The sequence below is a fragment of the Agelaius phoeniceus genome, chromosome 4 (assembly GCF_051311805.1).
Source record: "Agelaius phoeniceus isolate bAgePho1 chromosome 4, bAgePho1.hap1, whole genome shotgun sequence".
Classification (NCBI taxonomy): domain Eukaryota; kingdom Metazoa; phylum Chordata; class Aves; order Passeriformes; family Icteridae; genus Agelaius; species Agelaius phoeniceus.
The window spans coordinates 31,639,621-31,710,545 of NC_135268.1; the positions used below are offsets into that span (position 1 = coordinate 31,639,621).

The 70,925-nt window shown below is 43.2% G+C and overlaps 3 protein-coding genes across 5 annotated transcripts; 2 read left to right on the forward strand and 1 right to left on the reverse strand.

Annotated features, from left to right (window-relative positions):
* The first annotated feature begins 4,803 nt into the window (after positions 1-4,803).
* LOC129120505 (toll-like receptor 2 type-1) lies at positions 4,804-20,610 on the forward strand. 3 transcript variants are annotated; one of them, XM_077177228.1, is made up of 4 exons: positions 4,804-4,906; positions 12,977-13,095; positions 15,963-16,032; positions 17,843-20,610. In XM_077177228.1, exons 3-4 carry the CDS (start codon positions 16,019-16,021, stop codon positions 20,226-20,228), a joined length of 2,400 nt encoding a protein of 799 aa, XP_077033343.1. In that variant the 5' UTR covers positions 4,804-4,906; positions 12,977-13,095; positions 15,963-16,018; the 3' UTR covers positions 20,229-20,610. The 3 variants fall into 3 exon arrangements, with proteins under 3 accessions (XP_077033343.1, XP_054489119.2, XP_077033344.1); XM_054633144.2 differs by lacking the exons at positions 4,804-4,906; positions 12,977-13,095 and adding an exon at positions 13,103-13,260; XM_077177229.1 differs by lacking the exons at positions 4,804-4,906; positions 12,977-13,095 and adding an exon at positions 13,312-14,340.
* LOC129120506 (toll-like receptor 2 type-2) lies at positions 15,064-27,878 on the forward strand. The gene is made up of 3 exons (XM_054633145.2): positions 15,064-16,032; positions 21,814-21,964; positions 25,483-27,878. The coding sequence occupies exon 3, from the start codon at positions 25,491-25,493 to the stop codon at positions 27,840-27,842; it is 2,352 nt and encodes a 783-aa protein (XP_054489120.2). The 5' UTR covers positions 15,064-16,032; positions 21,814-21,964; positions 25,483-25,490; the 3' UTR covers positions 27,843-27,878.
* A 31,767-nt stretch (positions 27,879-59,645) lies between these two features.
* On the reverse strand, positions 59,646-63,998 carry SFRP2 (secreted frizzled related protein 2). Its single transcript, XM_054633471.2, has 3 exons — positions 63,316-63,998; positions 62,601-62,681; positions 59,646-61,203 (listed from the first exon to the last, which is right to left on the reverse strand). Exons 1-3 carry the CDS (start codon positions 63,806-63,808, stop codon positions 60,899-60,901), a joined length of 879 nt encoding a protein of 292 aa, XP_054489446.1. The 5' UTR covers positions 63,809-63,998; the 3' UTR covers positions 59,646-60,898.
* Positions 63,999-70,925: the final 6,927 nt, after the last annotated feature.

Genomic DNA, 70,925 nt, shown 5'->3' on the forward strand with positions numbered 1-70,925 from the left:
GGAGGCTTTTCCTCAAGTTCCAGCGTAAGGACATGGATTTCTTGTATCTGCAACAAACTAACAACAACCTCAAACCCTGTGGAGTCCTGATAGGCACTGAGTCCCTGTTGTAAGTAAAGTGTATGTTCTAAACAGAGTCAATCACTGGAAAAGAGAGGAAAAATTATGCAATAAACCAAGCAGAGGCACTGGAGAATTCAGGGAGAGCAAAACTGGATAGAAATGTTTGGAAAAGAAGACCTGTGTGAAAAATTCGATCAGACTTGTTAAAAGTGCCAACAAAAGACAAGGGGAATGAGCCACAAAGAGCTTGAGAAATATTGCTAAGAAAGGAAAGAATCATTCCCTCTAATCAAACCAGAACAGATCAAGAAGTTATTCCCCCAGGAGCTGTGTAGTATTAGGCATAGTTTTTTCATATAACTTTTCATAACAATAACTAAGGAATGTAACAATCTCATTAAGGTTACTAGAAATAATTGCTGCCATCAGGAGACATCTGTAGCTTAATTAGCAATCCACTTGAATGCAAGTGGGATTGGGCTCAGTTAAAAATCTTTCCTCCTACAGTACAGGGAAAGATGAAATAAAATAACTGCTTGGTACCAAAGTGATTATAGTTCTGCTGGAGTGAACTGGAGAGGCTGCACTAAGGACATCTCATTGTCGTGAGCAAAGTAATTTCTAACTTCTTGCCTTGTGCCTATAACGGCACTGGGAACCTCATTGATCTCTCTGAAACTGTTTTAAGAGACTTCAGCAAAAGTTGTTCTTAGTTAACCAAAGAAATGCTTAAAATTGGAACGGGAATACCAAAAATACCAGTAAAAAAGAGCAGTAGCTCACACAGTTCACTACTAGGGCTGATGATGGAGTGGGGGGAAATACCTATGGGTGCAGTTCCAGGCATTCAGTATTGACTTCTGTCACCATGTAAGCACTACATGGTCTCGGGGCATTCACTGGTTTCCCAAAAAACTGAGAAGAAGTGACAGCCACCCCTGCTTTCTGCCCCCAGCAGGTTTGTGCTTTCTTATATGTATATTGAGAAGGAGGGATACCACATTACCACTGTCCTTGATTTTCACAGGCCATATTGGCCAAGCCTGCCTGGTTGGGCCAGTATTTCCATTATGGCACCAGAGAATATTTCTGACACGTTTCCTGGGGTCTGTTGGTACTGAGAGGCAGCACCTGGACAAAGCCAGAATCTGTGGCAGGGTGTTTTCCTGGCCCAGCCTTGCTGGGCTGCAGCAGGCCCCTCACAGCGTTGCGCTGTAGAACTGAGGGAAGGGGAGCATCCAGTGTAGCTTCCCTGCAGGAGAGGGGAGTGCTCTGCTGGGACCCTGCCAGGTGGGGCTGGTACAGGGCTGAGCTTGCTCCTGCAGGGAGGCATTTGGAGAGCCCAGCAGCACAGCTGCCAGCACTCTAGCATGGGAGCCTGCTTTGAGCTCCATGGGAGCAGCAGATGGGCAAAGCCGAGCTGCAAGTGCTGCCTGCGGGGCTCTGAGCTGCAGGGACAGGGCTGTCCCCAAGGCAGGCCAACCTGGGGAGCACTGTCGTTGTTTGCTCATCTGAGTTTGTCACAGGTACAGTGGTGATTGGCAGACCTGTCCTACAGCTCCTGCAGCTGGGCCTGGGCATGCAGGACTGTTCCAGCTGCTTGGAGGAGCCGTGACCAGCGCTGGCAGAATGAGCCTGAGGGCTCTGAGGGCAGGTGAGAGATCTGACTGCTGGGAGGCAGATGAGCTCATTGGAGAGCTGTTAACTTAATCTTCTGGAAGGGGTGGAAGCAAGGGAGGTTTCCACCACCTACACTAGAGCTGGCTGTGCCTGCAGCTCCACCACCCAACTTTCTGCCTCTGGAGAAGCCTTTGTGACTCCTGGGAAGTCATGGCCTTCACAGCACCACAGGTTCCTGCAGAGCCGTCTTACCAGGTGAGCTCCTGGCTGCTATTTATAGTGGTAGGTTGGGTGTTGCTTTATGGCATTTGTTTTCTTCCCTTTCATTCTTGTGAAACACCCATTGTTTATTTTTCTTAGTCACTGAGTCACCTCCTTCTGTTTTTGCCCTTTTCACATACTTGCTTTGCTTTCAGCAGTTACTGGAAAATGTGCACAGTGGCACTTCCCTGTCACCATGGGTGTGTTTAGCTTCTGCCTTTGATTGCCCCGTCCTGTTGTTCAGTCTCTCTGACCGCTTCTATGGAGAAAAAGGCTCAGGGCAGAGTTTATCACATCCTCTTCTGCAACACACTTGAGTGGAGTGAAGGCTCACTGTCTCCCCAAGACTGCTGTGCTGCCTGGCCCTACTCTGTCCCTATGCAATGCAACACTCACCCTGCCTTTCTGGCAGAGGTTGGTGTCCCAGCAGGAGAAGGAGGTCCCTGGTACTGCTTGGGGCAGTTGCCCAGTCCTGCACGGGAAGAGGCTTTGCTGGGCAAGTCCCATCAGTGCTTCCTTTGCAAGCTGAGGGTGTGGAGGAGTGGAAGACAGTGGGTGAACACTGTGGAAGAACAGAGCATGGGAGAGGATTTGTTGTCCCAGCCCTACAAGGTGGTCTTGCAACTGAGGTCCTGAGGGCTTGCACGTACCTCTGCAGCTCATTACTAATGTGTGGACACAGGCACTCCTGGCCTGCTGCTAACTGAATCTTGCTGTTCCTCCCTTCATCTCCCGAGTGGGTTTCTCTGCAAAATCTGTCTGCGCCAGCTTGACTAAAACACCTCCTTTGGAACTGTGGGCCACACACTGTACAGCTCACTTTTTCTGCTCTGCTTCATTTCCTACTGAGTTCTTCAGCAACAACAGCAGCACAATCCCTCAGACCTCTTCTACCCCTGGGGTTGCTCTGAAGGTTTTTTCCCCTGGTTGTATGTGGACGTTACTCCCTGGGCTATTGGAGTTTTTAGCAGCCTTGTTTCGAGGTGGTGGAGGTCTGGGTGATTCCACATGGGCCCCTGCACCTCTCTGCAGATTTTATTGCTTGGAGGCTGCCATGCACACACAGGGACCATGCTGGCTTGGAATGCAGGACCTGCCCAGTGTACAAACTAGTGCCAAATGAGTTGTGGATTAGCTTCTCATCTAGCATGATTAGTCACTGTCAGCTAAATTGCCAGCAGCCAGGCTTGGCTTGCAACAGAGTGCAAGTGTTCGTGTCTCTTGGAAGGACAACGTCACCCTCATGAGTGACCAAAAGGCCCCATCTTCTTCAGTAAATTCAGCTCTTGTGCAGGGATTTTGAGAAGGCAACAGATTTTACACATGACTGTCCCTGCCATGCTCTGGGTTATGACTGCTGTACCCATGGGCTGACAGGCTGTGCTAGACCTCCTCTCCAACCACTCTGGAAAAATGCTCCGTTTGCTAGGAGCCATTTGGTTTTGATTTTGACTGCATGTACAGTTTGTGAAGGAAGCTAATGCTTTCACATGTCTTTGTTAGCACAGATGTGTAGGGAGCCTATGCCTGGACCCTGCTCCAGCTCTCAGAGACAACAACATGGAGGGTGTGCTGCCCTCCCTGAGCTGGGCATCAGCAGGTGCTATTTCAGTATTAGAAATAATATTCAGTAACAGTGCAGGGCTATTTCAAATTTGGAAATAACCTCCTTCTCATGCAATGCTGGGGTGCTGCAGCAGTGCACAGTGCCTTACTAGAACCTGCTACCCTGGCTGGTTCTGATTTAGTGAGAAAAATATTTCACTCCATTCACTGAACACAGCCTTGTTAGATGAAAGGTGATTTGCAGTGTGGTATAGGAAATGCTGAACAGTGCAATGCAGATGTTGAAGATGATAAGGAAAGCTTGCAGAAATGTCAGGAAATGCTGTACCATTCCCACCACTCTCCTCAGATCTGTGAGACAGTGGAGCTTATTGCTCTCTTATCAGCTGCATTCATATGAGAAAGGGATATGAAAGGCATCCAGCAGTGTTCCTCCAGCTGCTTGCAGGCAGGCTGGCTCATTCTGCCTCCAGCCCCTCTCACGATGGCACAGGTACGTCCTGGACGGAGCGCTTGGCACTTGTGAGGGAACGGAAAATGACTTCATTGCTGCCCTGTTTCCAAAGCAGAGTGGGAAGCCCTTGCTCCTCCTCAACTTCCCCCACACTTCTCAGCCACACAAGCCACAGTCTGTGGTGTGAATGGTTTCTGGAGCTCAGTGGCAGTTTCGTATTGAACAGCTCTTTCCAGAGCTGCCTGCAGGTCGATCAGTCCCTCTGCAGACAAGCAAGAAGCTGTTAACCAGAGGAGATGCCAGCACTACTTCTGTTGGTAAAAGCCTCTGCTTAATCCCAGATTATCTTCCTCCTTTAGTTATTAGCCTTCAGTTAGGCACCTTCCACTTCCTCCTGTTGGCTAAGGACATGGGGCATTCACTGTGTTTGATTTCAGGCTCTCCCTTGTCGCACTGTGTACAGTTCATGCATTTGCCAAATGACTTAGCATACCAAGTTTCAGTTTTTCCCATCTGTATGTCCTTGGCATGCACTGCACTCTCCAGGGCTGCTAGAAATCAGACCATAGGTGTCTTTTGCTTAATCAAAGTTCAGTTATCTAATTTTTGCTAATCAAGGTTCAGCTGTCTAATTTTCCCACACCAGCCCTCTGGTGAGCACAGATGTTGCTGAGCAATTTTCTCCTGACACTTTGCTATCACTTTCACCTCTCACACATCACACCAAGTGCAGCTGGTCCCCCTCTCCCAGCTTGCAGAGTTTACTTTTGCTTTTGATTGCAGTCTGGAACATCACAGCTTGGCTTGGCCTGGCCTGAGACATCTGTGGCTTGCAGGGTGGGATACTCCTGATGGTAAGCAGAAACCTGGGACACAAAGACCTGATGGAAATGCCCAGGGGTGGACAGCCTGCTAAGCTCACAGTGACACACCTTCCTGTCTGTAAGTACTTCTGCCTTCTGAGTGAAGTTTGCAGGCAAGATTATGAGTTTCTCTTGTAGTAGCTGAACTTCATGACCCAGTTTGATATCCTACAGCAATGTGCAACTGGTGATTGCCCTCAATTCAAAATAGCATTAAGGAGAGATAGCTTTGTGCCTTTTATAGATGAACTGCATATGTGTGGTGGAGGGTTTATTTGGATTTGTTTTAAGAAAGTAATCTTTCTATTTACTTGAAAGGTTTTTAATAACAATTCTGTTTAAGTACTGATAAATTACAGTTAGTTGAGGACCAAGTAATGACTTATACAAATGCTTCACGATCCTTAAGTGAGTATGAATTTTTTTTTTAATTCGTTTCCTTAGTAAAATGTAAGCCTGGATGCATCTTCCAGAATGGCTGACATGACTGATGCTCAGTAAGCTGCAGGTTTGATTTTGGTTGCAAGAACTTCATGGGCCATTTCATATAATAGAGAAACCTGAAATCTAACCAAGTGTTTTTCTTTCTGATGATCTGATCTGAGGGATGAGTGAAAAGACATGGCCTTTGTTCTGTCCTTCTCCTTGCTTCCTCTTGTCTGAATAGTCATATATCAATTGAACAGCCCCATCAGTGAACCTGTCAAGCAGAATTTCAGCTGTCTTGGGCAGGCCATCACTCATATTTGATATAGAGAGTTTGTAAGAGAAGTCCTCAAAAAACTAAGTATTGATTTCTATGAATAAAAATAGGAAACAGATGGCATCAATTCCAAGTGGTAAAGTGGTTTTTAACTAGTTCAATAACTAACGTTCTCAAATGCCTACAAAATATTACAGTTTTATCTTAGCAAAGATCAAAACAACAACTTTAAAGCACTTGCCAGGCATACACACCCATGTGTTCCAATGGATGACAGACTGAATGTATCCTTACAGTAATGGGACTGAACTTGCCAATTTCAAATTCCCCCCTGTACTCCTGCAGTGAAAAATGCCTAATGACTGCTCTGGTTGGGGGTTTTTTATTATTATTTTTATTACTATTACTGTGGATCCAGTGTTGCCTCAAACATGCTGCAGGTATTAAGAGAAGTCTGCAAGTCTGGGATCTGAGAGAGAGCCTGGTAAGGAAGCATTTCCTGAGAGGAAGGAGTAGGAAGTTTCTGGAGCCTCCCAGGTCTCCTTAAGTGTCTGAGTATGTCAGCATCTACTGCTGTTTATATCAGTCTGCTTATTCACGAGTATCTGTATTAATTCCTAGAAAAATACAGGCAGAAGACAGACATGGCATGCCCAACACAGATTTGCACAAGCAGGCACAGTCTCTCAGACAGGTTGTGTGTATGATGAGTAAGATGACTGAACCCATGGGAACTGCAGCACTGCCTAGCAGCAGGTGGAAATGCTGTGTGCCAGCTGCTGCAAGCTCCAAAAACTAGCCTCAGCTGTACAGTTTATTCTGCAAACTGTTTTCCAGTTGTACAATTTATTCTGATGGCAGAGGAGGCCATTTGTCACAAGCTGGAATAAACCTTTTGGACTCCACCCTGTGTGGAGTTACAGTTGAGCTAATGCCTGCCCTTGTGCAAGATGCTGCCTTTGATTAGTTGGTCTGCACAACAGCTGCTTCTGCTTTCTACAAACACTGCACACTGCTTTACAGTCTGTCTCTCTCTGGTGCCTTGCTGCTCTGCTCTGAGAGCCAAACCCTGTGCCAGAGAAGGAGAATGTTGCTGTGTGTGCCAGGACTCTTGGCCCCTTTTACCTTACTGAAACTTGCCTTCCCAGGACATAGGCTTCTCTTTTGTTTCCCTGGTTTGTGTGTTACATGAATGGTTGTTTTTAAAAAGTCTAACCTTTTACTTAGCTTGATTGAAAAGTGTAATTTTGGCAGTGGGGATGGAAATATAAGCACACTAGAGAAATCTCTGGATCTGGTAATGGTACCCTTCCCCTGCATTCCCCATCAAAACAGCCTGGAGTTGAGTTTCTAGAAGCTCTATATATGAAGCTGAATGTCAATGTCACCTCAAAAAATTATGCAAAAACCCTGTAGCAGGGATTTTTTTCCTTGATTTTCATCTTTCCCATTAGACTTTATGTATCTCCTGAAACAAAAAGAGAAGGAAAGAATGTCAGCTCTCTTTTGGTGGGCAGGCTTAGGTTGTAGAAGAATCAGCAAGTCACAGTTAGTGACATTTGTGTAGAGCTTTAAGAATTAGAAAACAGTCCTACCACAAGCAAGAGAGAGACTTGGTGAAAATTTGAGATCCTGCTGCCTCTTTAGACACAAAAGCATTTAGCATTTAGTTCTTGGATGTCCCATATTCAGCTGACAGTGCTACCTGGACACCCTGGAGTTTGGATACGATAATTCCTATGGATTTCTGTGTCTGCTTCTGAGTATGCTCAGGATGTCTCAGCACAGCTGGTGCTCTGACAATGTCATCCATCTCTGAAAGTATCCTGTGGTTAAGTGCTCACTCATATCTTCTTTGCCCACATTTTTTGCAAGGCTTAATCCAGTTCCTAATCAGTTGGCTCCTTCACAAAGTTTGTCCAGAAGAAGCACCTCCTTTTGTTCTGTGTCCCAGCTCTAGTAGCATTTACAGAGGTTTACGAAGCACATTAAAAAAATTCTCTCTCTCTGCTATGGAACTGGAGCAGTCATGGTTTATCTTCCCTGAGTTTTCTTATTGTCCTGCTTTTTTTTTGCAGGAAAAGGAGCAGTGGTGACAACTTGTCTTGGTGATTTCCTCCTGCCATAGGCCTCTTGAACAGAAGGTTACAGCTTCCCAGAGTCAGGCAAAGCCAGTCCTTCTGTTGCAGGAGCAGTCTTGTCCTGCTACCTGCAAATGTATAGGGTAGATTGGATGTATGCTGTTGTTGGGACCCAACTCTCAGCTGCTTCTCCACTGGTGGGGACAGGGAAGTAGAGGATCTTGTTGCCCTTTTGACTTTCCACCCTGGAAGAGAGGGAACAAGCATGCCCTGCTCCCGGACAGGCAGCACTGCAGTGCCTCAGTACATTCAGTCTGATTTCCCTTTAAAATGCATTAAGAGTTCATCTGATTGCAGAGTACCTGCACTGCTAAAGGTGTGGCTTTATCTACAAAGTTGTTTTCTTGCACACCAGAAGTCATAGGAAAAGCAAAGGTTGGAGGGGAAGGAAAACCCCTGGCTGAACTGTGGAATGGGAAGTGCAAGCTTTTTAGGACAAACCAGTTCTGAGGCACCACGGTGAGCTTCCCACTGCCCCATGCCTCCAAGGCAACTGGGTGAGGCTCTTGTTCTGCATGTGATTTCCAAGGCTTGCTGAGCCAGCCCTAGTGTGGCTGCACAAGAGCAGCAACTTCCCCATCCCTTCCTTCCCTGCTAGAGGTGTCCTTCACTCCTTATAGGCTCCCAGGGCAGTTTTACTCCTCTTTGGATGGCAAGAATTTGGCCTGAGCAAGGCAGATCCTTGGAAAGACAAAGCAAGGTCTATTAATCATCGTCCATTTCTTTATTTATTTTGGGTATTTCCTGGTTTCAGTGTTGTACAATGTTTACCAAAGACGAGCAGCCAAAGTAAACCACACAAATGAAAAATTGCAAATGAAAGAGCCAGCCACACGGCACAGCTGGTCCCATGCCTCCAAGGGCTTCAGTCGTTTCAGATTAGGTGCACACTTGGCATTCTCCTGCAAATATGCCTGCAAGGAATCATCCTGGAACAAACCTGCCTCCGTGCACAGCAACTGACAGAAAGCTGAGGCAGGTCTGGAAAGACTCTCTAGCAAGAGGGGGGATTAATGTGCCTGCTTGTTAACTCTGGCAGAGTGTGCAGTCGTCATTGTGCCAGCAGAGCTAGGGAGAGCAATTGGAGAGGGATTATTTTATGATTGGTGGCATTCCTGGGGGATGGGGCATTTATTTGGGGCCTTCCTGCAAGGAGTAAAAAGCAGAGGGGAGCACAAAGCAGCTCCTTTCACAGATGGCAGACTGTTTCGACATTAGGAGCCAAAACGGATGGAAACGTTCCCTTCTCCCTTAATCCAGTTGCAGACCTGACTCACCCTGACTGAGTTTCTGGTATCAATGTTGTCCTGTTACTCTGTGAGAAGTTATGAGCTCACAGATTTCTTGTCCAGCAAACCAGCTTGCCAGCTCCTTGCTGAGTTCCCCCTGAAAAGGAAAGGCTGCCCAGCCAGGAGGCAGGATTTTTCCACCTGCAGAAACAGGGAACAAGCCAAACTCATTCACAGGCTGTGCTTCATCATGAGAAGTATGAGAAATACTTTTTTTACAGAAAAATTTAGACCACTGAACAGCAGGGGAGAAGAGTCCAGCCAACCTTTACTTTATCCATCCCTTTTCCCATTACTTATTGCATTTTTGTTAGTGACTCTTGAAAAATTCTGTTCAGCTGGAAGGCCTTGCAAATATCAGGGAGGACACTGTCAGAGGCAAACATGGAGGCACCAGAGAGATCACCAAGAAAGATGCCTCTCAACAGAGGGTTGTACATCTCAGTTATATTCTGCCTGGCCTTTCAGTCCCAGATGTGAGCTGGGAACAAAGAGTTCAAGGAATGAACCCCAGAAAAATAAAGTACTCCAAAGAACAGAATTTAGAGAAATTTGTTGACACTATTAATCATGGAACATTCAGGAAATTAATTTTAAATGATGTCATAAAAATAGCACATGAAAGAAGTGTAAATGTAACATAATTTCTATAAATAGAAAAGAATATTTATGCTGACACTAGTGTAAGTTGCAAGCTGAAAACAAACCAGGTGGCCAGTCTGTTGGGCAGACATGGGATAATAGGACCTAAAGAAACAAAGATCTTCTTGTGCCCACAGGTGCAAACTTCATGGTGAGTTAAGTGTTGAAGGACTGTAATCAGAATTGATACAAGGTAGGAGAGTGCATCTAATTTGATGTTCTTTCCTATGGTAAAGCAGATGTAAGGTAGAAAAATTCTATTACCTTATGGCTATCTCTCAACCAGCTTATTCTGGTCCTGCAGTTCAGAGCTATGGAGATGTAGCTGTGGAGCTATGTAGTTTCAGCTATGGAGATGGAATTTGGTTGTTACTTGCTGATTTTTTACCTATATTTTCTCTGATTCTTCTTCCTTTGACAACCCTTCTGTCCAAAAGCTGTGAAATGCAGAGAAATTTACTTGAAAGCATGAGTTACCATGCTTTCCATACTTACTGAGAAATACACAAGTCTTTTTGGCATTGCTACAGCCCTCATTTTCATTGCTACAGCACTGCCATGCTCCTCCTGGCACATCCATGTAACTTACTCGGGATGTTAGAGAGACATTCAGCTCAAAGTTTGTAAATATAGGTATTTCAGAGCAGTAGAAAGCGCCTTGGTTTTGAGGTTGATAATCTGGTATGGCGTGTGTTTCTTTCTATAGATACTGTAATAGAGACAAAAAGGCATCTGGCAGCACAGGCACAAGTTACATGGTTTTTTCTGAATCTGTCATTACTAAGCTGGTACTGTTACAGTCAAGAAAACTTACAGAAGAGCAAGAAAAGCAATCTGAGGATAATTTAGAAGGAATGATTAAAATAGCTAAGTGTGTGCTTGAAAATCAGCTTGGACAGTCTGTTTTCAATCATGTTCAAATTCAGAAAGTCAGAGAATGGTCCAATATTGGAGCTAGCTTATTATTTGAAGATGGTCTGGTGGCCCTATCAGAAACCACACACACATTTAAAATACTTACTGACATCTTTTTATGATCATGCCTTTCATTTTCAGTAAAAATTATGTTTTCATGCATGTTTACAACTCGGTTGAAGTCAAGCTTCTAAAAAGTTTGTTTAAAAATTATACAATTGCAAAAGAAGGCAATAGAAACAATCCCTGCAAGAGACTCACAAAACATGTTTTTCCAGTGAGTGAAAAAAACCCTAGGAAGTAGTACCTGAGATATTTTTGTATTTTTAAGAAATGTGGCATACTGATAGGCTATAAATCCAGAAAAGTAGATGCACTGAAGAAAGAACTTCTGAAGTCTTGAATAGCTGAGAAAAAAAGATTTGGAGTTGCCTAGTTTTCTCTCTCTGAAACCCACTGTCATGTCTAAAATATTTCATGGCATCAGATACAGGGGGAGTCAGAAGCTGAATGCAAAGCCTGAACTACCTGTGCAAAATACATCCTGGCATTATCTTTTTTGGAACAAATACAAAAATCTTGATATTTTTATAGTACATGATAATGATCTGCTTCATTTCCTGCTCAGATTCTTGCCCAACTGTTAAACACATTTTTTTTTCTATTGTATAACAAGCAGTTAAATATGTATCTCTGCATCCCAGCAAAGTGCTTTCCACCTCCATACAGGAAACAAACTCTAACTGGTTCTGCAATGACTTGGTCCCATTCCCAGGAATGTTTCCTTTCCATTAAAAAAAAACACGAAAGAAACAAAATCCCCAAAACAAAACAGGAAAAAGAAAACACTTTTTTCAGCCCATTAGCACTAGTTAGGCATAAGCACAAAATATGCCCATGCATTCCTCTGAATGAGGCAAGACTAGGTTTGCTGGACCTTCCCACACTGGAATGCACCAACGTGCATGTCCCTTTGCCCAGCCTCTCTTGAAGGAGCTTTGCTTGGAGCTGAGCAAAGCTTTTTTCCTCCTTATGGGAAATTCCGGTGCCAGGATGTTAAACCCCAACTTCCTCACAACAGCCTGCCAGTGATGACTTGCACCTGCTGGGCTGTGACAGGGTATTTTCTCTCCTGGTGAGATGAAATGAAGCAGAAGCTGTCCAAACAGTGAGCATAAGAGATCCCATTCCTCTCTGGTCCCAACCCTGCCCCCCTGGTATTGCAGCTTGTGCTAGGAGCCCATAGCCATAAATGGCTCTGTCCAAAATCCTGCAAAATCTTTGTTTGGAAACAGGAATGGCGCCTCTTCTTTTAAAAACTGGAAATATGGCTTAGGTGTCCAAACATCATTCTGGACAGCCCATATTAGATGACCTCTAGGTCAAACAGCCTAGGATACAGCAAAGCAAACTGAACAACACAAAACAGTGAGATAGATGTAGAGCAAAGAAAAAAGTTAGTTCAAAACACTGTGTGAGTGGTACTTGAGAAAGCTACACAGAAGTATTTCCTGAAGACCTCTAAAAAAATTTAAGAACCAGCTTTGTACGTTGATAATGTTGTACCAATCAACATTATGAAAATTGCAGAAAATATGATTTCCAGATTATGTCTGTTTTTAGGGGATGGATCCCCAGCAGCAGCAAGCTGGGAGCCTACCTGCCCAAGCACATTTGGGTTGAACTCTGAGCTCCCAGTACCATGTGAGTTGTCTCAGAGTTCTCATCTCGGAGTAACAAATCTGTGTGCTGATAACAGGATTTTGTGTGTTTGTCACAGTGGTCTTCAGAATAGGGTGTCAAAACTTGCATTTTTTCCCACTGTATTACTGGAAAAGATACATTTACTGTATATCCTAATATTCCTGTAAGAAACAAGTTTTTTCACTGTACCTAAAGGGCAAGGTAAGAAAGGAACTGTGTTGTCCAGCTTTGCCTTGCATGTGGGCTGTTTCCTCTTGAAGCAGTTTCCTTGGGAGTCAAGAACTCACCAGAAATATATTGGCAGAGATTACATGTTTTCTCTTGTCGAGTCACGCTGTTACAACTACTCTAGAAAAATGAAACTTTCCATATCATTAAGATAAGTTTTAAGTGTCTTAGCATGCAAACTTCCCTGCAAGATGCTCCTCAGTTAAGGTAGAAAATCAATGTTGTGTTTTTCTGACTGAAAGCTTTCAGGAAGGATATGACAAAAATAAATCCACAACTCTGCTTCCTTGGCAGAGGCAGTGCTGTAGGCTGGCTGCTGAATGACAAACCAGTTATATCATTAACATGCTCTGCTACAACTGCAGGATTGCCCAGAAGAAAAACAAAAGTAATTGGGTCCCTTGCATTTAAACTTCCGGTCCGAAGATCTAACCAGAGGATTGAGCAGCTGGCAGGGTGGGCCTGATACAGAACACAGCAAAATTAAAATGGTTTACTTTTTGTTATCGTGGACCTTTTTGTTGTAGTTTGAAGATGAATATCTGAAGTTCTGCAAGACAGATTAAAGCACAGGCACCAGCAGTGCACGCAAAGAATCTATTCCCAGGACCATGAAAGGATGCCAAGCCATTCTGCTTTCAATTACGTGAGTATTATGCCTCCTGCTCCAAAGACTGCAAGGACAGATTTGACTTTTGGCTTTTCCTTGCCATCGTTTTCTGGGGACACTTAGGGTAAGAGCATCCCAGGTTCAGCCTGCCTGACACTGCTGCAGCCAAGCTGACATCCTGACACATCCTGGTTTCCAGTGGTAAGTATGAGGAAACAGTTCTGTGCTGTTTACAAAGATTTGGAAAGTGTGCTTTCATCTTGCATCACAGGCTGGTCAATAGTTTCATTCCTCCCTCCCTTTTCTACTGCTTCTGCTTTTTCTTTGAGGCAGGGATCTGGGACCTGGGTTATGTCCCTTCTGCACTGCTCACTTGTCCTTTCTCAGCAGAAAAGCAACGGGCAGCTCTCAGAGCAGACACTGACATAGAGGAGGAAAGAGAGGAAGAGGGCGGGGCGGGAGAATGCAGGATCCTTCCGTGTGAGACTGGGAACGGGAAGTGCTTAAAGAGTGCATCATGCCCAGTTTGGGAACTGCTTGTGCTGCTGTTGGGTAAATGGGAATATTTAAAGCAAGAAAGCTTCAAACATAATTACCACTTCTCTATCTTATCCCCATCTACTGCTGGTAGAGGCTCATGCAGTGTCTCTGCTTGGAACATCTGCAGTTACAAAGGCACAGCTTTGTTGCAGAACCATGTGCTTCTCTTAGGAAAACGTAGCGTAGATGGAGGCATGTGACTTGTTTTAAACAGTATTAAAGAGGAAGGTTAATTATAGCTTAAACTTGGAAGGGGAGAGAAAGCACCTAAAAGGTGCATCTTTGTTCAATGCTAAACATGCAGTTACTCTGGAGGAAAAGCAGTTGAAGAGTATTCTCATCTTAAAAGACAGCAGCTTTCTCCTTCTTTAGAGTCTTTGATTTCAAAAGAAGTTTTGAGCCATGCTGCACCTCAATTTGAAAGCTAATGATCTGGGAGGCAGGTGGCTGGTACCTTGTCTGTGTGTGTGGAGCAGCTTGTGGAGAGCATTTTTGCACATCCTCAAACCTTCCTGAGTCTGGATAATGTGATAAATCGCCTGACAATAGCCCTGATGTTTCTTGGCATTTTAAGCAGCTTGCTGAAATGGACTGCTTGGTTTGTGACCTGTGGCATAGTCACACCAGTGACTTCTTTTTCTGAGAGAAACCAGAAGCCTGGCCCAGTGTAGATCCATCTGTGATGAGAGGTGGCTGAGCCTGGATGTTAGGAAAAAGTGGCTTCTTCTGAAAAAACAGCTGGTATGTACCTCAATTCTCCACAAATGCGTGGTGATGAAGCTGTAACAGGTAGAAGAGAGTGCCCATTTCACACTGAATCATGTACATGCTCTTCTTCTCCAAAACTCTTCTCAAATTAACTAATTTTTTTTACTGTATAAGAGAGATGCAGTTTTGAAGACAAAAATATACACTAACATGTCTCATTGAACCCAGAGTTAATATTTTGAAAACTGAAGTCTTCTCTATTGAAGAGCAAGAACCATTTCAGCTGCTAAAGGGAAGAGGTGGCTTTGGGGAAGTTGATGACATCCTTTCACTAAAAGACTATTTCCCTTCTCCTCTCTGCCCCACAGCTTTGCCTCTATTTTACAATGTTATGCTTATCGGCTATCCTCTGTAGTAGTCAGAAAATACAAGGGTATCTCAATCTTCCAATTTCTTTTTCTCTTAACCTAATGTGCAATGCTTATGTCAGTGCAGTGGGACTGAAGGTTGCTATGAGGTGCATTTGGGCTCTCTGTGGGCTTTGCCACCCTTGATCACACAGACGCTGCTGTGGGCCCTCTGACAAGTGGCAGGAATCAGTCCATCTGTCTGCTCCCAGGCAGGTACTTCTGGTATTTCTTGGTGCAAGAGGGCAGCAAAAGGTGACAATTTCTGAACACAGAAAAGAAATGGTAACTGCAATAGGAATGTTAGTGTTTGAATTTAAAGGACTTGCCTTTCAGAGCTGGTAGGACGACTCCCTGCCCCTTTATGCAAACAGCATGCTTGTCTATTTGACCAACCATGTATTACTTCAGTCAGGTTAAAATGAATGCCATCAAACCTCCTCTCTCAAAATTGCCTTTGATGTTTACAGAGAGATACTTTGCTTCAGACTGTGTGTTGTGCTTCAGAGAGAATATCATTCCTGTTATTCATTTTCTGTTGACAACATATGACTGTAGTGTCCTAGGAAATTAAAGGATGCTGAGTGTTTCTACAGTACTGTCCTTAACTAAACAATTTGACTCCAACACTTAATATAATACATGCATCACTCTATATATTGATAATATTTTACAGACTTCCATAAGTTGGTTGAGCTGAGATGTTCTGTTTCTCAGCACAGTGAACAACCCCCAGTGCCTACCAGACAAAAAGTATCGAAAGTAGAGATACAGGGAGATGAATGCAGTCTGCCTGGGAAACTACTTCTGCACTTAATAGTGGAGGAAGTGATTGTGAAAGAGTGACTTGCGCAAAATGGTTGCATCAGCCTTTCCAGCAATGGGAGTTGACTGACAAAAAGAAGAGACTGACACTAAATTTTATCTTTCCAATCTCTTCTCATTTTTTGTGTCCCCAATCAGCAGCAATGGTAGAATTGGTTGAAAGTGAGTTTGAAGGGTGAGCCATACGTGCTGGACAATCCTGGACTCTTCAGAAGCCATGGTTTCCTCAGGGGAGCCACCACTAGAGAGAAGAGACGCAAACTGTTATGATTCACTGGCTGCCTAGTTAAAGGACACTGGGAAACTGGGAACATGAAGTTTTGTTTGAAGAGAACAATATTTTGAGGCTGAAATATTTTCTCACTTCGGGACTATCACCTCATCAGACCTGCCAAAAATTTCCAGCTTTTGTTGTGCTTGCAGGTATGAAGTGACCATTCAGATGCCTTGACCAGCACACAAGGAGACTGAAACACAGCATGCAGTACACAAGGTAAGTACTTAACTTATTCAGTGTTTATGACTAGTGTTCATCTGCAGTACTGGAACTGTTTGCGGTTCAAACTTGGTGTTCTTTGGCACCTGTGGCAGGAAACACAGCCCTTCTTTACATTAAAATCAGTATTGTTCTAATTACATCCACTGTTTATAGGGTGACAGTAACATCTATATCACATCTATTACGGGTGTTGTTTTACAGAAAAGTCTGATAGCCTTCATTTCATATCAGGTTGTTCTGCCTTTCCAGTAAAGAATGTGAATTGCTTACACAGTGTGCAAAAGGGTGTGGCAAGAGCTCTGCTTTTAGAAGCCCTGAGGCTGGTGAGACTCCATGCAGGGGACCCCCAGATCCCTTCCGGGAAAGTTTGTGCTGTTGGAAACCTCAGCCCACTGGAAGGGCTGAGAGGGAGAGCAGGCTCTGTTTGGGCTTCTGCCTGCCATGTAACCATACAGAATGGGCAGGCTGATGCTGCACAGGCTGTGAGCATTTGTAATCATGGAATCACAGAATCATTTTGGTTTAAAAAGGCCCTTAAGACCATTGAGTCAAACCATTAACCAAATACTGCCAAGCCTACCACTAAACTATGTCCCTAAGCACCATGTCTTCATGTCTTTTAATTACCTCCAGGGATGGTGACTCCACCACTTCCCTGGGCAGTCTGCACTAGTCCTTGACTGGCCTTTTTGTGATTTTTTTTTCCCTAATATGCAGTCTAAACTTCCCGTGGTGCAACTTGAAGCTGTTTCCTCTTTTCCTATTGCTTGTTACCTGGGAGGAGAGACTGACCCCACTCACTACACTGACTCCCACTGACTACAGACTCATTTCAGGCAGTTGTAGAGAATGATAAAGTCCCCTCTGAGCCTCCATTTTCTCCAGGCTAAACAACTATAGCTCCCACAGCTGGTTCTCTTAAGACTTACAGTCTAGACTCTTCCCCAGCTCCATTGCTCTGCTCTGCACAGGCTCCAGTACCTCAATGTCCTTCTTGAAGTGAGAGGACCAGAACTGAACACAGGATTTGAGGTGTTACTTCACCAGTGCCGAGTACATGGAGGCAATCACTGCCCTGGTCCAGTTAGTCACACTATTTCTGATTCAGGCCAGGATGCCATTGGCCTTCTTGGCCACCTGGACATATACTGGATATTCAGCTGCCTGTTGACCAGTGCCTCCAGATCCTTGTCTGCTGGGCAGCTTTCTAGCCACTCTGACCACAGCAGTTAGTGCTGCTGGAGTTGTTGTGACCTAAGTGCAGCACATGGTACTTCATTCTGTTGAGTCTCATCCAACTGGCCTCAGGCCATGGATCCATCCAATCCAGATCCCTCTGTAGAGCCTCCTTACCCTACAGCAGATCAACACTCCCACCCAACTTGGTGTTGTCTGCAAACTGACTGTGCACTTGATCCCCTCATTCAGATCATTGATGATCTAACCATCTTCCCCTATTTGGAACTGAAACATCCAGCTGTAGCTTCTTTGCTGAGAGGAAGCATAATGTGAGAGATGAAAGAGGTGAGAGCCATAGCCAATGTGCCTATAGAAAAGCAGGATACTAAGAATGGTCCTTTATAGCTCTTGACAGGTGATATGGCTGTACTCCAGGGATAAGAAACACACCGTGGTTGCAGGGCTGAGAAGGTCAAGTAGGAGAGGAAGATTCACATCACAGGATAACATTTAAAAAAAAATTAATCTGAGATTGCTAAAAAAGTGGTGCAGGATTTCAAGAGTTTTCAGCTGCTGTTTGAAATTAAAATTTGACCCTACCATCTATTTTTTCTGTTTCCTAAAGCAAAATGTCCATCCAAGCAAAACACAAATCAAGAACTACAAACACCTGGCAAGTGTTGGCCATGTACATGGTCCTGGCTGCAAGCATCTCCGAGCAACAAGCACTGAAGCAGGCCTGTCCTTCATGCGATGCCAGTCAGCTTTGCAATTGCTCCTCCATGGGCTTGGAATTCATTCCCCCTGGGGTCACGGCCAAAATCACGGGGTTAAACCTGGCTCACAACAGGATAAAGCACATCCAATCCCAGGACCTGCAGCAGGCTGTGAACCTGAAAACCCTGCTGCTGCAGTCCAATGAAATCAGCTCCATAGATGAGGACTCCTTTCAGTCCCTGGAAAAACTGGAGCTCTTGGACTTATCAAATAACAGCTTGGCTCACTTGTCCCCTGTGTGGTTTGGGCACCTTTTTTCACTCCAGCGCCTCTATCTTCAAGGCAATTCCTACAGAGACCTGGGGCAGAGCTCCCCCTTTTCCAGGCTGAGGAACCTGAGCTCTCTCCACCTGGGCAACCCACAGTTCAGCGTGATAAGGCAAGGGAACTTTGAGGGCATTGAGTTTCTGCACAAGCTGTGGATTGATGGTAGCAATCTCAGTCAGTATGAGCAGGGAAGTTTGAAATCAATTAAGGAGATAAATCACATGATCATAAACCTAAGAAATAGTAATATATTCTCAGAAATTGTTAGGGACCTTGTGCACTCTGTCGCTTGGCTGGAAGTGGCAGAAATCAAATTACCGGTTGATAGAAAAAGCTTGGTGCAGAATTCTACACGTCCTTTTAGGATACAAAAACTTACATTCAAAGAAGCTTTATTCACAGATCGAAGTATCAGCCCAAAAATAGTGTCACTGAAGGAAATCACCTCTTTAAAAGAGTTTCAGGCAATCAATTGCGTGCTTGAGGGGACGGGAATATGGAACACTAAAGAAATTGAAAAGAGTGGGCAAAGTTTTATTGAAACCATAACGATAACAAAGTTAGTAATTCAGAAATTTCATTTGTTTATTGACCTGGGAGGCATGGAGTCACAAATAAACAAACTAAAAAGACTCACCATCACAAGCTCTAATGTTTTCATGGTACCATGCAACCTTGCAAGAAATTTTTCATCACTTCTGTATCTGGACTTTCATGATAATTTGCTGGTAAATAAGCGTTTAGAGGAGACAATCTGTGAACGTTCTTGGCCTTCATTGCAAACTTTAAATTTAAGTCAGAACTCTCTAAAATCTCTGGAACTGACTGTAAAGTCTATATCTCATCTACCCAAATTGAATAATCTTGACATTAGCCTAAACAATTTTGGTGAGATTCCAGATGAGTGTAAATGGCCAGAACACCTGAAATATTTAAACTTGTCCAGCACTCAGATTCCTGAAGTAACAAGCTGCATTCCTCGAACGCTAGAAGTGTTGGATGTCAGTGGAAACAACCTGAAGGAGTTTGGACTGCAGCTCCCATTGCTGAAGGAGCTGTACCTCACAAGAAACCAGCTGAAGACGCTGCCAGGTGCCGCACCCATTCCAAACTTAGTGTCCTTGTCCGTCAGAAGAAACAAGCTGAACAGTTTCTCCAAGGAGGAGTTTGAGTCCTTCAGGAGAATGGAGCTGCTGGATGCCAGTGACAACAACTTCATCTGCTCCTGTGAGTTCCTCTCCTTTGTCCACCACGAGGCCAGGCTAGCCCAGGTGCTGGTGGGGTGGCCGGACAGGTACGTGTGTGACTCTCCGCTGGCGGTGAGAGGGGCTCAGGTTGGCGCTGTGCACCTCTCCCTGATGGAGTGCCACAGGTCCCTGGTGGTGTCGTTGATCTGCGTCCTGGTGTTCCTGGTCATCCTGTTGCTGGTGGCCGTTGGCTACAAGTACCACGTGGTGTGGTACCTGCGGATGACGTGGGCGTGGCTGCAAGCCAAGCGGAAGCCCAAGCGCGCCCCGCCAAAGGACGTCTGCTACGACGCTTTTGTCTCCTACAGCGAGAACGACTCCGAGTGGGTGGAGAACACCATGGTGCAGGAGCTGGAGCAGGCCTGCCCTCCCTTCCGGCTCTGCCTGCACAAGAGGGACTTTGTGCCGGGCAAGTGGATCGTGGACAACATCATCGACTCCATTGAGAAGAGTCGCAAAACGCTCTTTGTGCTGTCCGAGCACTTTGTGCAGAGCGAGTGGTGCAAGTACGAGCTGGACTTCTCGCATTTCCGCCTCTTTGATGAGAACAACGACGCGGCGATTCTCATCCTCCTGGAGCCCATTCAGAGCAAAGCCATTCCCAAGAGGTTCTGCAAGCTGCGGAAGATCATGAACACAAAGACGTACCTTGAGTGGCCTGCCGGTGAACAGCAGCAGCAGGTGTTTTGGGAAAACTTGAAAGGAGCCTTGAAGTCATAAAAGTCAGCAATGCCCATTTCAACATATTTCCACAAAAGGCAGTATATTGCTATTTCTTGCTGCTAAAATTCCTTTCTTTCTTATTTTTCTTTCTAACTGCAATTGGCTTTGTTTTATATAGAGATAATTGTCATTTTACCAACTGGCAAAGGCCCTTTTCAGGCTTTCCAGTGATGTGATGCTCTGGTCTTTAAAAGTCCCGGCCAATATTCCAAAAGTCCATGATATTTGGAAACCATGTTGGACTCCATATACTTTTCTAAGTCCATTTTGCAGAGTGCAGGGTATTTCTGTATGTTTTACTCCTGTTACCACTCTCCCCATCTGGTTTCTATCAATGCCATTGTAATTTTCAAATGAAATTAAACACCATGGGCTTCAATCAATAATTCCCTGTGTCCATTTCTTCCTGGGAATGCTTGTTTTTCTCTTCATGATCATCACCACTTTCCTTTCTACCTACTCGCGGAAATAGCCGAAGCCTTCTATTTTTGGATGTCAGACTGTGTTTCTAATGTGTGGGCTAGATGGTGTTGCAGACTGGCTCAGTTTTAAATTTTGCTCTTCTACTTTGCAGAGCATATTTATGTAATCACTGGGCCATGCAAGTCTGACAGTTGTACTTAGCTTTCTTTGTAGTCAGTGAAGAAAATCACAGGGATAAGAGGCAGTTCACCTCTCTACTTCAGTGTGAGGTATCTCCTAGAATTACCATATTGCTCTCCACTGATTACAAAGGGAGTCTAGACAAGCAGGTGGATACAGATGTTTACATTAAGGTAGTCAGTCCCACACTGAGTGCTTGGATTTCCTGTGTTTTAGAATTTCTTATGGGAACATGAAATTGTCTCTGAGGGGATTAAGTTAGGTGTGGTTTCTCTAACTCAATTCATTTTCATGTTCCCCATTGCTTGTTTTGCTGGAGTTTAAGTACAGGAAATCTAGATATTGATTAAATTTTAGACATGCAATTGTTTTGTGGTGAAATACTAAAGCCTTGGTGTATGGGCTGACTAAGTATTAAAAAAAATAGCAAAATTTGTGTATATTTTCTGTTGCTATATTTATACATCTTCACGTATATATGTGTGTGTATGTGCTTTTATAAATGTGTATCTATTCACACTCCTGTGTGTACGTGTGCCTACACGAGATAATTTCTGTAGGTGCAGCCTGCAAACACCACTTTCAGTTCTGTTTTCCTGTTCAATGTTATCTCCAGGGCTACCAAGTCTGCTAGGAAGCAATCTTTCTGTTAACTCTCTTGGAGAAATATAGCTCATGGCTTAATCAAGGCTGAACTCCAGGTAGTTGATGAGTGAATCATCCAAGAGCAAATACTGAGCCCTGATAATATAAATTAGGAGAAATGTGTGCCTAGAGGTAAGAAGGGAAATAAATCTTGCCAGTCATTACAAAGAGAGGGTCAAAGAGAGATGTGGAAGAAGCCTTAGTTTTCATACAGTGCACTCTTACCATAGACCCAGACTTTTGTGTGTTGGCACATTTAAAAGGACTGATAATGTAACTGCTGTTATGCCAATCAGATCACCCAGGTGGGAATTCCCCTGCTTATATTGTCAAGGTTGAGAGGTGAAGTGGAAACGGAACAGCAGCGTGAGAGGAAGCTGGGCAAAGAATGATCAGCAAGAGAGAGACAAAACACAACACAGGTTAACTGGCTTGCAGGCACTGGAGCTGCAGGTGGCATCTCTGGGAATCTTTTCAGCACACAGGTGAGTTTTCAGGTAGGTGAAGGCTGGACATGCAGGGAAAGACGGTAGAGCTGCAATGCCAGAGCAAGAAGCAAACAGCAAGAAGCAAACAGGGAGCCCTGGAAGAGGCAACCTAATCTCTGCCACCAATCCTCCTCTGCAAGGGGGATGCAGGGTGCTCAGGGCTGCTGAGCAGAAGTGTGGGGTGGGAAGGGATTTCTGGCTGCCAGCAAAAGTAGAGCAGGAAGGTGCAATCCCAGGCATCTGGCAGGGATGGTTCTCCTGAGAGGTGTGACATGCTGATGAGACCAGTGTCCTCTGGGAAATGGGAGAGAGGAAAGCAGCAAATGAGGAAGAGACAAATTGGGTCAGACTGTGCCATTTCTGCACAGTTTCCTCGTGGGAGGTTGCCTTGTCCTATTTGTCCTATTTGTGTGCTGTCTCCCCTGGGTGTGGATACCAACTGCCCAGGGAAGGCTGGGAGTGTAGGTGGGGTGCCTTGGTTTCAGGAATTTGACCAGGAAAGAGCTCACTGAACAATGACCTCGGGACATCAGGTGCCTCCTCACCTAACTGTGACCTGCTGCACACCTTCTGTGTTGGAAGCAAGCAGAGGCATGGCCGTGTGTGTGTGGATGTGTCGCTGTGCTTACGTGCTGTGAGGGCAGTGCTGGGGGCTGGGAACTGGGACATGCATAACCCACACACTGCCAGGTGGAGAGCAGCAGCCTTCCCCAGTCTGCTTGTGGTTTGGCCTCTTCACCAACCAGCGGCTTTCCCTCTGCAGGCTCCATAGCACTGCTCAAATTTACCTGCCCCCATGTAGCTGGGTAGTGCTCCCCAAGCTAGAATCAATTTGCACGCCATTGGTGCTTTATTTTAGGTCTTACATTAACCTTCCCCATTTGTGAGTGTTTATAGAACCTCATTTTGTTATCAGTCATGGTTTTGTTTAAGAATACGTGTGTATTTCCTCAAATACTTCTACTCATGTGGGCCAGGGAAAATAAGCTTGAGCATGTCTGATGGCTTGGACCCTTTTTCCATAACTCAGAAACTCAGAAAGAAATTTTGAATGCCTGGTTTATCACAGCACCTTATGGTATAAGGGCATCTGTGTAAGTTTATGTATTTTTAGTTGCATTTCATTTTGGCTTTTTAATTCCCAGCACAGCAGGGAGAAGTGATTTTTTCATAGGGCAATGATATCATGGACTGGGGCTGTATGGGGCTGTGCAGAGGCCTGAAATGACCTCGTAAATCAGGGTCTCAAGCAGAATCATTAGGCAGGAATCAGAAGGGGATGAGAATGGTTGAAAGTGAATGAGGGTGGGAGTGGGATTCCTCTGGGTGTGTGTTCAGATTACAGATAAGCAAAAAACTTGGGAAGTCAGCATCCTGAGTCACCAAATGCAGTTAAGTCCTGCAGTACCTGGATGGTTTCAGGCTGGTAAGGTGGAGAGCCATTAGGCTCTGCTGGTATTTCCTGTGGGGTACCTGCCCGGTTCCCTTGTGTGCTGCCAATTTTCCACCTATAAATAACCTGCCTATAGACAGCTTTGGACTGATCAGGTTGCCTGGTTGCTTCATTTTCTAAAAGTAAGTATTTGATGACAACTGTAAAAATACCACCTAAATCTGTTGCTAGTAAAACTCACGCTACTCCTAGATGTACTCCTTTAGCCTACACCCTGCATTATTCCAGTTACTCTTGGGAGACCAAAAAGCCCTGCAAAAGAGCCTCATCTGGACAGCAGATGAGTCTAATTACAGACAACAATTTTTTGTTTGGCATTGGCATGGGACCAAATATCTAGGTATCTAAACTGTGATACCCCATTTTAAGGCAATTAGATAATTTCTCTTGGAGTCATCACATCTTAATCTGAGTATCCAGGACACACTATATTATCCTCCACCACTTTGGAGGACATGGTGGATGACCAGTTCAGCTGTGGGCATCTAAAGACAGGGAAGAGAACTTTGTCCTTCAAGATCCAAAGTTCTACATTAGAGCCAGACAGAGATAAAAGGAAAGTAACACAAGGGGTCAAAATGTTTATAGTCCTGCAGGTGGGAAGAGATGGAATGAATGAAAAAATTATCCATAAATTTTCTTCCCCTCCCTATATGCCCAAGCCATCTCAGTCAATTTTACTGCTTTTGGATAATCTTAAGCAGTTACAGCTAAAAATAATGCAGCTGGAAGGGTGGGACTTCTCTGTATTGACTTGTATATGTGGGTCAGCTACTGTAAAACAAATCAGATTATTAATTCAGAGTAGATCTTCTGCACAGAATCTCAGTGGGATGACTGAGGGAGAAAGCAGTTCTTAAGGAGCCAATCTAACCTGATTAACTTGATAGAGAGCCCACAATGATTTTGTGAACTCATTTAATGGCCTCTTTGGGGATTGTTCACTCTTTCCACCCTCAACCCTACCTACTGAGGTAGTTGGGTTTTGTGGCAGGCTGGGGAAAAAGACATTTTAAAAATGCTCTTTGATCCTTGTCACGAAAGGTTATATTTCAGTATGCAGTAAAGGTTTTAAAGGGAAAAGACCTCTATTAGGCTTCAAAAATTATTTTTTCAGCTCCTCAGGAGGATAGAGGAGCTAAAGGCATCCCGTTGGGAGTAAAGACAAGCTGTATAGTGCAGGAAGTTCTGTAAAGAAAAAAAAACAGCTATGCCAAATCATCATTATGAAAACTGTGAGAGGAAGGTAGAGTCACACAGGATCCTCATCTGTGTGGCTTCCCTTGAATCATTTCAGTCCAGAAGACCAGAAACAGGCAGTGGGGCTGGAAGAAGCTGTCTAGTCCAGTCAGCTGATGGGATCTGGGCCCCTGGTTCTTCCTTTTGGCTTGGCCTGATCTTCTCTCTGCCACAGGTTCCCAAAACAGCAAAAGGCATTGGCAGAGGAGAAGGATGTGGCAGTAAAAAGGAAGAGCTGAGACAGTAGGCAGCAATGGTCAGTTTTACAGGCTTAAATTTCATTAGCAAGTATCAGACTGATGGTCACATAAGAGTCATACAGGCAAGTGTTTATTTCCCTGCTCACTGGACATTTACAATCAGAGTAGGAAAAGGCATATAAGATGAAAATTGGACTGAAACAAATGCATTTCTTTTCTTCCTATTGTCAGAATAGAGATTAGACATATGCTTGAAGTAAGTATCAAACCTGAATGCTACTATCTACTGTAAGATGCTGACTCTTCATGATGCAACCAGGATTTAAAACACATACAGGAGACTACCTGTGGTAAAAAAATGGATAAACAAAATAATATTCACAGATTCAGAAGAAAAAGACATGAGGTGAGATTGAAGTATGAAGGCTACTTACTAAACAGGAGGAGGATCAGAGTAGTAAACGAATCTGTTTCAACTCTGAACTGTGTTAAAACCAAATATTTTAACAGTGCCTTCAACAAGACAGAACAGTAAAACTTATATTTTAGATTTATCCAAAATGCAGCTTCTCCAAGACAAGCTATGCATCTTATATTTGCTCTGACTGTGTTTCATATTTTAGGCAATATAATGACTGCACACACCTGGCAAGTGTTGGCCACGTACATGGTCCTGGCTGCAAGCATCTCCGAGCAACAAGCACTGAAGCAGGCCTGTCCTTCATGCGATGCCAGTCAGCTTTGCAATTGCTCCTCCATGGGCTTGGAATTCATTCCCCCTGGGGTCACGGCCAAAATCACAGGGTTAAACCTGGCTCACAACAGGATAAAGCACATCCAATCCCAGGACCTGCAGCAGGCTGTGAACCTGAAAACCCTGCTGCTGCAGTCCAATGAAATCAGCTCCATAGATGAGGACTCCTTTCAGTCCCTGGAAAAACTGGAGCTCTTGGACTTATCAAATAACAGCTTGGCTCACTTGTCCCCTGTGTGGTTTGGGCACCTTTTTTCACTCCAGCGCCTCTATCTTCAAGGCAATTCCTACAGAGACCTGGGGCAGAGCTCCCCCTTTTCCAGGCTGAGGAACCTGAGCTCTCTCCACCTGGGCAACCCACAGTTCAGCGTGATAAGGCAAGGGAACTTTGAGGGCATTGAGTTTCTGCACAAGCTGTGGATTGATGGTAGCAATCTCAGTCAGTATGAGCAGGGAAGTTTGAAATCAATTAAGGAGATAAATCACATGATCATAAATATAAGAAGTATTAATACATTCTCAGAAATTGTTAGGGACCTTGTGCACTCTGTCGCTTGGCTGGAAGTGAGAAGAATGGCATTCAGTAGTGTTGCAGAAATGCAAGTATTGAGAGTCATGTCTTCATCTTTTGCAAAGAAAATTTCTTTTAGACAGACTTTACTAACAGATGCTACTGTGCCTGAGATTGTCAGCATTTTAGAAGACATGCCAAAATTAGTGGAGCTGGAGCTGGTAGACTGTAGACTCTTGGGAACTGGACAGTGGAAAATGGAATTTCAAGCAAAGAAATCACAGACACTTAGAGTTTTCACAATAAAGAATTTAGCTATAGAAGAATTTTATTTGTTTACAGATCTTCAGTCTGTGGAAGATCTACTATCTCTTTTTACGAGAGTCACAGTTCAAAACACCAAGGTTTTTTTGGTACCATGTAAAATTTCCCAACACCTTCAGTCATTAATATATCTTGACCTTAGTGAAAATTTGCTTGGAGACCTAAGTTTAAAACATTCAGCCTGTCAGGGTGCTTGGCCATCACTTCAAACTCTAAATTTAAGTCAGAATTCACTGAGTGACTTAGAAATGACAAGTAAAAGTTTATCTCACCTAGGAAACCTAATTGTTTTAGACATTAGCCTAAATAACTTTGGTGAGATTCCAGATGAGTGTAAATGGCCAAAACACCTGAAATATTTAAACTTGTCCAGCACTCAAATTCCTGAAGTAACAAGCTGCATTCCTCGAACGCTAGAAGTGTTGGATGTCAGTGGAAACAACCTGAAGGAGTTTGGACTGCAGCTCCCATCTCTGAAGGAGCTGTACCTCACAAGAAACCAGCTGAAGACACTGCCAGGTGCCGCACCCATTCCAAACTTAGTGTCCTTGTCCGTCAGAAGAAACAAGCTGAACAGTTTCTCCAAGGAGGAGTTTGAGTCCTTCAGGAGAATGGAGCTGCTGGATGCCAGTGACAACAACTTCATCTGCTCCTGTGAGTTCCTCTCCTTTGTCCACCACGAGGCCAGGCTAGCCCAGGTGCTGGTGGGGTGGCCGGACAGGTACGTGTGTGACTCTCCGCTGGCGGTGAGAGGGGCTCAGGTTGGCGCTGTGCACCTCTCCCTGATGGAGTGCCACAGGTCCCTGGTGGTGTCGTTGATCTGCGTCCTGGTGTTCCTGGTCATCCTGCTGCTGGTGGCCGTCGGCTACAAGTACCACGTGGTGTGGTACCTGCGGATGACGTGGGCGTGGCTGCAAGCCAAGCGGAAGCCCAAGCGCGCCCCGCCAAAGGACGTCTGCTACGACGCTTTTGTCTCCTACAGCGAGAACGACTCCGAGTGGGTGGAGAACACCATGGTGCAGGAGCTGGAGCAGGCCTGCCCTCCCTTCCGGCTCTGCCTGCACAAGCGGGACTTTGTGCCGGGCAAGTGGATCGTGGACAACATCATCGACTCCATTGAGAAGAGTCGCAAAACGCTCTTTGTGCTGTCCGAGCACTTTGTGCAGAGCGAGTGGTGCAAGTACGAGCTGGACTTCTCGCATTTCCGCCTCTTTGATGAGAACAACGACGCGGCGATTCTCATCCTCCTGGAGCCCATTCAGAGCAAAGCCATTCCCAAGAGGTTCTGCAAGCTGCGGAAGATCATGAACACAAAGACGTACCTCGAGTGGCCTCTTGAAGAAGAGCAGCAGCAGGTGTTTTGGTATAATTTGAAAATAGCTCTAAGGTCCTAGACAGGGACACTAAGAAATAAATATGTAGTGAATTCACTCTGGATTTGTTTCACTTGCCTGTTTGTTCCATCACTTATCTGCATCTCAACAACAGAAAGCTGGGCCACTGCAAATTCTAACACTTGCTATGTGATAAATACTTTTTGAAGATATTGTTCTGAATAGTTGTTCAGGTTTGGGCTGGGAGAGAGTTAATGTTCTTCATAGCTCCTTCTGCGGTGCTGTGGTTTGTATTTGTGCCCAAAACAGTCTCCATAACACAGTGGCTTTTTAGTTATTGCTCAACAGTGCTTGCACAGCATCAAGATATTTTCTGTTTCTCACGTTGTCCTGCCACTAAGCAGGTAGGTGGTGCATCATAATTTGGGGGGGGACGACACAGCGAGGACAGCTGATCCCAGCTGACCAAAAGGATGTCCCATACATAATGTCATGACCCATGACCACATAATCAGCACTAAAAGTTGTGGGAAAGAAAGAGTAAGGGAGGATGTTTGGGGCTACCATATTTGCCTTCCAAAGTAAAAGTCCTGCTTTCATGGCAATGGCTAAACCTTTGCCTGTTGATGGAAAGTAATAAATTAATTCTTTCTTCTGCTTTGCTTGTGAGCACAGCTTTTACTTTACCTGTTGAACTGCCTTAATCTGAACTCCCAAGTTTTCTCACTTTTACCCTTCAGATTTTCTCCCCTGTTCCACTGGAGGGAGAGTGAGAGAGTGGATGTGTGGTGCTGAGCTGCCTTCTGTGGTTAAATAAGAGTAGTTATCTACACACGTTAAGCAGCAGTATGATCAAAAGCTGTTTCATTTAAATATTTAATGATGAAAAGTTGTTTAGATATACAGCTATGTAGTTTACATGTCTTCATCTTTGCAAAAGTTTCAGGAGAGGACCTGCCTAGCCAAGGGTTTTTCTGCATTCTTTGTACAAACTACTTCTCATCAAATGCTATAAAAGTCAGTTTTTGCAGCAAATAATTTTATCCTAGCTCTCCTAGTCAGTGAATCTAAGGACTGATTCTCTGTATTTCATTGTCACAGAAAATTAAATGCCCAGATCTCCTGAAAATCGTGGCTGCAAGGCATAATGTAGAAATGTGCTTTCTCACTGCAGTTCTGTCTGTTGTAGCTTTTAGTTTCTATAATTTCCTTTATGAAAGACATTTATGGAGGATGATTTCTGTCTAATTTCATTGTACTATATGTTGCAATAGATGCTTTGGAGTAGGGTTCAAATACTCTTCTGACTTGTACAAGTGGAGTTTAAGCTGCTCTCAGCTTAAACAGTGTGGGAAACACAAATATCGTCCTTGAATCCAACACCACGTTCCTCTCTATGTTCAGGAACCTTAACATAGGCATGAAAAGAGTGTTTCCTACCTTTTGCTCTCTCTGTAGATGTAGTCAACAAAACTAGAGTGGGTGGAGAACATCCCACATAGGATATTGTGTTTGCTGTCAAGGTGGGGTTGTGTTTTCTTGAGAGGGTTACTGGGACAAGGCTCCTAATTGAAAAATTGAACTGGCACCAGACCCATCCTTCACAGCTGATGTAAAAATAAAGTAATTTTTTTGGATATTTTTCTTGTAGCCATAGAAAATTCTGAGTGAACCCTAATATCTTGATTCTGATAGGCCAGAAGGACTATGAATTTCTGGATCAGATTAGGACTTGGGCACAGCTTAGGACATTTCCAGGCACATATAGAAGCAGGTCTTAAAAGTTTTCAAATGGAAACACCTACAACATTTGGCTGTAACTGTAATAAGACCATGTCCAAGTTAGTGTTTTTAGTGCTGTTTTGATCTTGGGCATCTAATGTGGTACAGAAACCCTGTTCAAACACTTCACTGTAACTGAGTTGATCGCATTGGAAGTTTCCTCTCACGGCTGGTTACTTGCTGTGTAACTGCTTTTAGCAAGTCCTCTGCACAACCAAAGTGGCAGTGAGAGCAAGGTATCCCTGTTCTTTGCTAGCCATTGAGAAGGCTGAGTACACACCAGCTTCCACTACACCCGAAAGCAGGCAACTTTGACGGCACAATGAAAATTAACCGCTTATTTACATGCATTTTTGCATTTATTAATGCAGGCATAACACAAAATAAGAATTACTGACTTGTTTCTATGTATTCAAGATTTGCTCTTTCTTTAATTTACTTTAGTTTTTTTAAGCTCATAATTTCCTATTTTTAGCATCTAAACCTTTGTTCACCTAAGGATGACTTCATACAATATCTGCTTTATTCTTATATATATATGAAAGTGTAAGTTCAGTAAGTGTATCTCTGATTTCTACTAACAATGTAGAGGTTCTTAAAATACTAATGTTTAATCTGAATTCAGAAGCTACTTCTGCTATCTATTTCTTCATTCTGGGAAGTCTATTTTTTTTTCCTAGCACGAGCTTCCAAAACATGCTGTTTTCATAGAATGCTGCAGAGCCTCACTATAATGCAAAAAGAGGCAAAAGTGTTTCTAGCACACCAGAATTCCACCAATTGCTATTTTCTCTAGTCTTTTAGGATTAAGTACAGAATATGCATATTATCATAGGCAGGTAAATGTCCAACACTTTTAATTCTCACCAAAAATCTGCATCCTATTCCAGAACCGGTGAGTAGGCAATGCCTTGGATGATGCCTGTAACAATCGACTGCCAAACCACCAGATAGCAGAGACAGTCCAGAGGGGTCCATAAAATATTTGGGTGATCCCACACAATCTGTTCATAAAGAAACTGTAAGAAAATGCAACAATAGGTAAATCTTGGTGTTTTTCTTAGTAAGAATCAAAGATATAGTATTGGGTTAAATTTTTGAAATAACTTTTTTTAGTGTTCATAATTTACTTCCTTAACCCCCCGTAATTTACTCTTTTTTTTTTTTTTATAGAGGTAATGTTAAAATTAAGTATCCTATGGTTAAAATAGGCTCCAAGAAAATAAGCTAAACATTGATTTCACTCAAGCAGTTTTCTACAGAAAACTACAGCAGCAGAGCTTCAACTATTTTTTAAATTGCTTAAGGGAAAATCTTGTTTGCTTACTACTAAAAGGGAAAAGTGTATTACATAATTTAAAAGTTCTGAAAGTGCATTACATAATTTTTTTAATGTTATTAAAGAACAAAATCCACTGCATGATCTTTATAAAATTATGATTTATATTCTTTAAAGTGTTCTTCTCATTATAAAAATTAATTCTGGATGTCTTGAAATCAAGAAGGAAAATATAATGTACTTTTCTGTTCCTAGCTTACTTGGGGTCTTAGATAAGGTAAAGCCAAACAGACCTATCATATTCCCTAAATATAATTTTTCCTTAATAATAACAACAGATTTTCCATTCATTTAATGTGGCCATCTCATCCCTCCACTGCAGATCAAAACAAGAATTAGTAAGTAATCAGGCTGTGGTTTAGAAAATCCAAATGAAAAGCACACATGTTACAGACAGGGTATGGGTTGCTGAACAACCCCTTCAAATCAGCTTTCTCAGGGCAGTCTGGGCGAGTTTGGTTCTTACCAACAATAAACCAGCTGTGGATGCAGGATTCATGAAACCCAGTATCAGGTGTATTGTTAAAGAATCTTTCAAATGCAAAAAAGAATCACTGCTTACATTTGCAAATCTGGTCAAACCATCAGCAGATAATTTTAATGACTGAGTGTGGACATTGCCTGGTTTTATAACCAAACAGTTTCAAATTACTTAAACTATTTGGACTATTTGGAGTTATTGTAAAGCTGAATCCAACATCCTGAACATCCAGACTGGTATTCATATTTTCCAGCTCACAAGAAGCCAGGATACTTTTATGAAGTGCAGAAGTGAGTGATTAGTAACATTGTTCCAGCACATATTCAATAGTTTTCATGTTGAGTTTCTGGAATGCAAGACGTGGAGTTGTTTGGTATCCCTGGGTCACCAGCTCTTCTGTCAGGCTCCAGGCTACAGGACGTTGGTTAGAAGGGTTCCACATCTGCCTTAAAACCACCTGGCAGTCAGCCCCAGGCACAGCTGGAGGAAATCTTCTGCAATACACAGGAGTGGAGGCTGAATTAGCAGACCTGGCTGGTGGGTCAGCATGCCTGGTCTAATGTCCTGCCAGGCACACCCACAAAGGCTGTGCACCAAGGACCTGGAAGGTGGATTTAAGCCTGGAACTATAGGATTATCACCACTCTTGCATCAGTTTGTCAGCCAGAAATCTGCATGGCCTCAACTTGTATTACAGGACTGAAAAATAGTTTGTGTTCCTTTTTTTTTGCCCCTGCACAATGTTGTTTCTGAATATGGTTTTAGTTCCTTTTTTTCTTGGTATTTATTGTCATCATTATTTTTTAATGCAGCATAAAAGAGGAGAAAACAATAGTTTCATAATTAAATAGAAAGGCTATCCATGATTACAGGACAGCTATTAGGTATTTTAAATGATCCCTTATTTTTTTATATCCCCGAAGATTTTCTGTCCACAGACTGCACAGATGTCATTGGACAAATTTCTTGTTGGTATGCCACTGATGTTGTAAAACTGTCAAGATCAAACTTACAGGAAATAAAGAAGCCAAAGAACAACAAAATATTTGCTTAGTGTCAAGGATGCATAAGCACATTTCAGCTGCTATCAAAGATAAGGACAGCATGAAAATGGCTAAGTTGCCAGGGTTTACTACTGCCAGGATGTACAGTTACCAAAGAATAATTAAAATCTTACTGCTGGTGCAAGAATTTTAGCAACCATCTGCTGGATGTTAAGTAACTGGACATAAGGTGATTATGTCAGCATAATTCTCCTTTTTGAAAGGGGAAGATAGGAGCTATAAAAAGGGAAGGACAAGAAGAGTCTTTCACGGACTTTGGAGAAGGAAGAAACTGTGTCGTTTCTCGCACATAGGGATTTGCCTGTTGGAAACCCCAAATCCCCAAAAGCCTGGCATATGTCAGTGGCTACTGCATTAAGAGTGTTCTCCTAATCATAAGACTGATGAGGGACTTCAATCATTTGTCTGTGGCACAAGAACAGTTCTTCTCAAGGAAAAGAGAGGTTATTTTACTGCAGGAGTATCCACTAGACCTTATTCTCATGAACCTAGGGCAAAAGAGATTCAAGAGCTCACTTCTGGTCCTTGCCAGTGGCATTGGGGGTGATGTAGCTGGCAGGTACAGCAATGGTAGAAGACATGTAGGCAGGACAAATCCCCACAAAGTCTCTTCCCATCACTCCCATAGTACACTACGTAAAAAAGCAGTGTCATGGCAAAATCCAGAGAGTCATCAGACTTTTCTGTCATAAGACCATGAAAGATTACTCATATTCTTCACCAAAATCCCAGAACTTCTTAATGCACCTAGAAATTTTACCTGGATAGAACTTGAATTTTCTTTATGTTTGTCCAGGATTTCTGCATCCCACTCAGAGCTACTGTGCTAGACTCAGTTTGAGCTGCTGTCTGACCAGGAATTCCACGGATTCCTCAAGAACAAGTAGATCAACCTCATAATGCATCTGATGTAAGTCCAACACCTCTTGAAGGGGTTGCAGATATTGCAGGCCCCCTGTTCCTTTAATCAGCTGTTCCTTTAAGTCTCAGAACTATTGCCCATAAATTGTATAGTTGATTAATCTAAAAGTATGTAGCTGTGGTGAAAAATTCTTGGCAGAAACTTAGCAGTCTTGTGTTACCAATACTGTTCCTCTTTATTCTGTTGAAGTATTTTCTTTAACTTTATCTAAATTCCCCCACCAGGGTATTTTTAAGATGCAGGTACAAAATTTGTCAGCTCTTATTTAAAGGCTTTTACACTGTGTCCTGTAGCAGCAGAAATGACAATCCTTTTTAATGTTGAGAAGCTCCAGTTTAATGATATTTCTAGCCAGGCTTCAGTCTCCCAAGACCTGTTACACATAACACAGTCTCAGAGAGTTGACAGGAGACATTAACATTTTTGCAGGCTCTGTTGGGTTGGGATGTTTGGGAGTAGGGGATTAAATACCACTTGCTGTATTTTAGCAAAAATTTTGCTCTGGGGAATATACATTCAGTGGGCTCTTTCAGCTGCTTAACATTGCTTTGACTGGCATGTTTCACCTTATTGGGATTTGGCTGCTCTTGTTGCTTCTGCAAAACAATGAAATGAATCTAATTGTTCTGTATAATAAGACTTTAACTAAAGTCCCTTTCTATAAGAAAATGTGTCAGCTTGGCCTACCTGTAGCAAAGCTGAGTAGCTCTAACTCCAAAAGTAGTTTATAACCTGCTCTCAACATTGCTGGCTGTCAGGCATATTCATATTTTAAGTGTTAGGGTGCTGGCTGCTGCAAAACAAAATGAAAATTAGCCCACAGTTTGGAGGAAGCAATAACTCACTGGAGTAAAAATCTTTGGCAATAGTCAAAATGGAGAGGATCTCCAAGCAACATTTAGGTGTGGTAGAGTAGGAAATCATGATCATCAGAAAGAATTGTAATGTGGTTTTGATATGAATGCACATATTTATCCATTATGTCAAGGCTTTTGATGTCTCGTCACCTTCAGGTGCATAAATGGAGAACTGAGGATTAACTCAGAAGTTAGGGCATTAAATGAGTGAACATAGTAGCTGTACAAAGCTGAAGGGTTTTCCCCTTCTCTCTTCACACCACAAACATGAGTTGTAAAATGACTTAATATCAAACTCCAGGTCAGCTATGCAATAAAAAACCTCCAAGAAGTAAGAGGAGCTACGGATCCACTCTGCAAAAGGGTGGGTGGTGAAGAGACCAGCCTAGAGCAATTTCACTGCATACAAAGCAAAATCTATCAAATAGAAAATCCTAATAGTTGCCAATCCCAATTTTATCTAAAGTTACCTAAAGAACAAATTAAATCCAAACATGGTAAACATTATACCTAGATAACCCAAAATTCAGTTGCATTTATAGATCATGAGGAACAATTTGTACACTAACATATACATAGAAAAAAAGAAAGAGTGCTCAAGATCTTGTGTATTTTGCAGAGTGGCACAGAATGCTGGATGTGTAGCTTCTACTGAGGTATTAATATAAATTTAACAAGTTTCATATTTCTGTATTTAGCTCTTAAAGGTGAATAAAAATATATAATACAGGAAAAAATAAAGGAATGGAATGAACCCCCATCAAACCAAATTTGTTTTGCTTCAGTCTTCACAAAAAATGGTAATTGTGAAAATATTGCTAATATAATTAAAACTAGCAGTTTGGAATTGTGATGGAGGGAGACAAAGGACAGAACGGGACTAGAAGAAGTCAAAAATAACTGAGGTTATTTTTAGTTAGATATAGCCAAGTTACCATACTATCTATGAAATTTATCTAAACAACTCAAAAAACAACAAAAATAGGACATCCTGTGATGTTCTTCCCAAGAGAGGTTGGTCTGAAAGTGATGTAAGGGTAATAACTGTGAGCGTTCCTCACATGGACAGGGTTTTCCACCAGCAAAGGTTGATGGTGAAACAAAGAGAAACAAGCCACATAAGCAGCAGTGGGACTGTTAGCAAAACTGAGACAGTCATTTCAAAGTAATGACATCCCTGTTTCCACTGTGTGTGGTCAGGTTTGATTGACAGACTGTCAAACTGCAAAACTTAGACATAAAATGTTACTTGTACAGCATCTGATCCAGGAGTGCCTTTGACTCCAGAATGTTAATCTGCCTGGCACCCTCTAAATAATTGGTAAGTCAAATGTAGTAATTGGTTATAACAATGAGATACAACTCATCAGACCCCTCACATCATATGCTTGGAATCTAAATTGTCTATTGATAGAATTATTTTTTACTGCAAGAAACACTAAAGTTTGGTTTAGAACTCAAATTAAGTATGGTGACATCAAGGCTAAGGCTTTGGGAGCCTTTGGACCACAAGGTTAAGGCTTTCTGAAATCAGTGGAGTCACTTTGCCCTTTAAGCCTTAGAGCTGCTCTAAGGAACTTTCAGAGAGGCACATTTGGCTGCACTGCTCTGGGTGATGCTTGGGTACATAACCAGACTAATTTAGGACTTTCTTAAAACATCTTTCTTCAGCACAAAATGCTGTGGCTTAAAGTTTTAAACACCTTTTCCTAAATGAAATTTCATCAAACTCAATACATATATTTAGCTTGCGCTGCCCATAGTGATGAAATATTCTATTTCTTTTCCAATAAGCACATATTTGATACCACCGAAGAGTTAAAAGCCCTGTAATGTATGTTCTCTCTGTAGTCATGTTAATAAACCATGGATTTGGGACTGTGGAAGCCTGATGATGGCAAAAACAAAGTAAGACTGACTTTAGTATACATGTTTGTAGAGTTAACTCCTAGATCATTAGAGAAATGTTGCGAAAAATAAAATTTAAAAAAACTCTGAGGGGAGATGGGAGACAGTTTTAAAATTTATGTTTGGTTTGGTGCAGGGGGATTCTTTAAAAGCAAACAAAAAAGCACAATTCACCTAGAGTAAAAGGATACTTCTATGGAAAACGAATCTCTTTCCTTAATCCAAAAAGTAGAATTCTGAAGGAAGGTGTGTTGTGCCTTGTGAAACTTAAAACAACTTTGCCCCAGATTTCAGCTGTAGGAGGACTCAATTCTTCTTCTCTAAGGAAAAGGAGAAACCCTTAAAAATAATCCCCCCAAGCCCCAGGAAGCATGGAACCCTTGAACAAACTGGTATTTTACAATATAAGTTTAAACTAAGAGATAGAAATGCCTGTAGAAGATAACAACACATCATCACAAGATCACATCAGTTTTAGTTGGTTTTTTTCCTGTACCCTGCATCCCTGACTTTAGGAGAGCTCAGTCTGCTGTCTGTGACTGTAAAAGTGGCTGAGTTACCTCCATGCCCTGCTGCCCTTTTGACGTGTCACAGGTCAGTGGCCTCTGCCCATCCCTGACTGCAGATCCTGAAGTTTCCCAGCCCTCACCAGAGGCCACTGAAGGTTTCTGCTGCCTGCCAGCCTGGCTGCTCTCCAATATGAACCTTCTCTGCTGTGCTTATGTACTGTGCGTTGCTCTTTTTGTTTTCCAGTAAAGTTAAGTTTGAATTTAAGTGGTAAAGCCAAAACTGCTTGAGTGCACATATTCAGTAAATTGGCTACTTTCTAATACAAAATTGTAACAGAATTTTGTTATCGTGTTAGCTGCAAAATTAAATGCAAATCAATTAAAAAATGGTAGCATAACCTTCTTTTGGGTGACACTGTTATCAGATAAATTGGTATATATTACTTGCAGTAATTGTTTCAATTTTCCTTACTGATTTTTATGTCTTCCAGATTGTTAATTTTAATACTATTAGCCTCTACATGAGATGCATGAGTATTTCATCGTGTCAATGAGGGCAAAGATAGGAATGGAGTCATACAGATGCAAACCTCAGTATTGATTTATTATTAATACTGGAAGGTAAACATCTGGACAATTCCATAAAATAATACATCTGCATTGCTGCTAAATAGGAGCTTTAACATCTGGATCATATTATTCCAAATTTTCCTCATCCACTCATCATAGCAAGAGGAATTTCCTGACAAATTAGATTGCTGCCCAAAGGTAAAATGTTTTTTTCATTACCATACTTTAAATGAGCTCAAAAAGACCTAGAAGTGAAGTCAGCATCAGCGTCATAGATAACTTTCCCATTTTCTAATTATGCAGATTAAATACAAGCACCAACTGAAAAACACCCATCTGTCCTCTGCTTCCCTCACAATGCTCTCCCCCACTCTGAGGAATAATGACTATCACCAAGAAATTCAACCTAAGAGCATTATCCCCATATCCTTTCCCTCTTATGGCATAAGATAAAAGCTGTGTACATAAAGAAATTAACTTGTAATAATTAGATTTGTTGTAAGAGATTGACCTTACCAGAACTTTTAACTTGGCAAAGCAAGCTAACTGGCTCCCTAAAAATCTAGTTTCTTTTGATGAAGGCGTATTCAAATACCCAAAAACATATGCATTGAAGAAATAATAAATCAGGCTATTTGGGGTTTTTAAGGTTTAGTTAATATGATTATATTTGACAGCACATTGAAAATTGGCAGGAATTTCTATGTTAAGTAAATCAACCAACCTTACTTTTTCAAGATTTGCCTCATTACTTAGGTATAGAAATCAATGCTGTCATGACTATGCTGTTTCATTTTTCAACTATATTCCCAAGTAAGTCCTTATTCCATGACTGCCACATGATACAAGTCATATAATCAGTAAAATGGGCAACCACCTTTGGTACCAGGCACCAGGCTTTTGTGTTTCATCTGCCTTTCTATTTGAGATGTTTTTATATCAGGGAAGAACAACTTTGTTCCTATGTATCATATTTACTTAATTTTCACCAATGGACAGCTTCCAACAGCAAGAAAATTTCATTATAAGAGTCAGTTGAGTACCTGATAGTCAGAATTTCCTTTGGGAAAATACAGACTCAGAATACTAATAAGCTTTTCCCTTTCTTCTCTATTTGCTATATTAGACTTCTGCCTTTAGGTTGAGAAAAACAGATAGGCTAGGCTAGGACAGGATAGCATGTTTTTTCAAGGATGGTCATTCTTTGTCGCCACCCCACTTTCCAGAATACATAATACAGTTCAAGCAGTTGCCTGCACCTTGTTAAGTGCAAAACTTGTGAGTAAAATGGAGAAATGAGTGTTATTTGAACACATATGCAAACCCACTGGAAATCAGGTTTTCACAAGGTGAATTAGCAAAACACAGGCTCCATGTTTATTTTTCAAAATCTGAAATAATAAAATTCCCAAAAGTAGCTGAGAAACAATAGTTTTCTCTAATTTGCTTCCTTTTCATGTGGAAGTTAACCCCAAACTCTCAGCTACTATCTGGAGGAAAAAAACACAGGTACCAGAATGGCCTACATTTTATTTCAAATCAAGACTTAATAGAAAAAAAAAAACTAAAACTGAATCCAAATCCTTCTCCTTCTCTTCTTCTTCTTTTTTTTTTTTTTTTTCCTTTTCCTACCCCCTTCCTTTGTACAACTTTATATGTGGCCATCTGGTGAAGGGCAATCTCTTTCCTCTTGCCCAAAATTATCTACAGCTGAACCTTGGTTGCTTTGCTGCAACTTTTTTTGCTCTGGCCTCTTTGAAATAGGAGCCTTCCCCAGCATGCCTTTTTTTTCAGGAGACGTTTTACATTCTCGATAAGCCTGGATAAGGCTCTTTTGGAAGGTACAGGCTGTTGCTGTTTCTCTTGCATCTAGTAAGTAGTTGCTGCTTTTTTATTTTTTGTTCTTTTTGAGAAAGCTAATGAATGCCCTTTCCATTTAGGGCTGATTTTATGCTCCCTTTGACCTTCATTTCCTTTTTCTTTCAAAAAGAAACCAAGCTTTTCTTTTTTCACATGTTTGCAAAGCACTTTGAAGGGAAGGGTGGGAGTCAATCATTGCAATCCTTTGCTTTATTTCTACTAACAAGGCTGTGAAATTCTCTCTGGGCTCTTCCTATGTCTGAGAAGAGCATGAGTGTCCAGAGCAGGGATGTGTATATGTGCAAAGACCCACCATGACCTCAGATTCAGACAGAAAGTTTGCCAGCTGATGCTGTCTACCAAGCCATGATATGCAATGGAGGGCTGGCTACTTGCTTCGTTTGGGCTCTTGGAACAGAAAATAGAAAAGAAAGCAGATTTTGATCAGATAAAGGGAACCCTAGGTTTACCCCTCCCACTGGAAATAGCATGTTCTACCTCTTCATCTGATTTGCCTTTTGTTTTGCTCCTAAAGATGCAAATGTTGGTATGGGCAGAGGAAGGTGTTTGGTGTCTTCTCTTCCAGTATTAGACACTCTGCTGTGTAACCTGTATGGGAACCATATAGGCATAATCCAAGTAGGCAGAGGCTGGGTGGCAAGTAAAAAAACCTGTAAGCAAGCAGAAGCAGAGGGCTGTTTCTAATGAGTATGTGGTTGTTTTTCAAATTTCAACTTATTTCAATGTTTCTCACCAAATCAAACTAAAACTATATGCACATGAATGCAAGAATAATAATTGCCACCTGCAAGAACAGCAATGCAGAAGTCTAGACCTGCCTGTGCTTAGGGGAGATTTTTTTTCTGTTTGTGTTCATCTCAAATGGACAATTTCCTGTATGCATTAACCAAGCTGTTTAAATCTGAAATACAACCATCATTACATTTTCTGCTCCTGAATCAGAAGGCTTTCTTATCTGATACAAAACTGTATGCTAGTTATTTTTAATTTATCTCATTAATCATCCAACTTTGTTTCTTACTGTTTGTTCTATTTGCTCGTCTTTGAAATATAGGGACCAGATTTTGGCAGTCACTTTACAGATAGAAATTTTTCACTTTAACATTGCTTTGTGACATGCTTTGAAAGAATGTAAGCTCATGCAAGGAGGTCAACAGTGTGTTAGAAAATGATACAAAAGTGTCTGGAGATGAAACATTAGGGCAGTTACTACTTAACACACAAACTTGGAAGTTGTTTTGATGAGTCCTAAATTATCTGACATGGAATAAATGCAATAAACCCTCTACTGGCAGAGACCCATGGTGACCAGTGTTCACTATTATAAAGTAACCTGATACACAGATAGATGGTAGGTGTGAGAAGACATTATTCTCCCAGCTAAACAGACCATGAAGCAGAACTGCAAAAACTCAGTGTAAAGTGAACTTCAGCTTCTAGTGATGCTATTTTTACTAAAAGAGGCTCTGCTTCAGTTCCTCTTTTACTGAAGAAGGAGCCTTTGATGCTGTCATGCAGCTATGCACTGGATATTGACGCCCCAAAATTTTCCTGATGCAGATATTTTGTTTATTTTTAAATGCAATACAAAAACCATCACAAAATCTTATTAAAGTGTTGTATGGTTATGGTCATATGAGATCCTCCCTAAATTAGATGAAACATATTTAAAAATGTATTTTTTCCTGTATTGCTTATGTCACCTTGTTGGTGTGACTGACTCCTGTAAACAAAAGGGGGGGAATGGAGCTTCATTTGCTGAAGACTGAGTTACACAAGTAATAGAACTGTAAGAATTGTAGGCTTTAGGCATTTGTTTTTGACAGTAGTTGATTCTCTGTAGTTCACACACTTAACTTTAAGTACTGCTGAGGAGGATAATGCCAAGGGAACAACAAGTGCATACTTTTTAGAACCCCCCAGGCTTTCCCAGGCAATTCATTTTTTTTCTTCCTATATAAAAGCTATTCTCCACCTGACTGAAAGCCATGGCTTGCTGCTTTCCGCAGAGGCTTGGTTGTCTTGCTAGATGTAACCTGAGGACTGTGTTGTTACTCCCACCTGTAACCTGAGAAGGATGTTGTCTTAAGCAAGACAGCTCCAAATCGGCTCTTTCTGACAAGCCTTTCACATTGTAGGACCAACAGTGGCTTTGTTTCCACTGAACAAGCACAATCTGGGCAACAGGCAAGGCTGCAATATCCAAAGTAAATGGAAACTCAGGAGAGGGCTTAAAGCCCTGTTTCTGCTTCCTTCTACATAAAGTGAGAACTCTAAGGGGTATTTCTCTTCCTTTTAGAGTTAATAAAATTTCCTTGCACCCCTAAGGAAGAAGGGGATAGTCTTAGAGCTATAATTCAGTCTATTTTCATATCTAAGTCTGACTAAGCTTCTGTGTTAGATCAGAGTCTCATATTCTTGTAGTTAAGAATCTTGTTCTTCATCTGAGCTTGACTCAACCTGGATGTTAATTTCCCTCTGACCTGGTGTCTTCTGAGACTGCATTTCAGAAGTCAGCAGCACCTCCTGGCTCACAGATCTGTGTGTGCATTGACTGCACCTGAACAGCAACCTGAACTCAAGCTGAAGAGGCTGACATGCACTGTCTCCATTCCTGGAAGGGAGCTGCAACATTCTGTGTGATGCCTGTCTTGGATGAGTTGCAGATCCAGACCTTGTGTCATGGTTGCTGATGGGCAGCAGCTTCTTTGTTCAGACACAGCCAATGTTAAACCAGTTGGGATCCAGACTTGAGCAAGCAACCAGGGAAAAGCCAGAAACCATTCTTTGTTGCTATTAGTTACTATCTCATGTTAGCCAAAGCTTGCATCCAATTAAAAGTTTTGACTTTGCAGAAATCTGGATATGGGTTTTAAGCACGTGACTCTTTCCCATCCCTTCTTCAGAGGAAAAAGTGCAAGAGTTGGAGCCACACTTTTTTCCATTTGGAAGGAAGTGGTGAGATGATGATAGGTGCTGAGCCTAGATGTTGCAGCGCTGCAGTGGGTACCTATTCAGCAGCGCTGAACGTGTCCTTTCCTTTCCCAGCCTCACCGCACCAGCCCTGCCCAGCCCTGCCCAGCCCTGCCGGCAGCGCGCTGCCGCTCCGCAGCATCTCCGAGCAGCCCTGGCGTCCCTCAGGACACAACCAAGGGTGCCCCCTTATGGGGAGCGCACCGGCGCCGGAGATGGGGATGAAGGTAATATGTAATTAAGGAACTAGGGAAAGGTGAGCTGGAAACAGGGCGGTAGCAAAGCTTTCCTCTCCATCCTCTTCCACCTGTCCCCCGGAGAAGCAGGTCTTAAGGTTATGGCTAAAGGATCATTGCTTTATGTTGCACTTGCAAGGACAGGAAGCATTACATCCATTGCACCTTAAGGAAAACATTGTACTGCAGCAGCAATCTCCATAATGATCACTGTAAAGCCACTTCCTATTCTGTTTTTCTGAGGAACTGATTAAACTAGACTAAACTAAACATAATAGAAATTCCAGTACAGTTTTTCAAGAAAAGGAAATTCCTTATTAAACATACTTCTGTAAACAAAATGTTAAATGTTTCTGGTATTGCCATAAACATATCATTTGATTATGAAAATATTTGCAAGCAATATGTAAATTACCTTGCTTCCATTGTTCCTCTGCTGATAACAAATCACTTTCCTGAAATGCACTCAAAACAAATACTGTAATTTCACATTGAACTACATCCAGATGAGAGGTTTCTTCCCTTCACCCTTACCACCCCTTTCGTCCCTTGAGTTACTGGACATGTTGCTAAGTTCCCTCTGCCCCTCTTGCATGGAAAGTGCTTAGGAACTTGCAGTACATCAGGAGTAGTGGTCATGCAATTCTTTCAGAATGACTGACCAGCTGGGATTCTAGAGACCTACACCAAAAGGCTAGAGACTTCCACCAAAAGGAACCTTGGCAGTTGTCTGGACCAGCATAGAACAAAGGACATGAGATTGCTCAGGACTGAGTCCAGCTGAATCATTAAAATCTTCCTGGATGGGTATTTCACTGCTCCTCCAGCCCTTCTTTTACTCCTTCAATAATTCAATGGGGGCAAAATCACTTGCAATAAAATTAGCAAACTGAGGTTTAAACAAAGTGTCTTCTAGGCTTGATCAAAAAGGTCTGGGTCTGATCCTTCAGATGCTTTAATCCAGCAACTGTACAGGTACACTATAAAGCCCATGGTATAGCTCACACAGAAAGAGGCTGAAAAGCTGAGTTTGAGTACTCAGTGAAGTCTAAAGTCTACTTGTGGTTGCAAACTGAGTTCTCTTAGAGAAGGTAATTATCAAAGATGGCATTTGTTTGTTGTTTTTCCTCCCAGATCTTCCAAATCTGTAAATGCCTTAAAATTTTCTATGGAAATTATAAAACTGAAGGGCATTTTTTTTTTTTATTTTTTACAAATATTTATTGGTTTTTGGGTTGGTTTTTTGTTTGGTTTGGTTTGGTTTTTTTTCAGTTTAAATGTCTGTATGTGGTGGTGGCTGCTATGGTTAATAGGGATTGAAGTGTGCCCCTTTATGTTGGTTTTTACCATATACACCTTAGCCCTCTGCCATATACACCAGCCCTCTGGGTGATGTGCCCTTGAGTTTTGCTCCTGAGTACTGAGGGGTTTGCTGCACTTTTACCATCTACCTTAAAGGACTGCATGGCACTTTCTACTCATCTAAAGGAGAAACAGGGAATCCAAGTCACCACTCACTCGGGGAGAGATGTACTCATAAGGATTTAAGTATTGAAAGACAAAACTTCACCTAGCAGGAACTCCAAAGCCATGCAGGTGCCCCACTGCCATTCTGCTTTCTCAGCTCTTTTTGCTGTTTCTGTCAGAAAAAGTGTAAGGCAAGAAGCTCCTGATCTCATGTCCTTTGAAGGTCATGAGGATCAAATTGAGGGAACAAGGGTAAAGAAAACAAACACTTACTAAACTTTTGCAGAGTCGAGTAAAGGTGTTGACAAGTCAGCAAATATGATAAAGCAGCCTTGCTTTTGTAGTTCAAATGTATGGTAATGTATCTTTACAAAAATACTGGATTACACATCCACAAACTTTAATCTCATTAGAGCTGAATTAAATTACAACAATTACATTATATAGCTCCAAGTAGAGATGTGTTTCAATTCACACTGCATAATTTATTTGTTTACCAGCTAGCAAGTGATAAAAAACTTGCAGATGCTGAAAATGCATTCATGTCTTGCTAATTGAATCTGATGTCTGTTGTCACTGTGCAATGAAACTGGAAATTGCTTGGGATAGTTTAGATCCCACTTTACTCAACATTGCACACCATAATTTGACTCTGTAGCAAGCTAGGAGTTAACCCAGTAGAGCATTAACTTAACCCATTTAACTGGGTCTTAATAAAATTAGTTGCATGTCAAAGACAGCAGATCATTTACTAGTATTTCATGGCATTGTATACTCCTTTCCAGCTTATAAAAGTGAGGAAGTTATAGAAAATACTGGGGTGTTTTTTTGTTGTTTATGTAGTTTGTTGCTTTGTTGGGGTTTTTTTTTTGTTTGTGAGGTTTGCTTTTTTTTAACCCTACACATTCTGATAATGACATCTTCTATCTATGCCAGAATTTAGATGTGACAGTGAAAATTTTATTTGGCTTCCAGGAAAAGAATGGATCCCTGGATGCAGCAGGGATCTGTAACATCAGTGTGCAGCGGATGATCAGTCAATGTATGGCCATGTGCATGACTTGCCCTCACCAGTGTCCACTCAGTAGTGGCAAACTGACCTGGCAAAAAAGTATTTGCTGTAAATGCTAATCCTGTGTCCTGTAAACACAGTGTCTGTGAGCAGCAGACTCAGATAACGACTGATACCATTTGTGCCGGCAGGGCCTCTCTTCTGGTGGCTGGGTAAAAAGTACTCGCTAACGAGGTGCGAGTTAACGTTACCCAAAAATTGTGCCTGGGATTTTTGGTACTACCACAGTTGTAATGATGAATGATAATGATTCATGCAAAGAGTTGCACAGAGAGCTACCAGCTCACCCTTGCCTGCTGCTGTAAAACTCTGTGAAAGCTGCATTAGGTCAGGAAATAGTTGAAAGTCTCTTGATGGCTCCATTCTCCAAGAGCAAAGGAAAAATGCACAGAGGCAGAGGAAGGCCTGACAGGCTTGGTTCCCAGGACTGAGCTGATAAGAGAGTGTCCAGTCCTGCTGGGCTGGCTAGGAAGGATGGGTGATGGCACGTGGGCTGAGAAGCTTGAGTGACTCTTTAGGAGCAGGACACTGGGTTTTCCTTTAGAGGTGCAGGCTTGTCTCTGCCTCTTCTTGCAGATGCATCTAGCAGGGTGCATCTAGCCTCCCCCAAGACCTGTGCTCCCTCCCAGCCTGTGGGTCACCAGAGCTGAAAATGTGGCTTCTCATCACAGAGCCAGCACCGCCTCTTAGCCATGCACCTGCACAGAGCCTGCACACACAGGGCTGCAGCCAGACACTCCACCACAGCTGCCCCACACCTCCTGGCACCACCAGCCTCTCTCCAGCCACCCTCTGCCCTTCAGGACCATGCCACAGCCATGGGGCAGTCACACCTCCTGCAGCAGGTCGGAAGGAAGGTGCCACTGCCAGGTGTCCACTGCAGCCTGCAGTGTCTCAGTGGCAGTGCTGGCAGACTGGCACCAAGAGGGGCAAGGCTGTCCCCTGTTCCATCTGACCCAGTGCAGCCCAGACCATCTCTGCTGGTCTCTCCACCCTCTGTTCTAAACATGAGGGAGGACATGTGTCTTTATCACTCTCCCTGCTGGGTTTGCTTCATGTGTCTGATGAGCAGCTGTGGGGAAGCAGCCTAGGGGCATTTTGAGCAGCCTCCTCAAAGTCTTCCAAGGCAGAAGCAAATTGAACTTTATTATTGTTTGCTGTTGCCATGTAATGACTTATTTTTTTATCTTATTTTTTCTATTTTTTTATCTTAATTTATTTTATAGAACACTAAAATGATGCTGGCCTGAGGTCTTCTGACCCCTTCTGAATCCATTATTGAGGATCTTGAAGAGATGGCCACTCTTTACAAGTCCCTAATGACTGTGGCATGGTGAACTTTTCCTAGATATTTTCCTAGAAGTACATACTTTTAAAATATGTTTATATTCCTATATACATTATGACATGCAACCTATATACAGTAGGTTGCATGTCATAATGTATTGCAGTTTCATTGTATAGCTTCCATACTGGACATTTAACCGAGAATATGAATCAAAATCTTTGCAATAATCTTAAATCATTAGATGTTTTTCTGTTATAATAGTAGTTGGTTTATATCTCTAAGTGCTCTTTAAAATGCAACAGCAGCATTTCTTTTTAAAAAAATGGAGGTCTAAAGAGAATTTACCTCTGACAAAACAGAAATTTTCAAGGGAAAAGTTATACGTTGTTACCCTACCTTTCCCCTTTCTTTCTACAGTGTTTTAAGAAACAGGAGCTGGCAGCCAAAATGGGACTGGGTGATTGAGGAATGTTTCTGCATAAACCAACAGCATCCAAGTTCAGTCTGTGCATGCTGTACCTTTGTAGCACTTACCAAACAAGAGAGTCTGAGCACTTGGCAGAAATCTAATCAAAAGCAAGGAGCTGTGTAAGATAGCCAAAGCCAATTTAAATTGTCTGCAATTAACATCGGGGGCTCTGTTTTTCCATCCCAACCTCTTGATGACCAGGCAGCCCCGTAAGTTGTTATCTTTAACCCACCAATCAACAGAACACAACAAACACTTTACATTTTATTCTTTGAGCTTTTCCCTAAAGAATGCTTTTCTGGATTTGTCTCTGTTCTCATAAACTTGGTATGATTGCTCTAGCCTTACAAGACAGCAACTTTTTCTGACTGACTGGGCTGGATTCTGGGGCTCCTAGGAAGTAAAAAAAGTGGATTGTTTTTGTTCTTGGAACTTTTGCAGCAATGTCAGAATTGCTGAAGCTCTAGGCTGGGTCTGTCAGATAACTTTGGCAAATTCTCAGTGTGACTACTACAAAACAATACTGTGCTGGAAAGGAAAACCCAGTGGGAAAATAATAGTAACTAGTATATTTTTTATCTCATGATGCATACAATTTACCAAAAAAATAAAATAGCATAAAAATATTCATTGGATACATTTATGATCAAAGAATAAAACAATACAGATAAAGCAAGATAGAGATCAGCTGGTTTCACTATAAGCTCAAATTACTGAAAATTGTTCCCCTCTACAGGCAATAAAATTTTGTTTTTCTAACTACCCCATAAAATGCAAAAATGGGACTTTTTTTTTGCAAAAGTTGAAAGGCTATTGCTTTTAGTTGCCATTTGCACTGGTTAAAATTAAAAGTGCAAATTTCTATGCACTGAAACATGCACACAAATACACTGGTCTGTACATTGTCTATTTTACGTCCAGTTTCTGGATACTGTCAGATAAAAGAAGATCACTTTTAGCTTGTGAAGGTGTTCTTAAAAAGCAGCAAAACACACCAGACAAAAAATATTAAATTAATCTGCCAAAAAGCTGGTTATTAAAATGTGTTTTCTCCTCAAATCTGCAAAAATTAGTGAAGCAAGCCTCTTTACTTCAAGTAGTGAAAATTCAAGGACCAATCCCTTGTTTCCCCAATGATGTGACTAGTTTAGGAAGAGAAAATTTTCTGTAATAACAACATACTTTCTCTTAGTAATTTTTAATTTTTAGATACTAGTCTTCTCTACTTCATTTTTTTGTTGTTGTTGTTTGAAAAAGGGAATCCAAAAATGTGCATTTTATAAAATGAAAGCAGGTGAGATATTTATCATCTCAGAACCCCAGGATCTGTGCACCAGTAAAATGTTCTGGAAGACTGGTTGTGGGCCATGGTAAATGCAGCACATGCAGACTTATCTTCCACACCGCCGCTATTTGGCATCTCTCCCACTGCAGAAATAGGAGATGGTTGTCACAGAGAAGTAACACTAACTTTGCCTCTGGTGGTGTTTATTTTGCCTAAGGCACCACTGGATTGGAAGATGGTAGTGGAGAGTGCTGGAAGGACCAATGGACCAGGGTGCCATGGCCTTGCAAACTTAAAATCTGGTAACCAGAGGCACAGAGCTGCCATTCAGGGAAGCTCAGGAAAGAGTAGGAGGGAGGAAGCTGAAGCTGGATGATAAGGTGCTGCACTAAATAATGAAGATAACAAGGCTGGGGGATAACAGGTGTATTTAAGTCAGAGTTTGGCAAAGAAATGAGCGATACACATGTACCCTTAATGGAGCTGCTATCTGGTGTAGGAGATCTGCCTGAAAGGCACAGAGTTAGTTCTCCAAGCCCTTTATGCCTACTCAGCTGATGGTCCAACACACTGTGTCTGTCACCTCAGCATATAAAGCCCTGGTGCTGCCATCACCTACTGAAATGCAGCATTGCTCCTGCTGAAGTCAACAGAGTGGAGCAATGTGGCTGCAAAAGCCTTTGTGGTGCGGGCAAGGAGCAGCCAGCCCATGGCTCACCAGGGAGGCAGCTGCTGAGCAGCCTGGTGTGTGAGCACAGCAGCTTCCCCAAATAAAACCTGACAAGTGAAGCTGCTGCGAGGCTTCTGGAGCACTGCAGTGTGCCTTACGTCCCGGGTCACATGCTGGAATCCATGCCACCACGCAGTCATGTGCGTGCTTTAGTCGTGTGGAAGTCAAAGGGAATTAAGCGCATCTTCAAAGTTTGGCATGTGCTCCTTTAGCACTCCTTTGCCCTGCAAGCACACGGTCATTGTGCTGCAGGGAGAGCATTTCTATCTCACAACAGCTTGCAGACAGCAGTAATCAAGTCAAGGGCTCATAGTGCTTACTGCTGCCGTTTTTGCTGTGTTCAGAAGGGAGCACATTCCATCTGAATGTGTATAAGGTTTTACACCTCGGAGCAGCAACTGCCCTAAAGCTCCCAAATTTTCAAAGAGCCCCATGGGGATTTATCCAGCCAAATCCCATTATAATCAATGGGAGCTGGGTGAATAATTACACTGCAGCTCTTTATAAATAGTGGGGAAGGTTGCCAGTTATTGCTGATTATGACGCTGACTTCTTGTAGATATAGATCCGCATGTCTGTTGGGAACTGCACTTAGACCACCAGGTTATTTCACATATTGGTATAGTTTCCGTGTTTACTGTGCATATCACTTCAAAGAGCTGAGGTTGATGACTTCTGGTCCACTGTGTTAGCAGTCCGTCTCCTCTCCATCCCCTGTTGTTTCCTTTCACAATCCGGGTAACAAAAAATGGTGGTGTAAATAGAGCTCCAACAAAGAGGTCTGTTGAGCCTGTAATGCTCCCCTGAAAGGAGGCTGTCTAGGGGATGAATGGAGCAGCCTCAGCCGAGCAGTGGCGGGGAAATAGATGACTTGGCATTGGACAGTGGCAGCCAGCAGGGTGCATATGCCCAGTGAAGTGACAGATAATGGTTAAGCTAGTCAGTTGGAGGGCTAAATGAGAGTACATTGTCTAACCCTGTAACCGTAACTAAATTGTAACCTGAAAAGAGTTTATAAACATCTGGCTGCTAGCCCATCTCTAGAGCTTCATAGCTAAATCAGAGGTGCAGGATTTTTTAAGGCTGCTAATCATTATTGGAAATATTGCTGTCTTTTAGCAGATTAATTGCATTTCAAGATAGTAGAGAGTATTAAATTGTGGTTAAAACATCTCATTTATGATTGATGCTGTTTCCATTTGGAAATAGACATTCATTTGGAAACTCATTTTGGTTTCATGATATATCGCTACTGATTTTATAGCTCTGCTAAGAATTTACATTTTACATTACAATTCTCTGTACAGAACTCTGGTTCAGTGGTACACCTTAAATTTAATAATTATTATGTTCATGTCTTTATCCAGATCCTCATCTCTTTAAACTTGAATGGAGTAAGTGACACACCTATATCTTTAGATTTCTCCAAAATTTAGCAGCACAGGAGCACATTTTTTGTGTGTTTTGTATGTTCCTATTTTATTTTAATATTGCTATTCAGTAACAATGAGAAGCATATACTTGTTAGACTAATAACAAGCATGTGATCTCCTCTGCAGACTAGATTTTCAAGCTTTTTATAGCTTCCATTATTAATAGGACAGCATCTATGTACAGCAGATTTGTGTTGCAAATATTTACAATAGTTGGAATAATTTTCTAATTACTTAAACAATGCACTGTAGCAGTACTAATTGAAATTCCTGTAAGCTACAGGCTTGCTAATTGTTTCCTTTAGTAAGCCTAATTTATAGGGCTGTGCAAATAGTTGCTGGGTTAAAGTATTTTGGCAGCTGAGCTGCAAAGAAAATGTTATGGACTGAATGGAAACTTAATTTCTTTAGAATTGTTAGCATAGCACAAAGACTGATTTGAGGTTATAGAAACATTTTTTAACACCTGGCAAACTGTTTCATTTGTTTTTCATGTACATTTAATAAAAGAAAAGGATTGGATCATAAACATGAGAGGGAAGTAGTCCCAGCTCCCCCATTTTATCTGCCGTTTGAGTGAGTAGGGCAATTTACCTAGGATGTTAACAACTTAAATTCAAAACTCCAAACCGCTTGAAACTTTTTACTAAAATGTTTGCCTAACACTTGGATGAAAGTCTTAATGCTGGAAATAAAGTATTCTGAGGTGGAGCTCTGTTTCTTTTCTAGGATATCTAGATTTTATAAAATAATCCAAATGGATCAAGCAAGTAAATCAGAATTTGTGGGTCAGCTTTCTTGTGCTGAATCTTCTCTGTTTGCAAGTCTGATGTGGGACCATAGCACGCATCATCTACAGAGGCATGAGAGGGACCAAGGATCAGAAAAGGCCTCTGACCCTTCTACCTCATGTCCTCTCACTGCTGTGCAAAGTGAGTAGCACAGCCAATTTATTCTATAATTTTGTATCATTTGGAGCATACCCCCCATTTGAATGTGTAGTTACCAAATTCTCTGGTTTCTGGTTGATGTCTCAATGCAAACTGAGATGTGGAACACAGAGGGGCAGAGAGGACAGACTTGAACCAGGGTCTCCCACAGCCTGGACAAGTGTTTGCCATCTTGTCTCACTTATCTCTTTGGGCGTGCATGAGTAAGTACAGCTAAGGACAGTGTGCAAATCTGTTACCAAAACTGGAATATATGGTTTCAAAAATGTCCACTGCCAACCTTGGAAATGAAAGGGAAACAGCACTAGGCGAATTTCCCCAATTTATTTCAGTCATCCAAACCAATAAACCATATAATGAAAAAAATGTTCAGCCAGCTGTACTTGAATAATGAAACTTCTCATAGTGTGAAAATTGACAAAGACCTTGGGTGTTCCATTTATCTGAAACTGCTATCAATACTGTAACTTTTATAATGTTTTTTGAAGAGGCTTTTGCTTTGGAAAATCTCTGAGCAATATTGTACAGCTGGGAAAACTTGTTTAAAAAAACTTGCAAAAGGATTTATATTTTTTGTTGTTTTCTAGGTTTTTTTACTGGATCTGGACTGAAACCAGAAACTAACAAAGTTTTATTTTTCAGTCTTTCTGAAGACTGTGCATTTTTTGATAGACCTTGGGTTTTCTTCCTGTTCTTTAACATACTTGTGATTTAGCTAGCCCAATAAAGAACTTTTGGGTCTTTTTTCTCCTCTATTTTTATAGGACCAAAGAAGATTTACTTGAGGACAGGTCTGCTATGTCTTTGTTGTTTTACCCTGAATGTGTCTAGAGGAAAGCAAAATACAAAAAGAAGGCACTTTGCCAGGCACGGACATAACTTTTGTCATTCAGATTCTCAAGGTCAAGTCTAACAAATCTAACTATTCCCAAAGACGAATTTTTTCTTCCCCACACCCCTTGCTTTCTTTCCTATCTGCAGCCTCCCTGCTAGCTGTAGCATTTATACCACAACACTGAGAATGAGCATGAAATGACACACTAACAATTCCCTTCTAGGGTTAAGCTAGTGGTGGATGACTTGAGGACCATGCGAGGCCTTGCCCCAAATTGGGGGTTTGCAGTGACCTTTTGTATCCCTATCACTAAAGATAAACGTGAAGAACCAGCCCTCCTCCGCCTTCCCAGGGATCTGCACTCTTATCTCTAGTCGTTGCTCACCAACACTTTTATCTGTCAAAACCCTCTCTGCTGCCCTGGCAACAAGCATCCAGGCTCTTTTCCAGCTGACATAAGCTTCCTGCCACCTTTTGATGACAAGTGCTTCCAACATTTCCAGCTGTCAGGCTTTCAGCATCTGCTCCACATGTCACCAGGCTGACTTCACTGAACTTTGGGCAGCTTTGCTCAGTTGCCTGACACCATACTATGAGAATGACTTTATCCTGACCACAGTTACTTCTCCACCTCGTTATATGCCCACACAATGACAATCAGGGTTGATGTTTTTCTTCCCAATAGCTTTTGCTATTGCATTTGTATATAAATACATGTTTTATTCAGACATAGTGAGCTGTTGCATTTTAGCTATCAGCTATATTAGAGCAGTGGCTTCAGTAGGGCTCCATTAAATCTACTCACAATGCTTCTCTTCTACTTGGAGTTTGAGCAGGAGTGGCTCTTCTGAATCCTTGGTGTTCTTGACTTACACATACCATGAAAATTAGAAATAGATTCTCTTGCTGTTGAACAGTCAGGCTTCAAAACAGTCAATGCTGCTACCTCTGTTTCTATTAATGTATATGGAATTTTACTGCTTATTTCCCCCAGCTCTAGGCCATCATTTCACACTTCATTAAGTCCACCTAGAATATGTGTTGGTACCAAATTCCCTGGCAAATTTTGCCCTCTTTTTTTTTTTTTTAACCTCTGTCTCTACACTATCCTTTCAATAGTGTGTCAGAAATGAAATGCATCAGCCAGACTAGAATCTCCCACTGAAGTAGATTATGCCATTACAGTATTCACCAGCACCTCCTTCTTATCTCTTTTTTTGAGTACTGCTGTGTGTAAAGTTTTCCACAAATTCTTCAAGATCCTTTTTCTCCTTGAGAGGATCAAAGATAAAATGAGTGTGAGAGACAGGCAAACAGGAGGAGAGTTAGCTGGCAAATGCTGCAAGCCTGGGCCTCGAGGTGCTCAGCCTTATCAAGACTACCGTAAGACTGAAAAGCTGTATTTTTAATCTCCAAGACTCAGGTGTGCTGAGCCCTGCCCTGCAGATAGTAATTCGACTGGCATCTCCTGCCTGCTGCTCTCCTGGCTTGTGGGAGCTCAAGGGCTGGAACAGCACCCCAGCCCAGGCTCCATGTCATGAAGGGAAGGTCCCTGGGGGACCCTTTAATGTGCTCCGGAGGCAGGCTATACCAAGATGAATTTGATACTGCAAATGCTTTAGCAGCCCTCACCGACTGGTGCTGGGCAAGCCACAGCAGCAAATCAAGACTGAGCCTGCTGTAATACACTTGTTTCTTTGCAAATGTCTGGGCTGAGGGCCTGTTTTTGAGGTGCACTTTACGTGACCTCCACACGTTGCTTGGTCCCCACGCAGACGTGGAGACGGAACTGGCTGTGTCCCCTGCTCAGCTGCCAAATTCATCACAAGCCACTCATGGTATCTAGCTGTTTTCATTCAGGGCTCATCTGGGGCTGGGCAGAAGAGCTGAGCCCACACACTGCCTGCCTTGTGTGACCCAGGAAGATGGTGGGAGCACACAGCTGGCAGTGGGGTGCAGAAAAATGTTTGTTCTATGGAGCAGCTCACATTTGGATGCAATGTGCAAACGATACATGTAGTTATTGCTGAGTGAACTTCACCCTAAGGTGGGTTGTGGCACGTTACCAGCATAGATGTGCTGTATTGTAATCCATGTTCTAGATGTCTCTGGTGGTCCTTTTGAGTTTCACATGTGAGGAAATGCATCTCTTTCATCCATTTGAGATCAGCTCAGCTGGTGAGAGCATGGTGCTAATAATGCCAAGTTCACTGGTCTCATTCCTGTATAAGCCATTCACTTAAGAGTCAGACTTGATGATCCTTGTGGGTCCCTTCCAACTGAAAATATTCTGTGATTCTGTGTACTCTAATATACTTCTGACTTTTATACTACTCCTTGCTATGTACTACTGAGTTGCAGCAGCTGCAAGTGTCAACAGTTAATGTAGCTTCCAGCCATGTGGTGTTGTATTTAACAACAAGTATTTAACACAAATCTTTTCTTGCTCATCTACTTATTGTAGCAGTACAAAGTTGAGAAGGATGCTAATGTTCCTAGCAAGGATGTTAATCTTCCTAGCAAGGTTTCTAAAGTTTAGTTTTGAATCGAGGGACTGATTTCCCTGCAGTGTTTTCTTGTGAAGGCAGAGCTAGCTTTAGAATTCCAGAGGTACCTTATGAATTTACAAAGTCTGTTTCTGTGGGGAAGTGAAAGATGTCTTATTTCAGCTCTTCAAGTAAGTATCATATTCTAGTCAAATGTTGAAACCAAAGAGTAAAGACAAATTCATCATTTCGCATGTGTCGGATAGATTATAACACCACTACTTGCTAATATTTTCAGCAGTCTAGGTCCCATTTCCAAAATCCCTGGGTGCCCCAGGTACATTAAACTCTCTAAGGATGTCTTGCAGCCAGATTTTGAAATATATGTGGGTACCTCACAAAACAGATAAGCATCTGTAGGCATCTAACAGGATTTAAAATGCCTTCTTACGTTGTTTCCAACAAAGTTATTTTTTTTCCTCCTTCTGTTGTGTAAGTTACTGTAAAAATCAAAACCTAAGAATACTTTTGGAATCTTTGAACTTGTGCTTTAGTAGATGCTTTTGAAAATCCATCTCTATTTAAAACTCCCCATTGTGTGAAAAAAAACCCCAAACAACCCGCCATTCATATCACTGGGATGATTGCAGTGCTACAGATCACAGAATGTAAATGTGACAACTTTTCCCAGCTCAAGGAATTCAGCATCTGAAGGTAACAGGCTGTGTGAAGAGGAGAATAGATTATCTTCAAATTATTTTTCTTCCCTAGCTGAAAACAAATGATTAAACTTCCTAATTCTTCAATATGGTGAATTTTCTTGTCTTTCCTGATTCTTTTTTTAGGGACAGTTGCCCTAGTTCCTGAAATTCTACCTCTCAAAACGCTTTTGCCTTACCTGTTACAATTAAGCTATTGTTTTTCATAGGAAAGTGGCCTGGCTTAATTCAGATTTGTGCCTCAGAGTAAACTGAAATGATTAATAGCTCTGTGTGTGCCTAATGATGTGAGCCCTGCAGCCACTAAAGCACCTGTCTCAGGGTGTAACCAGCCTGGGTTCCCTATGGTGCATGGCTGCAGATTCACATAACAAAAAAGGCAATTAGACAATGTTAGGGATTTGAATTTAACTAACAATGCAGGGAAATTACCAGGGAAGGATTAGTTATCTCTTGCCTGATAAAAACAGGTATCTCTGGAAAACTTTTTAATTGTCCTTCCATAGCAGTTCCATATGGAAACTTATGTCTAATGAAGACTGTCAAGGTTAAGCTCTGAAAATAAAGATCTGGAAAGCTGAAAGTGTTCTTAAATTAGCATTTCTGCTACCTTCTTAGATCAGTCCTAAATCTGCCAGTTGCTGCTAGTTTTGGCCATGCCTCTAATGGCAATCTGTTGTGTCCAAGCAGAAAATTCTCCACAACTCCAGCATCATTTTGTGGTCTGAAAATGACTCCAAAAGGATGATCTGCAGCATCTGGATTTTGAAAGAGCTGCATTAATAGTATTGCCTTATTGTGAGTCTTAGAAGGTATGTAAGTTCTTTCTTGTGTCTGTCCTGTAAGACGCTGTGCATACCTCTGACTTGTGCTGGTCCTTCTGGCTGGACAGCTGCTCTGTGTGTGTGTGGTGATTGGTTTTGAAATTTGCTCCATCAGCTGCTGCACAGTGCAGCTTTCTGTGTTGGTTGGTTATTTTGATCAGTTGTGAGAGCAATGGGCTGGCTGGCTGATTGCTGAGGTGTTCCTCCTGGCTGGGTGACAGGCTTGCTGGCTGACCCCAGCCAACTGGCTTTAACTCCAGTGGGGGATAGCTGCTAATATTTTCCAAGGCATCTAGGTGATTTAGGAGCCCATGGCTCACCCTGAAAGCAGTTGATGCATTTGGAAAATGTTACAGTATTAAACTCACCCCAAAGGGATAAAGTGGGGGCTAATTTATGTTTGCAAGAGAGCTTGGGGTCTTGGATTCCTGTGATGTGAATATCTTGCACTCTCCTCTTCGTACGGAGGCAAACAAGATCCATTCCTGTGGTTGTTTCACCAGACAGTCAGGCTGTGCTAAAACTACATCTGCTGATAAGAAAGCAACTTCTAGATAAATCATATAGGCAGGTCTCTGAAGCCTAGAAATAAGAACTTCTGGCTCCAATAACAAAAGCCTGGCTGCCCAGCCTTAGGAAGGCTGCCTACTGCTCTGGTAGCCATCAATCCATCGCTCTTCCTGTGGCACGGCCAACTGTGACTGTGTGACCAAGGCTGTCAGAGCTGGTAGGTTTGGTGGGGATGGCAGTGGGCTGTCAAAACAGCCAAAGCCAAGTTGCTCTGCTGGCTGCAGGGGAGGTGCTCTAGTCCCAGCAGGCACCTAGGGGACAATGTGGTGGTCCTTTTCTGAGTCTTGGTGGCTCTGCTCTTGGTTGATACCCTTCATGGCTGAAGAGAGGTAGAGACATCTGAAAGAGGGATGAGAGAGGCACTTCATGGCCCAAGATTGGAGAACAAAGGGTTATAACAACAGGGAGATGTGTAGGAGACCTGGTTACCAAGGAATTGTGTGTTCTACCTGTTTATTCTTCATTTTTGCTCACACATTCCTTAAATATCTTTATATTCTCCTGCTGCAGAATAGGTATAGTGGCCTGAGCCGACCAGCATGTGTCTGTGATGCTCCTTGTGGCAGCTAACTGCCCTTGTGTCCTCAGAGAAAATAATTAATTAAATTTACATGTCTCTTACTGGATTTTCTGCATGGGTCTTTTTAAGTCTTGGGCTGGTCATCAGGATTTTTGTGGCTTGTGTGTAATACTGCATGAGTTCTTTAATAAACCATTCTGAGGGCAAAAGTGTCTGTATGAGAGGGTAAGAGAGGGGCTGGGTGGCTTCTCTGTGAGTGTCTGAAGTGAATGAGAAGTGAGGGAGAAAACAAAAGATTAAGAAATAGTTAAAGGATAAAGAGAACTATCAACAAGAAAGAAAGGAAAATACTGAGGAATATTGCTGATGGGTTTTAAATTTAAATTTGGGCAGACATTTTCTTTTACACACTTGAGGGGAAGAAGTTGGAGGGACACTTGGTTGCTGTTATGCTTTCAAATTATAATCTAAGTGCTGCCTTGATTATACATCATTCTGATTGCTGTGGTCTAATGATTAGAGCATAAAACTTGGAGGAAAAAAATACTCTGTTTTTCTTGACTGTAAAAGACTTGCTGGGTGGTTTTGAATGAGTTATTTCATTTCACTGTTCCTCATTTTCCTAATCTACAAAAGGATATTAACGCCTATTTTTGTGAAGGCAGTCTGAGAAACGAAATGGAAAATTCTGTATAAATGTCAAGTGTCATTATTATTGTTCTTAAACTAATCCATTGTAGTCAGCTGCTTTTATAGTTTTTATGAAAGCAAATACAATGGAAGCTACATAATTGGCTGCATAAAAATGTTGTTTTATTTAGAAAAAGACAAAAAGTGTCTGAAAAAATGCAGCAGTGGGTTGCCTTTTTTCATCAATTGCAAAAAAAAAACTTTGTTAGGAGTGGACTATACCAGGTAATAAAGTTCCTCTGAAGTATATGTGACACAATTATGAGAAGTAACAGGCTCTGATAATTTTTGTTATATGTTTGGCTCACTATTTTCCTGGCACAGTCAAAGATTTTCAGTTATTTTTGAGCAAGTAAGAATAAAAATGTATGTGTTTACTTCTTTGCCAGTATCTGAGAGGTGAAGTTTCCTCAGGCTTTAAAATCCTAATTTTCAGTTGAATAGTTTGCGATGTCTGGGATTTACACCACTAGAAGCTGTACAACAAACATTGACACTTCTTGGTGAGGCGGATATGACCCATCTTTAAATACAATACTGTTAGAACAAGGTAATGGAACTTTGTGAAAAGATGAATCCCATTACTTTTCACATTTGCCTAAATCCTGTTTATCTGAAAGGCAATCCTACCCCTGTCTATTCACCTCGAGAGTGGACAGTGCCAGTGATTCAGCCAAGGGCCACAAGCAGAAGGCTTTATCAGTAGGGCATCTGTATGGCAGGGTGCTCTTAATCCAGGACGCTGATTATGCTAGCAAAATTGAATGTTTGCCAGTTAAATTTGTTCTCCTTCTCCTGAATTCGTCCTGATATGAACAGGATTTTGCTGGTGTAGCTGTGTTTATGTTGTGAAGGGGAATGTGATATGAGGTTTTTCTTTAAGACAGGGCACTTTTGATCATAGGTGGTATGCTTTATGCATTTAAGTAATTTGGCAAAAGTCTGTTATACGGTCTTGGCCTTAACATGACCCCAGAGTGAGTAACTTGTGACCTGTCTGTCCTCATCAGCATCAGTACTGCTGCCTTCCAGGACAGCCTAATTAAGATAATTTTATGGCTGCTGTAGGACAACTTAGTATCTGTAAGGCAGGCTGTGTGCAACAGTCCTGGCTGCTCATTTTCAGTCCCCAGTGCCTGCATTGCAGCAACCTCCTCCTCAAAGTGCTTTCCTCTGTGGGGCACACATGCCTGTTTTCTGCAGGTTCATCTTCAGACAGCTCCTGAAGAGTGAGCTTGCTCCCTCTAAGCCCAAGGCTGTTCAGGTACAGGCATTACATCATATGCTGAGCAGAATGGGTAGAGTGATAAAACACCTGAATGCAAATGGCTCTGTAAGATGATGGACAGAGTGCTGGTGTTAGAATAATTACATGAAAAGAGTCAAATCTATTTCCTGGTAAGTCAGGTTCATTCAGAAGAAAGGTTTTAATGACATTTCAGCAAGGTATTGGCCTTTAAATACAGATATCGTTTCACAAAATAATTAAGAGTCAGTTTGAAATGGGGATTTTGTTTGGTGATTAGTTACTTTTTTCCCTTTTACATTTTTTTAAAAAAAATTGTACTTTTGAGGACATTTATGAGGATTGCTCTTTTCTTGCATGGTCAGCATCCTACCACTGTTTGTACCAGTTATAGTGAATGCATTAAGACTGTGGGAGAGGGCAAATAACTCATTTTTCTAAAACGGTGTACATGCTGGATCTTTCCTTTTCATCTTTTGATCCTGATGATGAAAAATTACACAAAATTTATTAAAATAATGGAATTTTCATTTTACAGAAAAGTCTAGTGTTGGATTTGTATTCTGTCAGTGAAGAGTTAACATAAAATGTTCTTGGGAATATGGGACTGCTCATGGGGCTGTCAGTGAAGCTATGAAGAATTTTCTGTGTGTAAAAGCACTGGGAAGCAAGACTATTTTTCAGGGTAAGTACAATAAAATTCAGGTAAAACTCTTCATCAGAAAACGTTTGTAAGAAAAATGCTGAAAAACATTCATTTAGTTACACTATTAGGTATCTTTTATTTTCTTTCTCAATAAGTATAGTGAGTGTACATACAAAAAAAATGCCTTGCTCTACCATTATTCTGAATTGCAAGTAGCAAATGACATTTCCCTCCTTAATATGTCTTTTTCAAGAAATGGAAAGATGGATTTAATTTTTAAGACTGTGGTCTCATTACAATTCCATGTCAGGAAAGTCCTCTGAGAAGATGAGAAAATGCAGGCAGTCGAACAAAGGAGCCACATGAAAAGAAGCCTCATCTCCAAGAGCTCAACAGACACATATTCAAATGAGCTGACTGAACCTCAGTCCTGTGTCTTTTGGGCTCATCTTTGGGGAAATGAGGTCCACTACAGATTTTCTGATTGCATCACTAGAGGCTTCCTTGTGCTTTTCTACTGGTCACTTAGGGTGGAATGACAAATTCTGCTTTGCCATGACAAAGTCCAGTTGGACATCTTTCTCCCAGTTCTCCCAAAATGGATTAAAGTGATACAGACAGAGACAATAAGTAAACTATGATGTAAAGTTTATATACAAGAATATAACATTTATCTGGAGTATTTACAAGGTTAATTAAAGCAATATTTTACAACTCTTTCAGATTAACCACTAGGTATATTACAGTTAGGCTACAGATGGTTTAATTTGCAAAACAATTAAACAAAAAAGGTGGATTCAGATCAACCAGCTCCAAAACTTGTTCTTTTTTTTTTTTTTTCTGAGAGAGGGCTCAGACTTGTGGAAAATAAAAAGTGAGGATGGTTAATATACTCTTACTGGTGCCTATGTATCACATGCAAGAGTCGTAAGGTGACCTTTCCAGCGCTGGTGCGGGTGGGAAGCGGTGTCAGCGGTGACAGCCCAGCCGCGCGCTTGGCTCTCTCTGCGGCCCCTGCCGTGCCACCACAAACATGCACACACACAGAGAAGCAGCAAGATAAATGAACCAGCATTACCAAAACCAAGAGGGAAAGACCCCAGAGCAAAGTCACATTTGCAACCATAAAAAAACCCCAAGCTTTAAGCGAGATACTTTAATGCTTCCCAAAAATAGTCATTATGGTTTTTTTTTTATTACATTTTAAACTATGTACAAAAACTGAGGGGTTCTTCCCCTCTCGGGCAGCTGTGCCTCGTGCCCATGGCATCTGGAGGCTCACAGGGGCCAAAGCAGGAAGGAGCTGGAGGCCCAGAGAGCTTGGGACAGGGGTGGCTGCTGGAGGACAGCCAGAGCCGAAGCCACTAACACTGCAGTTTGCGGATGCTGCGGGAGAAGCGCTTGAACGCCCGCTGCCCCTTCTGCCACCGCTTCAGCGAGGTGATCACCAGTTCCCCAGCCTGCTTCTGCCCCATCACCAAGTAGGGGACGTTGATGTCGTTCATCTCATCGCAGGTACACTGGAGGCCACCTTTGAGCCAGAGCACTATCTTCCTCAGATCTCTTTCTGTCAGCCCATTCAGCTTGTAGATGGTTTTGCTCTTTGTTTCAGGGGTGATCTTGGTATCCCCATTGATGTAGGCAATCTCCTTCACTTTTATCTTCAAGGCTAATAGAGCGAGGGGAGGGGGAAGTGGGGAGAGGGAGAGAGATTGAGAGGTTTTTTTCCCATTAGTGCACATAAAGAGGACCTGGGGAGGGAGGTGCTCTATTGCTAATTAAACTGTCAGGGCTGACAGAAGAGGCAGCAGGTGGCTCCATTTCTAAAGCCACAAAGGGCATGCAAGTCATTTCGGTTTGAATCAACCTTAGGGTTGAGGTTTTTTTGATTTCTTTTCTCCTCTTTCCCCTCCCCCTCTCTCCCCTTCCTTTCTAAATTAATATTTTTTCCAGCTTTTCTCCTGTTTGCAGCAGAGAGAGGGCAGGTTTGCTACACTAAGCAGAGCACTGTTTTTTTTTACTGGGAGAGGGCAGCTTTCCTGAAAGTAGCGTTTGAAGGGGAGGTGGGGAGGCAAGTACCTAGACCTAATCTGAAACCTGATCTCTGCTGCAGCTCAAAACTTCTACACTTAATTTATTAGGCTGGAGAGGATTTTAGGCAAACCTGTAAGGAAATGATATTTCACATGCATTGTTTTTTTGAAAGAATAGATCCCATGGAGGGCAAATTGGTCCAACAGCTGCATTCGATTTGGTAAAATAACTAGGAGGGGGTTACAGGGCTCTGTAAGAAGCTGTGGGGCATGTTTAGCTTTAGGAGGATTTATCTGAGTGCAATTTGCCGGGCCAAAACTATTGATTGTTTTAGCAATTATGTCCCACAATCATAGTTTCAGGGTTTGGGTGGGTTTTTGTTTGCTTTTTTTTAAAGAAAGACTTTTGAATTGTTGTAGATACTTATACTACAAATCTGTTTCCAGGTATTAAACACTGACCTATTGTAAAAGGATTCCCCTCCTTATTCCTTTTTGCTCTTGAAATGCTAATGTGTGGATAATGTGTCCTTCAGTTGTCTGTGTTGAAGAGGCTTTCTTGTCCTCCTCTAACCCCAGATCTTCCCATTAAGTTTATATCCCCAATTGTCTGTGCATTACCTTCTCTGTCAAATGATATATAGAGCTTCATTCTTAATCTGCAGAGAGAGTCTTTCTTACGATACACTGAGATTGGTCATGCAGCTCTGTCTCAAACATCTAAATGAAGCTTTGCTCTACTTCTCCCCAGGCAATAGTCTGCATGAAAGATTCTCTTTTTTTTTTTTCCCTCTTTTTACTTTCTATTGGGTTTGCCAGCAGCATCCACATAAAAGAGCACTACTTCAAAACAGTAAACAGAAAAGAATGATAAAAAGGGCTACTTTTTACTCCAAGGTGGAATTCTGTGTTTCATGACCCGACGGTCAAAGCCCTGCCTTTATTCAGGCACATCTCTTACTGACTCCACTGGGAGCTGTACCTGATCCTCGACTCTCAAGTTTCAAGCGAGAGGAGCTCTGCTTCCACTTACCAAAGTCGTTTTTGCAGAGGTTTTCCACGATGTCATTATCATCTTCATTTTTGTTTTTGCAGGCATCACAGACCTTGGGTGCTGCAAATGCAAGCAACAGTCCCCGTCAGACCCGGGGAGAAAGGAACAGCAGGTGGCGTTGGGAACCCTTTGGGAAACGCCAGCTTTCCATCCCTTCACCCCAGAGCCTGCTCCTTCTCCCCCCAGCCCCGAAGCTGCCCGAGCACTTTGTCCCGCCTTTACTGCGGCAGACCCGCTACAGGGGTCACGGTGGACTTTTAAGGTCACGCCTCAACCAAAAGTTTTTGTTTTAGCGGGTAAAAAAGTACAAGGGGAGTGGGGAGGGAGGTCGGAACACGACACAGAGCACCCCAGCTCCGCGCTACAGCGATGACTCTCGTACAGGGCCATCGGCCCTCTGGATGCCGCGCGGCTCCAGCGCCGAATCCCAGACCTTTTCTGTGAGGATGGAGATGGGCGCAGGCCGATGACAGCTCCCCGACGGTGCCTGCGGTTTCCCCGGGCCCCTTGGAAAAGCCTCCCTGAACCTGGTCTGCGGCCACCTCCCCGGTCCCCCCGTCCCGGAGCCCCGGGGCTGTAGCTGAAGGCAGACGCCTTCGTTCCCCCGTGGAGAGCCGCGAAGGGACCCCGCTGTCGGGGCGCCCCGTCGGGGTAGATGCTGCCGCTGCGGGGGGACCCGGCCGCTCCCTCTTACCTTCCCTGGTGACGGGGAGGATGTGGTCGCTGCTGGCCAGCGGGATGCAGAGGTCGTTGTCCTTGGGGAAGCGGCTGCAGTCCAGCATGTCGGGCCAGGGGAAGCCGAAAGCGGACATCACCGGGGCGCAGCTCTCCTTCACCTCCTCGCACAGCGAGTGGCAGGGCTGGATGATCTCGTCCAGGTCGTCGATGCAGACGGGGGCAAAGAGGGAGCAGAGGAACTTCCTGGTGTCGGGGTGGCACTGCTTCTGCACCAGAGGGATCCAGGTGGACGCCTGCTCCAGCACCTCCTGCACCGTCTCATGCCCCAGCAGGTTGGGCAGCCGCATGCTCTGGTACTCGATGCCCCGGCACAGCAGCATCGGGGCGGGGATGGGCTTGCAGTTGGAGCGCTTGTAGGAGAAGTCGGGCTCCCCGAAGGGGAAGAGCCCGGCGGCCGAGCCCATGCACTGGGACGCCAGCAGGAGCAGGGCGCAGAGGCGGCGCTGCATTTTGGGGCGCGGAGGAGGTGGAGGGGGGGCTGGCGAAAGGCTCGGGGGGCCGGGGTGACGGGGCGGGCGGCGCGACGCTACCTCAGCCGCAGGCAGCGTCCCCCAGCCCGGGCTCCGGCTGCCAGGCGGGGACGGAGAGTCTGAGCGAGATGCTGGGGCAAACGGGAGTTTTCTGGATTTTTTTGTATGCAAATAGCAGGGGGAGCGGGGGCTGGGAGGAGCCTGGTGACAGCCATCCAGAAAGGATTGGTCACTACTTTCTCGGTCTGCTTTTGCTCAGGGGGATTGTCTTTTGGCAGGAAATCTTTGGAAGGAACATTACCGTGCGAGCGCGGAGAAGGAGGGAAAGATCCCGGCGAACAAAGAGCCCCGAGGAGCTCCTGTGCCGGGCAGGGGCTGCGGGGAGCTGGAGGTGAGCTCTGCCTCTGGCACAGCTGCTGCGGAGCCGCCGCGCTCCCCCCGGCACCCCCTGCCCGCGTTTGGAGTTCTCGCTGCCAGCGGACGGGAGATGTGGCCGGGCCGGTTCCCAGGCAAGGGGCGAGGCTGGCGGCTCCCTCATCCCCCGGGGGGCGTCTGGCACCTCCGGCCCTTCCCTGCGATGCTGGCAGGGCTCGTCCCGGGCTGGAGCCGCAGGCAGGAACTGGGGGCAGCCGGCACCCCCGGTCCCACTGCGACTCGGCAGCGCCCAGCCCTGGGGCTGCCCCCCATCTCCTCCTGCTGCCCCCCATCTCCTCCTGCTTCCCCTCAGCCCCGCCTGCCCCTGGCTCTCCCATGCCAGGAGCGGGGCGCCTGCAGCGGACCCGGGCCCCACAGCCCCTGGATGGCCCCCGACCACCAGTGGGGGATTTCCCCGAGTGGAAGAATCCAAGCGCTTTCAAAATACTAGCACGTTTTCCTGAGGCTAAAAGCGCGAGCCTGGCTCCGTGCAGCATAGGCACATCCCTTTCCCTTCACTCCTGTCTTCACCTAGAAACTCCCTTAAAAAATTGTGTTTGTGTTGATTTAACACCAAGGGGAAGACAACAGGCAAGGCGCTGGGATCACAACTCAGCTTCAGTGTGCTTTGGATAATTCTTGGATTTTTAGTAATATTATTTATGGGATTATTATTGAAAATAGTAGGCCTGTGTAGTATCATTTTGTGGTAAACCACATTCATTAATCAGCCACTGAATATTTCTCCTTATAGAGATGTTTTATGGGAAGCTAGCCTCAGCCGTAATGACTTTTGTAAATTGCAGGATCCCTGTACATCCAATTTCCCACTGGGCTTCCCAGAGATGTGACTCATTGCTTGTGGCATAGGAAGGAGATGGGACCTGCAGCATTCCCACCAGGAAAGCACAGGTCTGCCATGCTGGAATGGCTGCAGTGCTGCCCCAGGCAGGATGCTGTCACATGTGAAGCCAGTGCCAGCTCTTCCAGTGGGTATTCCAAGATCCCTTCCAGTGGGCCAAGCTGATGAATGTAACCTCTCTGTAGGTCAGTTTCTCTCCTGAAGTTTGATACCTGGAAACTAAATATCCTGAATGTCTAGTATTACTTATGGTAAGGCTTAAAAGTAGTTTCTTCTTACAGTGCCACATATTCTTGCCATTAATTACTTTTAAACAGAGCACATGTAAGGTGCTGGCCTCAGGTGCCTTCCATAGGACTGAGCCCCACTAATGGCTTATGGTGCCCATTTTAAGCCCATTTTACCGAGTGCCAGAGGCTGTAGACTTTGTCACTTGCTAGGAATGTCCCCTCCAGCTCTTGGTGCTGGTTCTGCAAGCCTCTGTCCCCAAACTCCTCCTTGGTGGGAGGAAATCTACCAACAAGTTTGTTCTTACCCTGAATGGTTGGGCTATCCACCAGGTCTTCGTAAAATGGACAAGTTTGTGGCTTGCTTTTCTCTCTCCTTTTTTTTTCACTGTTTCTCATTTTTTTGGAGTCATTGATACCACCTCAGGTGGATTTCAGCATGACTGGAAGAAAATCTGCCTGCTCTATAAATTCCCTGTATGCTACTTTTGACGGATAGGCTATGTGGAAGCAAAGACCCAAATCTGAGCAGACTGTTTAGACTAGAGATAATCACCCTTCTCTGTGGTGGAGGATGAGACACTTCTGACACAAACTTGCTCATTCTTTTCACCAGAATTGTTTGCTTGTTTGCTTCACCAGCCCACAGGAAATAAGCAGGAAAACCACACGTTTTCCTGGATTAAGCTTTGATTTGAAACAACGTTTTATTGAGACCTTATTATTTCCATTTTTAATTACCCCCGGTGAACTCATTTACTCTAAATTTGAAATGACCGGGGATCACGTAAACAAAGCAAGCCATGCCTGCAGACCCGAGCAGTCACTGGTATCCTCGCTGTGATCCCTTGCAGGTGAAAGCGCCAGACGGCGAGGCTGCTGTCAGTGCTCCTGGCTGTCAGCTCGGGCACGGCGTTCCCAGCCTGCGGACCCGTGTTCGCCGTGGCTGCAGGGCAGCAGTTCCCGTTCACCGCGACCCCAGCCGCCTTCCCAGGGTGCGGGTGATGCTCGCCCTGCCGGCCCGGCCCTGCCTCGCACCCCTAGCACGGCGCTGCGGGCGGAGCGGGGCTCTTCTGCCTGCCCCGCTGCCCCACCCCGGCTGTCGGGGGCACACGTCGGGGATGTGCCGGGGGATGTGCCGGGGGATGTGCCCGGGGTCGGCCCGCGGGGGTGTCCCGCGGCACACGCTCGGGCCACTAAATATTCCCGGCCTCACGCTAATGGGAACGGAACCGAGGAAGGAGCGGTGCCGCCCCTCCGGCCCCCGGGGCGCTCAGCCCCGCCCCGCCCCGCCCCGGCTCTCCAGCGCAGGTGCGGGGCCGCTGCTGCCAGGTTGGGCGCTGGGATCCACCTCCCACGAAAGCCATCCCGCAGCCTGGTCCGACCTGGTAGGAGCCAAGCAGGACCGCACTCCTAAAATACAAAGATGTTTTAAGGTATATTTTTTTTTTTTAATGTATTTAGGTGTTTTTTTATTGTTTTAAAGGCAGCATAGGCTTTTGAGCGCCCGTAAATTCATCAAGTGCCGTGGATGGTTAAGCCACTTTAAAGCCCCGAAAGTAGCATAAGTGTTTAAGCCCCTTTAGATGTTTAAATCTGTATAAACTGTTAAAACGCCTTTAATCCTCAAGTGCTTAAATCACCTTAAATCCTGAGAGAGAGGTGAGAGAATGAGCTGCCTTGAAAGAAAGAACCTCAGCCCCAGTTCCCCCCAACCCTCAGTTACCTGATGGATGGTGGTGGAAATGAATGACCTGTGGGGAAAATGTGTGTAGTCCTTGGAAATTTCATGGAGTTCAGTGTAGCATTGTGTTCTAAGGAGTGTGCGTGTTCTGTGCCCTTTAAGTTAAAAACCGTGGTGCTGCTCCCCCTGGTTTTCAAGCCTTGATAAGAATTATGAACTTCTGTTCATTTTTTTGATCAGTCCTGAAAGCTGAGATGTGGAAAGGGGAGAATGTATTGACACTTGCCTGTCTGCTAAAGAATAGGCAACACGGTGTTGCTTTAACACAGGCAGGAATAAAGAGTATGAATTTGTTAATCTGTGTCATACTTTTCCATATCTTCTGCTTTGGGATCACTCAGTCCCTTACCTGGCTATGTACTGTGTGTGGAAGTCTCTTTGCTTCTCCCTTCCCCTGACTCTATGAGGTGCTGTGGTGATGTGATGAGCTTTGAGGCAAAAGCTGCTGTCACTGATGACTCTTCCAGCCTGGGCCTCACATTCCTTTGTCACAGACCTGAAGGTGTCATTGTCCTTTTGGGTTGCAGAATCATGGGATAGTTATGGCTGGAGGGAACTGCTAGAGACCATTTGGTCCGAGTCAGTGCTCCAAGTTCTGGGTTTAGCCAGGTGGCTTGCAGCCTGACACTCCTGAGACCTCTCTGGGATGCCTGCACCCTCACCTGGGAGGCTTAATTCAAGGCTGTGTCTCAACCCCTCTCCCTTTCCTGGAGAAAACATTGAGCTTTCAGCTCTTGGGCAGCCCCCAGATTAGTTCCCCTTGGTGGGAGATGGTGAGACTAGGATGGATGCTTGCCACTTTGAGAGCAATGATTTGCAAAGGGAGGCACGGATGCATGGAGGGCAGCCAAGCCTTACCTGGCCCAAGGCACCCACCTTCCCCAAATGTCTGGGTGATGCTTTCACTTCTGAACTGAATCCAGCCCCACTGACTGGTGAGAGTAGCCAGGCCAAGCAGATTAGGGGAATACTGACCTCAGGGGCTTTCTAGGCAAAAAATTGGAGCTTGAGGACTTGCCCTTAACATTGTAGAGGAAGAAAAAACCTGTGGCTTTTTAGCTCATTCTCTTCAGCTCATAAAAGGGCAGTGATGAGGATGAAACTGGTTTTCTCGCCACGATGAAAACATCTGAGGAAAATTTCTGCTTACCTTTAAAAATGGTCTCCAACATCACCCTACAGAAATATTATTACTATTTGAATCTCATAGTTGAATTTGACAGGAAAAAAATAGGATTGCATAGATTTTGATGTGAGGCAGCTCAGCAGCAGATCCCTCCTGGTGCTGTTTCAGTGGCTGATAAGGTGAAATTTAACATTTTCCAGATCCAGACTGGGCAGCAATCTTGTTTTCTGTTGCCACAACATTTAAAAGTTCCATTGTCAAAACCTGCACATGCTGTAGATATATCTCCCCCTCTTCCCCCCCTGTTCTTTGGAAGGAACCCTTAAAAAATAACTTATCCTTTTCTTTGCTTTCCATTTGGAACGCTCGCTGATAATGCAGCGGCGAGCATGCTCGAGAGGTGCTGAGGATGTGCCCGAACGGCACAGGGGGAAAATCTTCCTTGGGCGGTGGCAGAGGAGCCTCTTGGTGGCGCTTGTGCACACTGTGTGCTGCTTTCCTTTGCCCAGCGACGCGGGGTATCGAGCCTCCCCCTGGAACACCGTGCTCTGTACTTCTGCTCGCTGCCCTTCTTCTCTAGAAACTCTGCTTGGGGACTGGCACTCCAGGCCGTCTTTAGTCAGGGTTTGCTACCATGGGAGGAAAAGATCAAATTGAGGCTGATTGCTTTCAAATGGAAATGAAACCAAATCACACAGAGTTTCTAGGTTTTCACTTTTATTGCTGTTCTAATTGTAGTGGTCATTCCCTTAATAGTTTCCCTGCATTTAGTATTTTTAAATTTTCAGATTATTTTTTTCAGTTTGGAATGTTTTCTATAGGAACATTATTAAATATTATTCCAAACCTATTCTTTTTAATGTTGCTTTGCACTTTCCATGTATACAAAGTGGTAAATATAGGTGCTTAGATGTTGTATTATGCACACACACACACACACACACAAGTATATATATAAATCCAGATTTATTTGTATGCTAGTACTCCAGTAAGTTACAATCCTTCAAATTTATCAGACATGTATCTATATCTGGCTACAGTTTTTGTCGTGGTGAGCATTTTTGCTCGTGCAGAATTTCTGTTTGTAATTACCATTCCCTTGACTATCTATCTCATCTAAGTGCTGGATAGCAAAGGTAGCAGAGCCATGCCCTGGAGGGCTATAATTGCATGGTACCTGGTTTTCCTAGTGTATTTTGTTTAAAAAGCTGTAATGTAATAAATCTTTCCTTTCTTTCCCCCTAGCTGCTATTTGCAGCCTGGTAGTAGCTAGCACCTTGGGCAGAGAGGGGGCCCCACAGTGTGAGCCATACAAAAGGACAGGGTGTTTGTACCAAAATGCCTGCTTCTGTCAGGGGCACCAGTTTCATCCTCATCACTGCCCTTTTATGAGCTGAAGAGAATGAGCTAAAAAGCCACAGGTTTTTTCTTCCTCTACAATGTTAAGGGCAAGTCCTCAAGCTCCAATTTTTTGCTTAGAAAGCCCCTGAGGTCAGTATTCCCCTAATCTGCTTGGCCTGGCTACTCTCACCAGTCAGTGGGGCTGGATTCAGTTCAGGGGTGAAAGCATCACCCAGACATTTGGGGAAGGTGGGTGCTTCAGGTGGGGAGGAAGGAGAATTGCTGCCTCCATCTGGGCTGGGTGATGGGACAGAAATACTGCCACCATTGGCCCCCGTGTGAGTTCTGCTGTTGTTACTGTCATGAGGGGTCTAGCTCCAAATTTTACTCCCTGTTAGGACTTTGGCAGGTTTTGGCCATTTGTGTCCAAAGTTGCCATTAGTACTTCTCCTGATTTCCCCTGATTTTCCCCTGAGGCCGAAGCTGTGGACATTGGTGAGCTTTGGTGTGGGTCTGTGTGCTGGGGGATCACGTAAATCTGCAGATGGATGGGCAAGAATAGCCACTGACTGCTCTGCTTTTGCACTGCTTAGCAGAGAAAAGAGTTCTAAATGAGTGTGTGAGCGAAGCAGGTATAGAAACTCACTTTCAGAACTAATTGCTTCTTGCAGGGAAATGTCCGATTTGCTGATGATAGCTTGAGACCATAGTCTCATGGTCTCAAGGTTTGGATACTGTTACTTGTCAAGGGAAATTATTTTATAATAATAATTTGTAGTAAAATATTTTAAAAAGCAAAATCAGGAGAACCCGTTCCCCAAAGCTATGCTACTTAAAATAAAGCAATGAAACTGTGATGTCAGATTGATCTAATTAGCAAGCCTCTGTATTGCACTGGAGGTAAATTACACAGTGATTCAAAGAATCAAACTAGGCATATGTAGGCACATAATCAGTAATTTAAAATTTGAAGTAGCTGACCCAGAGGCAGTCTGCATGACATGGCTTATGATGTATTGGTATTACATTTGCAGTTTGTACAAGTTCAGAAATAATTGAGAAAAAGCAAGAAAGTTTCATTTACCCTGTATTCAAAGAATATATTAAAACTTTTGTTGAACATCACAAATTTCTTCTTTCTTCTGCTATTCTGCTTTCAGGCTAGAATTGCACAGTTTTGCCTTCCTGAACTTGGTGCAGACAAGTAAAGGTGAAGAGTCTTGTAAAGGAATTCCTGTTTTAAATACATTATAAATATGCTCTTCTCCACATCTATTTTTCCTTTCTCAGTATGTGCAAATGCATACTTATAATATAAGCTGAGGTAAGTTTTAGAGCTATCTAGCCCATTTATTTATTATTTTGGTGGATTTTCATACTTT

Coding starts and splice junctions, on each gene's coding strand:
- SFRP2 (XM_054633471.2), bottom strand. CDS start 63,808: ATGCAGCGCCGCCTCTGCGCCCTGCTCCTGCTGGCGTCCCAGTGCATG. Junction 62,682..63,315: donor CCTCCCCGTCACCAGGGAAG/GTAAGAGGGAGC, acceptor TTGCATTTGCAG/CACCCAAGGTCTGTGATGCC. Junction 61,204..62,600: donor CCTCTGCAAAAACGACTTTG/GTAAGTGGAAGC, acceptor TCGCTCTATTAG/CCTTGAAGATAAAAGTGAAG.
- LOC129120506 (XM_054633145.2), top strand. CDS start 25,491: ATGACTGCACACACCTGGCAAGTGTTGGCCACGTACATGGTCCTGGCT.